The sequence below is a fragment of the Euprymna scolopes genome, chromosome 33 (genome assembly GCF_053919585.1).
Source record: "Euprymna scolopes isolate OS-2025 chromosome 33, ASM5391958v1, whole genome shotgun sequence".
Classification (NCBI taxonomy): domain Eukaryota; kingdom Metazoa; phylum Mollusca; class Cephalopoda; order Sepiida; family Sepiolidae; genus Euprymna; species Euprymna scolopes.
The window spans coordinates 62,578,650-62,650,387 of NC_136514.1; the positions used below are offsets into that span (position 1 = coordinate 62,578,650).

General features: G+C 32.6%; 2 protein-coding genes across 3 annotated transcripts; one reads left to right on the forward strand and one right to left on the reverse strand.

Annotated features, from left to right (window-relative positions):
- Positions 1–29,484: 29,484 nt before the first annotated feature.
- LOC145258258 (pro-neuropeptide Y-like) lies at positions 29,485–52,447 on the forward strand. 2 transcript variants are annotated; one of them, XM_080116241.1, is made up of 5 exons: positions 29,583–29,641; positions 32,287–32,342; positions 33,871–34,072; positions 48,522–48,590; positions 52,285–52,447. In XM_080116241.1, the coding sequence occupies exons 3-4, from the start codon at positions 33,897–33,899 to the stop codon at positions 48,586–48,588; spliced, it is 243 nt and encodes an 80-aa protein (XP_079972367.1). In that variant the 5' UTR covers positions 29,583–29,641; positions 32,287–32,342; positions 33,871–33,896; the 3' UTR covers positions 48,589–48,590; positions 52,285–52,447. The 2 variants fall into 2 exon arrangements, with proteins under 2 accessions (XP_079972366.1, XP_079972367.1); XM_080116240.1 differs by lacking the exon at positions 32,287–32,342 and having other exon boundaries at positions 29,485–29,641.
- Positions 52,448–62,033: 9,586 nt separating this feature from the next.
- On the reverse strand, positions 62,034–71,287 carry LOC145258259 (pro-neuropeptide Y-like). The gene is made up of 4 exons (XM_080116242.1): positions 71,149–71,287; positions 64,602–64,800; positions 62,811–62,881; positions 62,034–62,190 (listed from the first exon to the last, which is right to left on the reverse strand). The coding sequence occupies exons 2-3, from the start codon at positions 64,757–64,759 to the stop codon at positions 62,821–62,823; spliced, it is 219 nt and encodes a 72-aa protein (XP_079972368.1). The 5' UTR covers positions 64,760–64,800; positions 71,149–71,287; the 3' UTR covers positions 62,034–62,190; positions 62,811–62,820.
- Positions 71,288–71,738: the final 451 nt, after the last annotated feature.

The window sequence follows — 71,738 nt, forward strand, 5'->3', positions numbered from 1 at the left end:
AACAAGTGTCGCTAATAATGTCCACATTCTGTTTCTTACTTCTACCTGTTCGACCCTTATAAACAACTTACACATACATGGATGTTAAATGCGAAAATATAATTCTTGTGAATCACAGCAACGTGAATTTCTGGTGTTGATCCTCTGAACAGTAATTTATATCATCGACTATTAAGCAGATATAGAGGACGACAAATTTAACAAATATAGATAGCTGCACACATAACCACGAATATATATATATATATATATATATATATATATATATATATATATATATATATATATATATATATATGCAGAAATTTGTTCCATTCATAAAAAATATCTAATACCAAATTATTTCAATCTATAATATTTATATGTTTTTCAGGGAGCATCAAGTCTGATTGTGATTAGAACATGATGCCAAGAATGAAAAATCAAAAACTGTAAAGTCAATAATTTGACACTTCTTTTTCCCCAAGTAATTTCAATCTAAATAATCTAAATTCAGTTCAAGTTATCTTCCTGTAGCCATTTTTGGTAATAGATTCATGGTGTAAATAATTTTTTTAAACAATATAAATAATTTTTTTCTTGATTTTTTTTCTGAACATGTTGATGCATATAATCATATATATATATATATATATATATATATATATATATATATATATATATATATATATATATATAGATATATATATATATATATATATAACTATTTCATTTATTCACATAAATTTACTATACGAAAGTATAGATTTATGCGTAAACTTTACTTCAAAAGTGCTCAATACGTAGGTAGAGCTAGTTAGTAATTTATAAAATATATATGGCGATTAAGCGACACTGAATATTCTGCGTTTCATCCAACTATAGGATTCGTCAGGCTTAGGCGCATAAGCCTGACGAATCTTATAGTTGGATGAAACGCAGAATATTCAGTGTAGCTTAATCGCCATATATATTTTATAAATTACTATATATATATATATATATATATATATATATATATATATATATATATATATATATATACTAGTATTATCCGGCCTTGCTCAGATGTTGCTTTGGTGCTTTTTATGCTTATTTTGATCTATATCTTTGGTAATCCCAATATTTAATAAAAAAATTTTGCAATCCTGAAATAATTTCAGTAAATTTCGGTTATATTGACACCTTACTGGTCAACGTATCCCCTCACACAGCTGATACAACGTGTCAGCAACAATCCAATTTCCCTGATTTGTTCCCTTAGCAGCTATTTTTTCCGCGCGCGTAAATTTTCAAGTCTTATAGACTTCTTTCCAGTAAATAAAACAAAATTTAAAAACTTATTTTTAATATAAAAACTATGTTAAGTTGTGTTTATACTGTAATTGCTGAAGGTATTACTGTCTGTGATTTTTTGATTAAAGAAAATAATCATTTTATACCAAACACTTCGTTTAAAGAAAACTTAGCTAAAAAAAAAGTTTTATTTCAAGTGACTTGAGTGAAATACAAATGTATTTCTTTTTGTTTCGACGAAGCAATCATCTTTGCTTAGCTTCTAATTTTGCCTTTTCTATAGTCAATTATAAAGTTCAATTAAAGTATCGTAATATTCTAGTTTTACTTATAAATGATAGATATTTCAAAAATATACACTCTCGTAAATATTCCATACACATAAATAAACTTTTTTTAGTTAATGAAAATAAATTAATTAAGAAATTTACGTGCGGGGTTTGTAACCAACAAGCACGTAAATTTTAAATTTTTATAAAATTCTTTGCAATTCATGAAAAAATAAGCAATTTACGTGCGGAGTTTAAACCTACAGACCACGTCATGCAAAAAAAATACTTTTCACGGCCTGTTCTTCTATCATTGTTACTAAGCGACGACATGGAAAAAATGGCTTTACCGATGATAGATGAATTAAAATAACGGTTTCGATTATCGATTATTGATAATTATCGAGGTATTCCGGGACAAAACTTAACTAAGATCACTCCCAGACTTATACACTAAAGTTCTGTAAATTCGTAAGAAAATCTGTTCAGCCGTTTCGGAGTTTATAAGGAACGAACTCACGCACGCGCACACAGACACAGTTGCATTTATATAACTGTAGAAATTAATATACCCATGAAAATTATATGCATATATATTTTCAGACTAAGCATTCAAAATAGCTAATTTTTTGCTTTTATTTTTTCTAGATTTTATTTATTTTGATTATATTACTAGGTTCAGAATATAATATATACAAACGTAATAACTTTTAAGGTTCGAATAATTGTATATTTTGACGTGAATTGAAACATCCGGGAACTACTCGAATACCGATCAAATTTCACCTTTGTATAGAACGTAATTGAAGCAATCTGAAGTCCGAAATAATTTAATCATACTTTGTAAAGTATGCTTTTATCTTATATATAAAGAAAAGTCAGATGTCCCATATATTATCTACATAACCAAAATTTGCATATCGATATTTAGTTTATTCGAATTCACATCATTTCAAATGTTATCCGATCAGCAGTTTTCCCTCTGATTAGTAATTTCAGCCAGGAAGAAAGATTGACTATTTTCCCACTCCATATAGTAATAAATATCCATTCCTCAACTTAGTACATCCCTAAATAAACCCGGTAAAAAATAAAATTACATTTTTGTATTAAACAGCCTGTCAGTGAAGTTGGTTGTAATCATTATGCCTACAGCAATCACGCAGCCAATACAAAATACTTTCCAGGGCAACTTTTTTCAAATATCCAAAATCTTCTTTTCTATTACATTCTTAGAATATACTTAACAAAACGTCCTTTAAAATTCTTAATTCTAAATTCAACTTTAATAAATGTTTGTGCACAAAGTTTCAGTACTTTGATTTGTTTTTTTTTGTATGTAATTGTGTGTCTAACAATTTGCATAGTAAAATATAGATCTCACTGGTCAGTGAATGTAGAATAGGGTACCGTATTCTTAAAACATTATTACTGATCAATGCTACTTAAAAATTATTTTACTTACAAAATATATTTGATCAATATATATATACTTTCTATACATTATTCACTCTAATATAACTTCAATTTAATCATAAATTAATATTCAAATCAGGTAGTATTTTTGCATGAAACACTGACATCATGTGATCGTGTAAAATAACCCAGTCTCTTCGGTGTTTATTGATTTGGTAAATTGTTATTGTTTACTTATTTTTCAGATTAATGGAAATGTAATTTAGAGATCAATTATTATTCAAGTAAATTATTCCAGTTTTTGTACAGAATATTTGCTTACCCTTTAAATTAAACAACCATATCCTTCAAATAATTAGAAAAATTAATTGTTGCACAAATATTTTAATTCCAATCAATTATTACTTTCCTTCCAGTGTTTGAAATGGATACATTTTTGGAATTCTTTCATTTTTTCTTAGTTTGAGTTGAATAAATATATCAGATATTAATTGTTGTTTATTTTTATTAAAATATAATTGATCGCATGCATATGTATAAACACTTCAAGAATACATACTTATATCATGGTCTCCGATGTTTGGATTACTACGCTCACTTGAACAGCGGAGGATGCGTGAATGTGTTCTGACGTAAAGCATCAACCAGAATTTTAAATATATTTTGGTGCTTCATCTCATCGCCTAGTTATGGTGTACACAGAAGCCAACAAAAGAGTCGCGTATGTCCGCCCGTGTTTCTGCTTCATCAGAGGAAGTGAGGATAGTTATTATATACAGAATTAAATTCGCCTTGGTCAAAACAGTCATGAAATGTAAAAGGTGGAACGATAAAAGTGTCGCTCTAAAGAAAAAAAACACTACAGCTTTATTGAAAAACTTTTATTGAAAAATCAACTTAGTTACCTTGATTATGTAGTAGAGCTGACACCCATTCAATATAGCTGCCTTCAGCCTCAATCATCGCCTCTATACGGGTCTGGAACTGGGAGCATGCTTTTTCAATATGCGCCGGCGAGAGCTCGGCGAACACTCAGCAGATGGCGGCTCTCAGGCTGGCTTTTATGTTGTGGAAGGTCAAGTTGGTGATGTTCTCGACGAAAGATCAAACAAAGTCGTCCAGCGGGTTCTAGTCGGGGGGAGGGGTTGAAAGAAGAGTAAACACTCGTAGTACTCCTTCTGAAGCCTAGCCTTGATCACGTTGCTCTTGTGGGCGGCGCCGAGTTCAGCTGCCACATCTAGGATCTGCCAGCGGCAATCTGATTGCAACAGGGGATCACCACACTCCTCAGCAATCCAGGTAGACTTTGGTGTTGACTTTCAAGCCGACTTAGAAGATGTGAGGTGACATGATGTTGCCCTCACTTGAAACAACAACAAAAACCATAAACTTGGCCGGAAACGTTGTTTCATCATCCTTGGCATATCGCTGTTATTCGTGATAAATTTTGAGGGTACTTGCAATGATCTTGTTGTCATAAGTTGGATCGGTAGTGAGCATGAGTTGTACAGCGGCGCATATCCGATCTAGCTCGTTAAACATTGTATCATTTTCAGTCATGTGCCATTTACGGCTGGCTAGCTTGACTATGTAATATTAGTTAGAGGTTAAGCATTGTTTGGTCTATGCAATAATGTTATTTCCCACTATACTGATGTTTTTTTTCAAAATGTCATTCATCCGCTCATCACGATACTAATACTATGATTGATACAACTGCAGTTTAAAATGAGTTGACATACTTCGACCATTGTTCCAAAATTAATTTCTGTCCAGATTAAGGCATATCCGTGTTCATGAGGATGGTTGATTAAATTGATTTTTCTGTTTTATATATTCCCAAACATACACATATATACATATTTTTTATTCATAAACAAAAAGTTATGCAAATCTTTCAAAATATATTCATAAAAAACATTTCTTTCGCACGTGTTATATATATTTTCTTTATGATAAATTTTTAAAGTGTTTTATTTTAAATAAAATTTTCCTCTCTAAAAAAAGTGTACAATTCAATTTTTAATCCAAAATCTAATAAATAAAACTATTTTGTAATGATTAACTATAATCATGGGAAAACAATATTTTGATCAAGGAATTAAAAAGGTTAGGAACTCTATTGGCTACTGTTCAAAAAATTATAAGAAAATATGATAAATATGACATCACCAACTCTGGCAAATGTAAAATTTCTAAATAAAGAAATATCTTCTGATGATTATATCATCATTTAGAAAATTAGCCAAAAAAAGTAGAATTCGATAATGATTTTCCATTAAACTATTAGAATTATATCGGTTTATACTTAGCGTCCCTTCTAAAAACTGTTATTTAAACTGCAACATATCAATAATCAGTTTGAGGCAAGTAAGAGAGAGATAGAGAAAAATAGTGCATAGGATAAAATTAAAATCATGATATTCAGCGTTCAATCTAAATTTCTTTTCTATAATGCTGATGGAAAAATACTGCTAAAGATAGCTGACGGGCTAAATCAAAAATGTCAACGGAAATGTTAAACTAAGAAACTATTTTTGATATTAGGGCATCTAAGAGTCATTTTTATACATGTTAAAATAGATATAGCATACTACTTTAACACGCTAAGTTCTTCTTTTTTAATTTCGTAAAAAAATTGAGTACAGTATATTTTAGTCCAGGACAACAACCCAAAACCCATTAGTAATCTTAAAAATCACTTTTAGAGGAACTTCTGTGACCATCGAAAGCTGCCCGGCCCAATCACCGGATTGCAATCTCAAAGAGAACGTGTGGGCTATAATAAAATTGAAAAATGGCAATTAAATGTTACAAAAATAAAGTCGAACTCAAATTAGCTTTAAAAATGAATTCTTACATAATGAAAATTTATCAATAGAGATTTCCTTATTTAAAAATTTTCATTATTATTTCTCAGCATTTTTTTTTTTTGCCTTCTGTTTTCACTTTAGTGACAGGTTATGCCATATTTTCATCTTTTCTTATATATTTTTCAATAATAGAGAATTTAATTGAAAAACTTTTTAATGATTTTTCAGTATGTTTATGCCTATAATTTATCCTTCAACGTGAGCAAAATAATGTTTCCCCATGATATACAGTTAATCATTTAAAATACCTTCTATTCATTGGATTTTGAGTTCCAAAATTGAATTGATTACATTTTTTCAGATGGAAATTTTATTTTTAATAGAATTCTCAATTTTTTATGATAAAAGAAAATATACATAACAGATGGGAAATAGAAGTTTCCATTAATACAATATATTGTTATTATAAAAGAAATTGCATAAATTTATGTTTATTAATAAAAATATTGGTGACTTCTTTTTACACACTGTGTGTATATGATTATATATCGATGTTTGTTCAATGACCGTAGTTAACCACATTGGGATTTATTAGTACTAAGACGTGAACAGTTTTATAGTAGCAGGTGCTCTAAGTGGAAGTTGTTACAAAAAGTATAGATCGATATTTTTAGTGAAATGTTAAATAGTAGAGCATAACACAAACACCAACTAGTAGAAAGAAACGTTACAATAAAAACATTTTTTCTTTTTCATAGTTTTCTCATCAACGCTCTCAGATTTAAAAAGCAATACTACGTCACGTGATGTGCGCTAACCAATTGCGAGATGATTGCCTCACTATAAACTCGTCTTGGCGCCTATACCTTTACAATGTTATCCATTGTCTTTCGAGAAAAATGAAAGGCAACAATATATAAACTATATGCAAATTATATAGAAACATGTATGTATGCGTGCGAGCGTTTATGAGTGATTGTGCAAAAAAAAGCAAGGAAGAGATGGGAGCGATTGAGAAAGGGAGAGAAAGTGAGAAGCAATCAAATAAGAGAAGAGTGGAGTACGATGCATCTGTGAATTTGTCCATTGTTAAATATGTATGTTTCTTTACGCATGTTCGAATGTCAGCGTGAATCAATGATTGGGCGATCGATTAGAATATGTCCTCTCTCTCTCTCTTTCTTTTTCTCTCTCTCTCTCTCTTTTTCTATCTCTCTCTCTCTTCTCCCCTCTTACTCTCCTGTATCTCTTTCTCTTCCGCTCTTTCTCTGTTTCTAGCATAAAGTACTAACTCTCACTTAATATTTATCTATCATGAAAATGAAAATAAATGTTAAGGTTGTGTTTTGAAAATGTCACATTCCGGATGGCATAACTCAACACACATACACACAAACATATAACTGTACGTGTATGTGCATATGCATGTGTGCGTGTGTGTATATGTGTGTGTGTTTAGAGAAAGCTAAAAAGCGAAATCGACACACAGGAATAGAAGAAAAACAAAACATTGTAAAGATTGTGGATGATGTACTAGTACAAATGTATTGTTACAAATGTATTGTTACAAATGTATTGTTACGAATGTATTGTTACAAATGTATTGTTACGAATGTATTGTTACAAATGTATTGTTACAAATGTATTGTTACGAATGTATTGTTACAAATGTATTGTTACATATGTGTTAGTACATATGTATTGTTACAAATGTATTGGTACAAATGGACTTCGCCAGAATCTCTACTTATGCATCAATTATGTGTGTAATGGCAACAATTGAATGATGTTCTTCAAGAATTATTGAGACATTATAACGGATTCCCCAAAGTATCTAAAGCAACACTCACCCTTGGGGGTTGGGATTGAACCTTCGAACGCGGAAGGTTCATGGGAATATCAAATTCCCAAGTCGCTTATATACTCCAAGATCCCAAGTCGCTTATATACTCCAAGATCCCAAGTCGCTTATATACTCCTGCCAAAAGAAGTGACGACGTAAGGCTTTTATAATTTTTTCAGTGAGATGTTGATGTCCTCCTACATAAAGCATCTAGTATTCCAAAATGGTCACCCTCTCAGTATTGATCAAACTAAACGTTGCTTAACAGCAATAATCCAAGGAGAACTGGTGAATCAACGTGATTATACCGGATTTTATAATTGTTACTAATGGCACAAGACCCTTCAGTGCAACAATGAAAAGATACAAACAAATAAAAAAAAAAACAGCCGACTTTTTCCCTATGCCATGATTGGATATTACATCTTTTTGTTTAAATATTTCAAAGTTATGAAATGATAATTTTACTATATATAATAAAGTGACATAATTTGTTTCAAGGATTTTGTGTAATATTTGTATGTATATATGTATATATGAATATATATATATATATGTGTGTGTGTGTGTGTGTGTGTGTGTGTGTGTGTGTGTGTGTGTGTGTGTGTGTGTGTGTTATTTGAGAAGGAAAACCGAGAGTTATTAAAACATTAATCAACATTTCGTCCCTATTTCAGAGGACTTCATCAGGATTTCGTAGGAAAAATTTTGAAGAAAACGATTACAGATCACATGCGAGTGTAAAAGGAAAAAAAAATCCTAAAATCCTTCCCATTCTGGGCAGAATCTATTAATGTGCGTGTGGAAAGGTTGGATTATTCTATGAATATATATATATATATATATATATATATATATATATATATATATATATACATTAAAACGTTATTTATATACATGTACATGCACATTTACCGAATCGAGTCTTTTTTTTTATCTTATTTATTTTGTTGAAATGATATGAGGTGAGGCGGTTAAGGATATATAGACTGATTACCCAGGATCTGTATTCATATTTTGCTCTTTGATTATTATATTTCCTATAATATGGAGCTAAATTGTAGAAACCCTTTCTTTGAGTGATAGTGCTAGTATTTGAAATAAGGGCTGATTCTAGAAGTCTTTGTTTAGTTCTATTTACAACGAATTTGATCATTTTTGCATGATCAAAGTCAAACGAGTTATCATGTTCAGCACAATGGCAGAAAAGTGCATTTAAGGAGTTCCCATTTTTGATGTCTCTTCTATGTTCATTAAGTCTTATTTCTAATTTACGTTGTGTTTCACCTATATATGTTTGGTGGCAATCATTACAAGGGATAGAGTATATGCCGGCGTTGAACGTGAGGGTTTGGTGGGGGTGCTTAGTTTTTAATGTTTTTTATTGTTGAAGAAGTTGTTTGTATCGTATAAATACCAAGTCTATTGAGAGTATCGCAATTTTTTGTATTATTAGTATTGGTAAGAACGAGGAGACATCTATTTAGTAAGAAGAATCTGTTGTTTTATATTTCTGTTTGTTTGTATTAGAATATACTTTCGTGGCTTTTTTTCTTCGCGTTAGAAATGAAATGAGTCGAATATTGTAATGTCTTTAAAGTGTTCGTGCTATGTTGAATTTCATCATCTAGATATTGGGGACTACATATTCTAAGGGCAAGTAAGAACAAAACCAATGATCATGCCAGTCTTTATTTTATCATTGTGGTGTGAGTAATTGTGAATGTCATAGTTTTTATGTGTAGTTTTTCTATGTACTTTGAAACTCAGATCGTTTTCTGATCTTATGATAAGTATATCTAGAAAATCTAGGGAGTTGTCTTGTTTGGATTCGTGTGTAAATTTTATGTATATATATATATATATATATATATATATATATATATATATATATGTGTGTGTGTGTGTGTGTGTGTGTTCCAAGACAACTATAACCTATAGGCTTCTATAGTTTTAAGACATACAACGAAAAGCGTAATTCCTCTAAAGTAAGATGTTCTTCTTAATTTTAATGAAATTTAAATTTTTACGTATAATCATGGTTTACATGCATACAATAAATTGTATTTATACGTTCGGTCGTTATAAATGTATATTTATACGTTCGGTCGTTATAAATGTATATTTATACGTTCGGTCGTTATAAATGTATATTTATACGTTCGGTCGTTATAAATGTATATTTATACGTTCGGTCGTTATAAATGTATATTTATACGTTCGGTCGTTATAAATGTATATTTATACATTCGGTCGTTATAAATGTATATTTATACGTTCGGTCGTTATAAATGTGTATTTGGACTTATTTATTTTTGAGAATGTCTATTCCTCATAAAGAAAACATAGTCATGTTTAGAAGAAAATGGCTACTGTAATTTAGAGTCAAATTCATTAAGGGAATCATAAGTGGCGAGTTCAGCAGCAAAATATTTACATTATATTTAAATTTTTGCATCTTATTACAGTCGGAAAAACACGGATGAATGAAGAGGATTTTAAAGGCAAGCGACCCGAGAAAAGAATCTATTAGAGTATAAAGTTTCCTGGTATCTGGTATATTTTACTGTAAAGGAATTGACTTTTACTTTTATTCCAAGCTGTTGTGGATTATTTACACAAAGGCTTTACAAGTGCAGTGTCCGAACTGTGTTCATTATGTCTGAATGACGATTTTGAAATTTTAAACTTTAAAGAGCTATCAAAACGATTAAACTATAGCAGTGAAATAACAAACCAATTAACAATACATAAGAAAATGTATTATTAAATAAAATCTAAACTAATCCAACACCTAAAATAAAATAAGAATTACTTGAAGCCCATGCGCCTTAAAACAAAGTCATTTATTTATTCGACACACACACAACAAGTTGAGCCTTTTTTTTTAAAACAGAACAAAGAAGTTTAAAGTAAATGTCAGCCGAACTTTGTCTGAGAGAAGTCCTGCTGATGGCTGATGAAAGCATTGACCCGTGGGATGGAATAACAATGAATTTGATTGGTAATGTAGCTTAATTAAACACCACGTATACGTACATAAAATACTAATAAGAATGTACTTTAGCCTGACGAGTCCTTAAAGTGGAGGAAACAAAATAATTTTTTTAGCTTAATTGCCATATATATATATATATATATATATATATATATATATATATATATATATATATATATATATATATGGCAATTAAGCTAAAATATATATATATATATATATATTCATAACTTGTGTAACAATATGTATACATATATATGCATACATATATGTGTATAGTAAAAAATATACGGTATAACTCAACGGTGGCATACACGTTAGATCACCGAGGTTTGGGAAATTTAGGCGATGTGGTAAGAGGATGTCGACATCTCATTGCAAGAATTGCGAAAACATAATATCGTCATATCCCGCAATCTAAATATTCATGCCACCGGAAACTGCTTGTGAATTTAAGTTTTCCTTGTCACTTCCTCCTTTGAAAGAAGCCAGTTCAACCCACCTAGGGTGAATGAATGCCACTGACAGATATAGTGAAATAGAAAACCTTATTTGTTTATCAAAGTTTCGTCTTCATTATTAAAGCGGATTATTAAGATATTTGATTTGAATAAATTCATACAAGTACAAATGTTAAATACGCAGAGCGTCAATGATCGTAAGAATAACGGTTTTAATAAGAAATGATCGTAAGAATAACGGTTTTAATAAGAAATGATCGTAAGAATAACGGTTATAATAGGAAATGATCGTAAGATTTTTAATAGGAAAATTATATACTTTAAATTCAATATATTTATAAAATATTTTTAATGGGAAAATTATACACTTTAAATTCAATATATTTGTCAAAATTCAACATATGCGTTAAGATTCAAAGTTGGTTTAAATTCAAAATCTGTTTTTAAACAAGAAATATGTTCAAATCCAGAATATGTCTTAAAATTCAGAATGTGTGTCAAAATTCAGACTGTGTGTTAAAATTCCAAATGTGTTAAAATTTCAAATTTGTTAAAATTCCAAATGTGTTAAAATTCAAAATGTGTTAAAATTCAAAATGTGTTAAAATTCAAAATGTGCTAAAATTCCAAATGTCAGATTTAAATGTGTGTTAACATTTTGTTTTTTTTTTATTCAAACTGTGTGCTATTTTTTTTAATTCAAACTGTGTGCTAATTTTTTTTTAATTCAAACTGTGTGCTAATTTTTTTAATTCAAACTGTGTGCTAATTTTTTTTAATTCAAACTGTGTGCTAATTTTTTTTTTAATTCAAACTGTGTGCTAATTTTTTTTTAATTCAAACTGTGTGCTAATTTTTTTTTAATTCAAACTGTGTGCTAATTTTTTTTTAATTCAAACTGTGTGCTAATTTTTTTTAATTCAAACTGTGTGCTAATATTTTTTAATTCAAACTGTGTGCTAATTTTTTTTTAATTCAAATTGTGTGCTAATTTTTTTTAATTGTTTAAAATCAAAATGTGCTAAAATTCACAAAATGTGTTTAAATTCAGATTAAGTAAAAATTGAAAATACGTGTTCAAATTTAAAATGTGTGTTAATGTAGTAGAAAATCGATAGACATGTAAAAATATCTGGGGGCGCAATTTTGTAATCAGCTGCATTATTAATTGAAAATTTAAATTCGCTTGTGCTTAGCTTTTTATTGAGAGAAATGGTTAGTGTCAGAAATGACTGAAAATTAGGGTACTATTAAAGTTGTAAGGATTATCTGAAGACAATTATAAAAGAATTTCTAGTTTATTTTTTGTCTAGAATTAATGGAGAAGGCGAATGAGAGAATTTTGAGGATGATTTTTTTAAATTTATTTATTAATAATTGAATGACCATTTTTAACAAGTTTATTCAGTATAATAAATAAAATCATATACAACACTTAACGTTTGTTTATTTATAAAAGTAACGCTTCTACACATGATAATTGCGGGTAACTGATTACTTGCAATAGATAATTTATAATCACAGCTGTTTCGTCGTTTCAGACTTCATCAGTATCGCCAGAGTAGCAATCCTATCACTTCCAACCGTTTCAAATTGTGTCGAATATTCATGCAACTTATTCATGAAAATTATATCTCTTAAAGTTTCATTTGTTTAATGTTGTAAATAATTTCATTTGCCGAATTGCCAGTGGCGCAAAAGAAAATTCGTATTTTTAGCTAAATTGAATGTAAATGTTTAAACAACCTATACCTCATTTAATTCGTCTTTTATTACTCCATAATTTTACCTGTTTATATTTGAATTTTAATTGAATTATCTTAGTGTTATGTCAATTTAAAAATAAAAACTAACTTCAAATCTAGACGGCAAAAAGAACCTCTGCACAATAGAAAATTGTTATTTAAATGTAACTTTAGAACATTAATGCAACACAAATACAACAGAAACACAATGAACTAGTTGATATTTAGTAGCATTGCCCTTCTGCAATTTGACAGTCTGCAATCTTTTGAGTATTCCTTGGATTAGTCTGCGGCAATACTCCGGTGAAAGGTCATTCCACTTCTCTTTAATTTTTGTCCAAAGTGCTTCCAGATTTGAAATGTTATCATTGCATAGCTGTTGCTTGATGTAAGGCCGTATGCTTTCGATAACATTGAAGTGTGGAGATTGTGCAGACCAATCCAAACACGTAATATCATGCTGCCCAATAACCTCTTGACATTGCCAGCTGTGTAAATAGGAGCATTATCCTGCATGAAGATGGGATTATGATTCAAATCCCGACCTAAGTAGGGTAAAAAATGCTCATGTACTTGTTCGAATTAATTCGACCTTGCAGTCGAACTATAGGCCTTGTACCATTGGCATTAATAATGCCCCCAAACAACAACTGAACCCCACCACCTTGCAGCATTGAAACTGGGCACCTACTATTAAATTTTTCGTACCGCCTAGCATATTAAACTTGCTTTCGTTACTAAAAATCACTTTCGATCAATATGAAGTCACGATCTTAATTGCATCTGACGAATCCAGGCGGCGCTTTCTGTTCTTTACAGAAATCATTGACTTGCCTCTTGCAACACAGCCTCGCAAATTAAACTCCTTCAATCTGTTCTTAACCGTAGAAAGAGAGCACTTTTTAACAAAATTACACTGTTGTTCGATTTGGGGAGCCGTTTCAAATTTGTTTCTGAGACTGCGGATCTTGATAGCATTGTCTTCTCTATAAAAAGTAACTCTAGGACGACAATATTTAAGGCTACCATGTTTGGGTGTTTTGGTGCTTTTGTACAGTCATTCGTGCTGTTTTCTCATCGCATCATATCCGCGGCCGATATCTCGATTGTATAAACCAGAAAGGTGAACATTAGTGAGCTCCTAATGATCACGAAGAGAAATTCCAGGCATATGGACTAAATGTTATGTTTTATAACCTGACGCAACAACAATTACGATTAGCGATGCTTTGTTGCCTTAAAAGTTTTTTTTACATAGGCATCACCACATTATCAAGGCCAAGAGGCCACTCAAGGATAAGGGTTAAAGAGTGTACAGTAGAAATTGGACAATATAGTAATCGTTAGTAAAGGAAATTCGGTAAATTTGATAACTTATATGGAACGGCTCATCAAGAACTTATTTACGTTAGACTTGAAAACAACCATATTGTAGTCAGCTGGAAAGCAGGAAAACGGAAGACAATTCCACAGGCGTGCAGTTCTAAGAAAGAAGCTTTTTTCATAGAATCTACGTTTAGGTTTAGGCACAGATACAGAGTGGGGGGAATTATTGATAGTGTTTTCAACTAGACGAGTGTTTCTTGGAAAGTTTGACGAGGGGGGACCATAGATTGAAGCTCAGTCGAACACTTTCCATGAAAATAACGATAAAGCAGAGACAAACTCGCAACATCTCTTCTGTGAGATAGAGGTTGCAAGGAAGAGAAAAGGACATATCCTACGAGGCTACGAAGTCTATTTTGAACTCTATCAAGGCAGGACAAGTCCTTTCTAGCAGCTCCTGCCCAGATGTGGCAACAGTATTCCATCCTTGGACGTACCTGGCTCTTATATAGATAGAGAATAGCATCAGCAGTGAGATATCTACCGGATCGATAGAAAGATCCCACCATTTTTCCAGCGGCCTTGGCAACAGATTTGATGTACGTGTTCCATTTAAGATCAGGAGTAATGGTCAAGCCCAGAAGCTTGTAAAAACTTGAGGCCTTCTCAAGACGAGGGCCATTCATTTCAATTGAATACTAGAATACTTCAATTAAAAGTCAAATATGAACACATTAAATTATAGATGGATTAAGGGGCAAATCAAATGAGGTATAGGGTTTTAAACAGTTATGTCCAATTTAGCTTAAATTTGCGGTTTTGAAAAAATGACAAGTGCGGACTTTCTTTTGGGCGGTACTATATATATATATATATATATATATATATATATATATATATATATATATATAAAGTTATGTAAATATATGGTAATTAATACAGAATTTTCCCAACCGTTATTCATTAATTATTATTTTTGCATTAATTTAATTTATTAGCCCGACGAGTGCTTGCGATCATTAAATGCTACCTAGCTTTACTCACTTATTTCGAAGTGTAAAAAAGAAATACTGAAAATCGATGAATAATATAAATATCTTTATGAAATTCATGTGAATACATAAGACTATATATATATATATATATACACACTGCTGATCAAAGATTTAAGACCACTTAAACATTTTTAAAAAGAAACCTTTTTTAAGGATAGATTTTAAACTCTTCCGACGTAAGTGTACTAATACTACAATCCAAAATGTTATGGAAACAAAAAGGTATATTCCAAAAATGTTTATTAAAAATTTGCATTTTTATTAAATTAGGCTTTTTACACATGATCAAAATTATAAGTCCAAGGGTATAAATTGTTAGATTTATGGAAATTCTAATGTTTTAGGTCAGTTAGAGATTAGCAATCATTGTGTAAAGGTGTTATCATGCCTAAAGCAAGAAAACTAACCGAAGTTAAGCGCTCTCGGATTTTAGGATTCCATAAGTAAGGTTTGTCACAGCGAATGATAGCAGCTAAGGTAAATTGAAGTAAAACTGTTATTTGCAACTTTCTAAAGAACACTGAAAATTATAGAAAAGCAAAATCCTTTGGTAGCCCCCCCCCCAATTTTTCCTGCATTGAGTAGGAGAATCAGACGGGTTGTTATGAATGACAGAGGATTTTCTTCTAGTCAAATTAAGGCGGTTACACATGCTGACTGCAGTCCAATAACCATCAGACGACACTTACAACAAAAAGGCATGTTAAATAAAAAGCGTAAACGAATTCTTTGATTGTTTCCACGTCACAAAGTGGACCGCTTAAGATTTGGTCGTGAATACCAAACCTGGGATGTTGAGGAGTGAAAGAAAGTACTGTTTCTGATGAGAAAAACTTCAATTTAGATGGTCCTGAATGCTTCCAGCGATATTGGCATGACAAAAACATGCCTCTTTAAAAAAATTTCCACTCGTCATAATGGTGGAGGGTCCGTAATGGTATGGGGTGCCTTTTCTTACAGAGGGACGATGGAGCTCCAGGTGGTGCAGGGTCATCAGACAGCAGCTGGTTATGTTAGCATGCTATAAAAAGCATGAAGGGTCATCGTTTGTGTGAGGATGGATGGTTATTCAAACAGGATAATCTTGTAATCCACACTGCAAGACGGATCTTGAGCTTTCTACAAGAAAATGGAGTCCATCTCTTGGGATATTCTGCATGTTCACTGGACTTGAACCCAATTGAAAATGGTTGGGGATGGATGACAAGAGAGGTTTATCGAAATAGCAAACAATATTCAACAAAAAATGAACTTCGTGAAGCCATCTTTAGAAACTGGAACAGGATCCCCCGCACCTTAACGGAAACACTTAGTTCTAGCATGTCCCAAAGAATTTTTGAAGTCATCAAAAGCAGTGCAGGTAGAACACATTATTAAGTTTGATTGTTGAATGTTTTCATACACATTTTGTACAATTTAATAGAATTTTTGTCTCTGGTCATATAATCTTGATCATGTGTAAAAAGACTAATGTAATAAAAATGTAAATTATAAAAAATAAATCTTTGGAATGTGGCTTTTTGTTTCCATAACCTTTTAAATTGAACTATTAGTAACTTTAAGTTTAGTGAGTGTTTAATGAGATCCCAAGCATAATCACATCATTCTTTTTGAGTAGGAGGGATGATAGTCTGGCGTGTTTACTTCCGGATGAATTTCTGTACCAAAAATATTTAAGAACACTGCCAGGCATATAAATTTCCTTTGTGTGAAATTTGCAAAAGATAGGCTCAGCCGTTTCGGGACCTATGAAGAATGAATCTATACACATACAATGTGATTTTTATATAATAGTTTATATATATATATATATATATATATATATATATATATATATATATATATATATATATATATATATGTATATAATATTAGTAGAAGTAATTGTCGCGTCAATCATATTGTATTGTTCGTACTAAGTGGAATAGCAACGTATAGCAACCGAATAAGAACGTATTCTTATTCGGTTATTGTCTGTTCGAAAGAAGCCGATCTCTATTCCCGCCGCTTTGCCTTATTCTACATTAATGCCGGGATTCCATACAAGACGTCAACTAAAATCTCGACTCATTATTAAAACAACGCTAATTATTTTTCTCAACAAGGGATTTGTTGCTGAAAACTGACAATAAATGAAGCCAAGTGATTTTCCTTGCGTGACGCCTTTGTGTTTGAAAATGTCTTCATTTTTTATGATATTAATAAGACAAATTTTGTTCTTCGTGTTTTGCCTTTGTTGATTATTGCAAGTATTATGTATAAGCATACACAACACTATATACATATGTATGGGCGTATGTGCGTATATTTGTATACTTTCATGCATGAATACTCAATGTATAGAAAGTATATACAAACGTATACATGTATGTGTGAATAAAAAAAAGTCAACAGTTTAGAATTCTAGTTACATACTTCTGAGTATTTTATATTATTTTTGTAAGCTTAAAATAATCAACCTACGCACAAAATCACAGGTCAATTTTTAACTCAATATACAGAAATAAACTGAGTACAAACTTATACTAAACGTACTAAATAATAACATTCACTTTGGTTGCATCGATGTCTGCAATTATTATAAAGTGTAAAAGAGAATAAAAAAAGAAGGGCATGAGAAAGGTTATTGTCACTTAAATTCCAGAGAAAGGCATCGGTATTTATCAGCGAGTCCACAAATCGTAAATAGGTGTTGCGAGAACGCAATTTATTTGCAAGAGTTATCAGAAAAAAAAGCGGAATGTACTTAAAATCTAGCGAGACGTTATCAGCTCGGTTTACCAGTGATCGCCACAGGAAATGAATTATGTTAGAACTTTTAGTAAGAAATATTTCTTGCAATTATTTGGTCAAAATAGTTGGCAAATGCACATGGCCAATTTTTAGTATTTTTCTTTCTTTTTTTTTTGTCATTAAGGTCAAGTGCAAAGTGTTCATATGTGCCCTGTATTCTTGATCAAAGTGCTATCCCTCGCATTAAATTGACTTATATATCTATCTTTCTATCTATCTATCTATCTATCTCTCTCTCTCTCTCTCTATATATATATATATATATATATATATATATATATATATATGGGGGGGGCTAAGACTAAGGAATGAGGGACGAGAGTTGTATCCTTTAGTTTCGATTCTAGCTAATGGCACACAAGTTATATATATATATATATATATATATATATATATATATATATATATATATATATATATATATATAGTTTTGATCTCACTATTATATATTAGGTTTAACATAATAATCGATAGGAAATTGTCTTTATAATAATAAATACGTAATCTGCATGAATTAAAATATCATATTTAAGCGTATTTTCCGACCGGACACCGCCGGGCGGTCTGCTAATAAATTTATATATGTCTCTGGTACTGACGAACATAGTTTATGTATGTGTTCGATTTGGCTAACGGCATTTATCTTTATTCTACAGCGGACAATGAGAAAAGTAGGGTTAATGAGCCAGCGCCCCAGAGAATAAGCACTCTGTCTGGCAACAAATGCTTGGACAGCCGGGTCGACATTCACCGGAGATTAGTTATAAACTAACTCCTTCTCAAAAAGAGAAGACAAAGCCTGGGAGATTGAACCGTTTAGAACAGCACAGAGCTATCAACATATCGAAGTCAACAGAGAGAAGGTCATTTCAGAAATGGCCTAGATAAAAATAGTAATAGTGTTTCTAAACCTATTTGAGTTGCATTTAGAATCTAATTTCATTAAGATATGGAAATGACTATACTTATTACATTTAGTATAATTTATATTTATGATTATTATTAATATATGATTAATAGAAAATATTATCGAAATGAGAAAAGCAAAAAATCAATTTAGGATTATCTTTTAGTTCATTGATAGTGTTGTTACGTTTTTATAAACAGGCGATAAAGAAACCAGATTAATCAAATAAAAAATTCTTATATATATCCGCGCGGGCTGATTATACTAGTTCTCGTTTATACTCGCTTCTTCTCTTTGTCGTTTCATAATCATCATTTTCTGTGTGGCAGTTTTCTCTACTGGTTGTTGATCATTTCATTTATTTTACTAGACAAATAAACATGAAAATGAATGAGAAACACAGGGAGACGACTTTGCTGAGTTCTTTAATGTTTTGTTGGAGAAACATTGTTTAGAGAGAGAGATACTAATGGCTAATGCTTAACTGCATAATCTTACTTTCTACCTAATAAAATGGCTGACACTTAGATTAAGTTTCTACATAATATTGTCATCTCTCGTGCGTATGGCTTTTTGAGAGAGACTAATTAAAACTTACTTTTCTCTTGTTTGAAAAAGCGGCTCAGCTCATTTCTTCCTATTATTCGACACCTGCTTTTCTAGCACGTTTGACCTCTGCTCCTGACTTGACCTTCAACCCTGGGAAAAGGTTGGTTTATTGACTTAATATATATTTGATACAGTAATTGAATGCAAAACACACTTTTGTTACCTTGCACATCCCCTACTTTTTTGATAAGAACCATTAGTTTTCGAAATGGCTGCCATACAGCGCTCTCATAACCCCTACACACTGTATTGTCTTCCCTTGTTTCAAATTAATTATTAAATCTATACGCATCAGTTTATATTTTTCCATTATGAATATCTTTTCTTCTTGCATTTAATCTCCACCGGATGTCGAGCTTTTTAGAATATCGAAAAGTCTACACGTAAAGAATCTTATATACTTCCTTGATCCCCTTATATATGCAGTATATAAATATATTTATGTAATTAGTTAGTACAGTTTAATGAATTATTCTTAAAACATAATGTTCTTTTTTATTTCGGATTTACGAAAATAGTAAAATGTTATTGAATTTCTTTAAAATAATACTCAAAAATATAAAAGGTTAATCTTGGTAAAGAGTTTGTCATAAACATAATAAAATAGAAGAAAAGAAAACGTTATATTTGTTGCTATGTGGGGTTATAAATAAACGTAAGCAATATTGCTTATCACCTTAATGTACCTTTTAAAAGAACACTTTATATACCTACGAATCTTAAATTAAAGTTCCTTATTCCTTTTGCCCGAGATCAAGGGTGTCCTTTGCTATGTTCTTCTCGGAGTTGTCTGGAAATAATAAATATATTACAGCATTGTATTTAACAGGGATATCTAAAGTATATGAATTATATTAATATTTTTCAGCGCACTAAAACAGCAGAGATAAATGTGTTGTTACATACGTTATTTAACTTCTGCTTCGTTTTACATGGTCCCGGGCAACGCCGTGTAACCCTGCTATATTGATGGTATTATCTTGAATAATAAAAGGTAAATTAAAAAATGCAATATTTTTATCAGCCATATTTGGGATAAATTTGTTCATTTATAAAATTCTGTTTAATAAAAACAAGATTTTATTTTTTTTTAATTTCAATAAACTATTTTTATTTATAGTTTTGAACAATATACATTTTATATAAACAAAGGCGTGAGCTTTACTACCATAGTTACGTGTACTTTCGCGCTCTCTTAGCCATCAGAAAAAAAATATAATAAAATACAGATTTTTTTTATATTTTCCGATATGTTAAGCATTTAATCAAATGCAAAAGGCTGTTAAACGGAAAAACGCCTTTCTTCCTAAAAACCATGCTTTTTCTTCCTTCGTTGTGGCAGCTAATAGATTTTATTGTTCTTACCTTTTTATATGTTTTAAGTAATTTATGTGAATGAGAAACAATAAATGAATGCTATCATATTTATTAGTCTAACGATACTTAAAAATATTTATATTGGTTCAACGATCAGTCAATAGTCAGAAATTTTTAAGAACGTTGTTCACCCGTCTACTCAGCATATTTTTTTATATCAGATATCCCTGTTAAATACAATAAAGACGGAATTTGATGAACGACATATTATTATTTTTATTTTATTTTTTTACGAATTAAATTAGTCCACCGAGCAAGTTATTCCTCGTAATATATAATAATCAAAAGAGGATTTATTCCATAATAATATGTACATATCTATCTATTGTATATATATATATATATATATATATATATATATATATATATATATATATGTAGTATAAACTCTGAAGCCTTAAAAATAAGTGAAAAAATGAACATACAGGATAAGATAGAGGGGTATACACCACTGTACCCACGTTTTACCCCAAAAGATCATAAACCAGAATTCAATAATAATCCTAGCATAAGACTGATTTCACCATATATTTCAGATTTGGGAAGCATTAGCAAAAAATATTAGATGAAATCCTACCTAAATTAAAAACCAAAATTTACCATGACCTATGAAAATTATCGGAAGAGGAATTGTTTGGTTCAGCACACTACCCCAAGACAGAAAACAGAAAATTCCTTATGTTTGATATAGATTCTTGTTACTCTTCTATTTCACCCAATCTCTTCGACAAAGCACTAGAACTAGCTAGTATAATTTTTGAGTATCAAAACCTATCTCTTTACAACCCCCTCCTTTTCGTAACCTATCATACTTTCATCAAACACAGTCCATTTTCTCTCGGCTGTTTTGAACCCAGTCAATGACTTCTGATGGCATATATATATATATATATATATATATATATATATATATATATATATATATATGTATATATATATAAATTCCTTATGTTCGATATAAGTTAATATTGCCCCTCTATTTCTAGAACTTTGAACAAAATTTACAATTCTTCAGTAAGCTGAACCTAGATATAACAATAGACCCAAACCATAAATGTGTCAACTTCTTAGACATAATCTTGAATCTAGACAACAACTCTTATGAACTCTACCATAAACCTAACCAAACATTATTCTACATAGACCACAAATCCAACCATCCGATTAGTATGAAAAAAGCACTTATACCTAGCATCTCAAAAAGAATATCCAAAATATCACAAAATGAAGAATTATTCAATAAAAATAAAGAATGTTATAACAAAACCTTAGCTAGATCAGGATAAAAAGAACAAATCAAATTTGTTAAGGAAACAGGAAACAATAACACAAGTACAGAACGAACAATAAACAATGCAAATGTAATATCTTGCATGTCTATGAGGATATATAAAAAAGGGAAAATAAAAAGCAAAAAACAATGAAAAAATAGAACATACAATAAACACGAAAAAGAAAAATGAAAAGATAGACCATAAGAAAACCGAAACAGAAGAAAAAAAGAAAAAGAAAATGCAGAGCCAAGCGTGGTTTAATCCACCGTTCAGCCACCACATAAAAAATAGCATCCCGATGAAATTTTGCCAAATTATAGACAAAAATTTCTCGCAAGGTAGTAAACTACGTAAGATAATTAATAAAAACACTGTTAAGCTATCCTTCTTAACATCTGCTAACTTAACAAATGACATAATTGGCTCCAACAACACAAAATTAAATAAATTTAAAAAAATAGAGATAGGACTTCTGTCTGAATGAATCTTACAACGTAAAAGAATGCAACTGCCGGAACCCTACTGAATGTTCAAGATGAGGGACTGTTTAACTTCAAACGTAGTATACAAATGTGAAGTTGTAACAAATAATGAAACTAAAGTATATCTTGGGAGCAACGGAACTTGCTTTAAGGACAGATATCGTAATCACCTAGCATCGTTTAAAAATGAAACTGAAAAAATACTAACACCACAAATAACGAAAACAGCAACAATGTAGATAGAAATGAAAACAACAGTAGAGAGGATCATAGCAATAGTGACAATTACAATTACAATAACGAAAATAGAAACAGAAACAATAGTAAAAACGAAAATAACAAGAAAAAACTTAGAAAAACTCAACTACTTTAGCAGTATGGTTTAAGAAATTAAAGAAAAATAAAATTGAATATAAATTAAGATGGTCAATAATTGATAAAGCGGAAAAATATAAACCAAGCAAATCAAAAAAATGCAACCTATGTATACTAGAAGCATACCATATACTAATATCAAAAGAAAAATTATTAATTAAACATACGACAAGACGTAATCCACGGATGGATGCACAGAAATCGATACTTAATTCCACACATTAGACCAGATTAACAAAAAAGTATTAACAAAAAAAATTGAATGAATATAACTAAATGTTAAATAAAAGGAAAAGAAAGAAATACTTAAATAAAGTAAGGAAAAAACTAAACGTATAATATAAGGAAAGAAAAAGGTGCAAGGGAAGTAACCCTAGAAATAAAAAATATATACCATGAAAGTAACCTCCTCTTGAAGCAAAGAAATTAAATAATCAATAGTGTTCGAAAACCAAACAAAAAGAATATTAGAATAAACACGCATAAATTTAGAAATAAAATTATAAGAAATTGGAAAAAATAAATAAGGAAAAAACGGGAAATTAAAACAAAAATAAAAATAAAAAATACGAAATTATGGTTTAAAACAGAAAATTATCTTAGCATAATACTCAAGATGGCTGACATGTGACAGAGTGACGTTGGAATTTCTTTTCCCAAATACCATGTTTATCATGTAAAAACCCAACTTTTTGTTGTTAACATCAAATGGAAAAATCACCCGAAGAAGATGGTGACGACAGGGTATTTTTATAAATACATGAATCGTAAAACTACCTTTCCACTAACGAAACAGCTGTAATGAAAAAATCCAGGAGAAAATAAACAAATGTTATAAAAAAGAAAAAATAAGTCTTTGAATTTATACAAAGTTTTACACTATATATATATATATATATGTATGTGTGTGTGTGTGTGTGTGTGTGTGTGTGTGTGTGTGTGTGTGTGTGTGTGTGTGTGTGTGTATCATAATTTTATGCGGAATAACAAATTCCATTATTGAAATCATGACAGGAAGACCAGTTTTGATGTTCATGATTAAAAGTGGGAAATGAAAAGAAAAATTAATGGGTGAGGCCAGCTGACCAGTTTCGCCCACACTTTTCGTAAGATGGATTGAGGGATTTCCTTTTTAATTAAGAAAATCGAGTGAAATGGGAGACGATACGTTTAAAATGAAATGGGAGATTAAGGGGGGGGGAAGCGATATAGTGTATTAGAAAAAACCGGGATACACTATCCGATGCCTCCGTTCAGTCTCGAAAAACAAATGATACCCCTGTAGGGGCAGCTGCGCGTGTAATTATATGGCAAGGTTGCGCAATCCCCAATCACACTTCTCCTGAATCGGCACGGCTTGAGCCCAGTGGCAGGAGAAGTCCAGGATGACTGGAAACAATGCCAAGATAAGCAGAGAGCACATGAAGCACCTGAAAGTCACAAATGGTCACCAATCTGGTACTGGCCAGGCTCATCATTGCTTAACTTCTGGTGATCTGAATGGAACCCGTGCGTCAAACGTGATTATTCCGGATACACTATATGCTTAAAATAACGATACATATGATATCACCTAGAGACTGATCATGTTTTTTAAATGTACCGTCTCCCATTGTATTTCATTTTCCACTTTTAATCAAAACGGGATGTATATATATGTATGTATATATGTATATATATATATATATATATATATATATATATATATATATATATATATATATATATAAATTCGCTTTCTTTCCCACGTGGCTTTTACACCAGACCTAATCAATTGTTTTATTTTTATTTTAATAAAACGACAACAGTATTATTACGCCCTCGAAATCTGCTGGGAACGGCATGAGACGATAACATAACCAAATATATATAGTTCTCGAGGTTCATAACGAAGCGCTTAAGTTGGGAAAATAGGGATATCCGTTTCTCGAGACACCAGTAAAATATATACACAACAGTGGAATAGAGAAAAAAACAAGGCGAAGCCAGATGGAAAAGTATTAAAATTTTATTTATAAAAAATAAAATTTAATATAAAAAAACAGGGAAAAAGATATCTGTAAGTAAAATAATTTAATATCGTTTGTGTTTACCGAATGAAAATACCCTACTTCCAACAAAGTCAATATACATAAAAAAAAAATATATCAGTCTGCCGATGTGACGGAGATGCTTAAGAGAGATATGTAAGAGAGAGAGAAAGGGATAAATATATTTTTTTCTAAATTATCGTCTGCCCCGACATCAAAATACAAAATTCCTTCTTCGGCTCTTATACTTTAGTTTTATGTCATTTACTGAGAAACATTTGTGAAGTTTCTTTTCTTGATCCATTTTCATTTCTCCTCCATCACAGACAGATTTGTTCTTTGGCTGTTTTTTTTTTTTTTGTTTTTTTTTTTGTCTTTTAGTTTTGCTTAATAACTTGACTGTTTCATATTTACATCCACATTTTTCCTACCAGTTTTGTCATCTGTCTTACACCTCCTCCTTTCTCACACCTGTCATCTCGGCTTCTCGCCCATTCTGACTGGCGCTATGCGTGCTGGCTTTGCCAATCAATTCACACTCTCTCTATAAACTCTATCTCTCCTCCCCTCTCTTCTTTCCTCCAGTTCGTAGGTTATCTCTCTATTTCTACCTTTTCTCTCCGTTCATAGGATCTCTCTTTTCTTTCCTCTTCTGTTTATATTTTTGTTAGGCAGACGATCTTTGTTTAGATCTCTGTTTTTTTTCTGCGCAAAATGAATAAATAAAAAAAACAAGAAATAGAATATATTTTCTTTTTGGTTCAAAAATTAAATAAAAGAAGTCATTAATATTATTTTTAAAATATACAACACTATATATATATATATATATATATATATATATATATATATATATATATATATATATCAATGGAAATTAAAAACTTAATGATTTAAAAGACAAAAAACAAGTGCATTTTTTAAATGAATAAATATAATTTTTTATTAAAAACAATTTTTAATTCGTAACCAGATGTGTGGAGGACTCGCAGGAATGTGGTTTTCGCCATGTCGTCACTTCAGCTCCATATTCGCAAACGCTAGGACTGATTCGATGGCAACAATGCAGAGGTAAAAAAAAATTCACCAGTCAAATTCACGATTTACGTAAAATATAAATCAATGACATAAAACTTTCTGGCAAACAACAAACCAATAAAAAGTATAAAATATGGTTCAAACTGCTCCATAGCATGAAATATATTTGGTTGTTTGGTCGAGCGGCTAGGTTCTATCATGCGGCGGACAAAGAAAAAATGAAATCTTTCTACCAACGTCTGAAGAAAGTATATGAGTCGATGGAAAGTAATCAGCTTCCAGTGTTCTCAGTTGTGGGAAAAGCATTCCACTTTGACAATAAATAAATCTTGTTACGCTAAGGAGAACGTTTTGAATCTGTAATCAACTTTAATGCTGAGATAAATGAGAAGGTTATCGTCGTAATTTCTGCAGTGATCAGAAATACATTAGTTACCTTATATCTCATCATTCATAGAAATAAAAAAACACATGTTATCAAGCAATATTTGTTTGAAAAGACCCCAGATTAATTGGAAATTCCACCCGAAATTACGTGTGATGGTACAAAACTAATTAGTAAGCTTTTGTGTATGTTTGGAATCATTTCAAGACATGGAAACGTACCAGAAGATTTCAAAAATCTTTTCATAAAAAAATATTTGCAATAATAACAGAATTACCTTTCTTCTTTCCATTTCTGAAAAAAAATTAGCACTGTTTATTTTTAATAGAATTATTTAGAATCTGGTTAATAAAATTTTCTCAAAGTTCCAATGTTGGTTTCAGGTAGAATGGGAAATGACCGACGTAATCTTTTCCTTTCGCAATGTCGCAGGAAAAGGGTCAGGAAAAACAAGGAACTGCACATGGTATTTGTTGATTTGATAATAACCTTTGATGTTGTCAATAGAGTAGCACTTTAAAAAGTGTTTAAAAAAACTAGGTATTAAGGACGATATGCTTCATGTTATTGTATCGTCCACGTGAACGTATGATGGGATGTGCTGTAGTGTTTGATGGTGAAATTTATGAACTATTTGATCTTACTAATTGCACAAAAGACAGCTGCGTCAATCGGTTCTTTTTGCACGATTTTTCTGTTATGATGCTATGGCTTTTTAGTAATTCATAGAGTAGAGTTGAGTTCTAATTACGAACAATTAGTGGTTTCTTCAACCTTCAACAGTTCAAAGTTAAAACCAAGGTTCGCTCGAGGATCATTCGTGATTTCTTATTCGCAGATGATGCTGTCCCTGTTGCAATATCTTTAGAAGAAACTCAGGAACTGATCAATAAAAAGCAGTGAACGAAGAACTCGTAGACCCTAGTTTCGATACAAGAACAAACATCTTTCAGCCATTTATATTCCAAGTAAATGTCTTGGCAATAGATAGAAACAAATAAAGATGTGCGTGCGAGGAGGAAATCCAGACTTTTGAAGCAAATTGTATAAACAAACATGAAGAAGAATGATTAAGGACAAACATAGGTGTCAACCATCTTCGACAGTCATGATTCACACCCAATTTGAGGCCATATTTGCAAATTCCGATCTGGCATTAAATACCATCTCTGATAAAAAAAAACAAAAAACATCCGAACAAATCATTAAACTGGTGGACAGTCATATGTCAGATTTTACGGGATAGTATGTATATATATATATATATATATATATATATATATATATATATATATATATTAGCAAGGATATCCGACGTTGTCCGTGATTGAATAATAATCAACGAATGTTTCATATTACCATATTTTTGTTGTAATCGAAATTGGCGAAATCACTCATTTTTCAATCAAATCGATTTATCCCCTGCTTATTTGGAGATCCATTGCGGTGTACACGAAGGAAGCTTCACAAATACATTGTAGTCTCAATTGCACTGTAGAGAACCTGCTGTTGATTTTATAAAATTATATTTATATATAAGGGCTTGGATTAAAGTTTAAAATGAAAGCATCAAGTACCATGCTTCAATTGTACTCTAAACAGACACTTTTATTCTGAATAAACCACTGTCATATCAAAAAATCGACTGTTAATTTTATATGCCTGCCCTTTCTATTTGTGGGGTTAAAATGGCTTGAATTTAAGTTTAAAATGAAAAAGTCAAATATCATGGTGCAATTGTGCTTTAAACATAAATGCTTATTTCGAACGTTTCCCTGTCATATCAAAGAACTCACTGTTCATTTTATATGTCAGGCCATTTGGCTTGTATTGTAATAAAACTTTTTAAATGCACTTGTGATGTTCGGCTTTGTAAGATGTTAATTTAGGTCAAAATCAACTGTTTCTTCTTTCATTGGATTTTTTTGTTATTGTTTTTTGGATTACCGATACTTGTCGAAAACATTTTGATACAAAACCTATATAACAACTGCCAGTTTAAAATGCAAAAGTCAAATATTATGCTTCAATTGTGCTCTAAAATATACATTCATTTCGAACGAATTACTCTTATATCAAAGAACCTACTGTTGATTTAATGTGTCTGACCTTGCTGCTTGTGCAGTGATAGTGGCTTGAATTTAAGCTTAAATATATATCATAGTGCAATTGTGCTATAAACATTTTTGTCATATCCAAAAACTTACCATTTATTTTCGGCTTGTGTGGTAAAAAAAAATTCTCAAATACACTCGCTAAGTTGTTTAAGGTGTAAATTTCGGTCAAATTACCTGCTCTTTTTTCATCGGATTTTTTCGATTATCGATTTATCGATACTTATCGAAGACATTCAAAAACTTATCTAAGAACAATGCCAAGTAGATAAAGTACCTTCGTGTAAAATTTCATAAATATTGGTTCAGCCGTGTTCGAGTAAATAGGGAACGAACTTACAGAGGGAGACAGACACAGAAAAAGTTCCTTTTATACAATAGTGAGATAGGGATAGAAATAGAAAAAGATATATATATATATATATATATATATATATATATATATATATATGTGTGTGTGTGTGTGTATAATATATATATGTGTGTGTGCGTGTGTGTGTATAATATATATATGTGTGTGTGTGTCTATAATATATATATATATATATATATATATATATATATATGCATACTTACCCATGCCTACACATGCTATTAATATGGATATGTATTGTTTGTGATTGTGTGTACGTAAAGATAAGTGATTCTTGTAATCGCTAATGAGACTTTCGTTATCCCGCAGCGCCAGATTAGATAAATGGTACATATTTCGAAAAGAACAAACATGGACACTACAGCAGACACCCCCCGCGAAGTAAGCGATTCGCCAAATACCTACTAATGTATCTATATATGACTATTCTTTGTATTCTTTTTCTTCGTCTACTAAAAAAAAAAGCTAAACAAGACGTCAACCTTAACATGGACAAAGGGTTAATTTGTACAAAACTGAATATAGTGTAGATTAATTCCGTCAACTTCACATCTGGACGTGACAGCAAACGCCCAACACTTCACTGTATAAATATGAAAGCATCCGCGTCTTTTCTTATATGAGCATTTCTTCTGAAACTTCTTTTGAGACATACCAAGAGTATAAGGACCAAGTCTGACCAGGTAAGCAATATTGTAATAATTTTGTAAAAAGGCTTTTATTTTCGTGCAATTTTCAATTCATTTTTTATAAAAACAAATTTAATGTACTTTTATCAAACCATCGTCAAATTCTCAAAGGCCTTTTTAAAATCTGAAACTAAGATTTATTGTTTTATTCGAATCTAAAGTTAAAGTATATGTTTTATGTTGTTATTAAATGATTCGCTCTTTAATTAATTGATCAATAATCGTGCATTTCAGAACATAATGATGGCTATATTCAGTTTAATAAACACAAACCGGGAAAGAAAGGGAGCGAAATAATTTCGTAAAACTGAATTTTATCCATAGTTGTTAAATATTAATGAAGCCTGATTTTCTTAATAAAAATGTTATCTTAAGGCCCCTTAAGCTTTAAATTGTAAACATTTCATCGAATCAAAATCATATAAGTAATTTTAATCAAAATTCGAATAGATATTTTAGACATAGGTTTTAGTATCATTTTATCTTGATTTTAATCGTTATAAGAGACGTGCAAATTGGTCTGTTCGAGAAATTAATTTCATCTATTCGAGGACAAGGGTTCTTCTAGTTTTAATTCAATAGTAGTTATCACCTATTATACACTTAATGTACATAAAACAGACATAATGCCGATTTTTTTATTTTCAGATAGATAGCGTCTTGTGAAATTTTTATATACAGGGTGTCCCAAAATGATCTGACACATTCATAGATAAAAAGGTAAATAACAATTAAATAAAGAAAACATTTTTTTTTTCATTTTTAAATGTACATAGAACGCAATATTATTTTAATTAGGTCAAAATTCATTTATATCTGTATTTATGAATTTATTTAACAAAATGTTCCCGAATCATTGGATTTCTTTGTGTGTGAATATTGGTTGGCTCGCAAGATTGCTTGATCTAAACGCCTGCAACCTTTCTCTTGTGGGGATATTTGAAGTAAAATGCATTCAACCAATGCCCTCGATCTCTGGAAGCATACCAACGAGATATTCGTTCTGAAATTGCTGCTGTTTCACTGGAAATGATCCATTGAGTTATTGAAAACTTTCGTGAACGTGTACAATCGTGTCTTAGCAATGATGGGAAATGTTTACTTAATTTTATATTTAAAACTGTGTGAAATAAAATAACATTCTATGTACATTTAAAAATTAAAAAAATGCCTTTATTTAATTATTATTTAATTTTTTGGCCAACAAATGTATCAGATCTTTATAAGACACCCTAAAATTGTTATTTTCTCCCGATTACCTTAGAACACATGGTTAATGTGCAGTTATTTTATTAAACTAAAATTTATACTTGTGGTGGATATCTATAGATTTTATTTTACCTGCATTTTAAAATAAATAATTATTATTGTATCATTACTAAGAACAGTAAAATATTTTGTTTTCAACAAAATCAAATAAAAAACAATTAAAAAATCGTTTTTGACATCGGAAAATTAACACATATTTTTCAGATTCCGATACCTATTTCGATAGTCTAAAAGTTCCGACGTTACCGATTTCCAATTCTGATTCCGATTAATCGTCTACACATATATGGTCCTAAAACTCATTAAGATTTAGCATAACATTATATAATGGATATTTATCAAAACTGAAAAAGTTTAATAGCAATAGATTATCATATGAATGTTTATGAATGGTGCAAAACTGTTCTATTCATGAAGTTGGTTTTACTCGTCATAAGGCAAAGATAAATATAGTTCGAATTTAAATACTGAAACTTTATTAAAACAGAAAGTATATATGTAAAATATGATATATATAACTGATATATATTTATATATATTCTTTAACACTATTATACATTATATTATTTTTTTATCTATTTTTTTTATATTTTAATCTTTTTACATTTATATATTTTTAACAGTTTTAAATGATTTTAATAGGTGGGAACTGTCTTGGACTCTTTCTACTAATGCTATCGACATTTCTATTCTTCCTGTCTCCATCTCCTTCTCTATCTATGTATGTACCCTTTACTCTCTCCCTCTCTCTTTCTCTCTTTATAATTATATATATATATATATATATATATATATATTATCCTCCTGTAAAAATTACAACAAATTACACTAATTTTAACAAATGATCTTTATTAAATAAATGTGTTTTTTTTTTAATTAAAATTAGAATACTGACAAAATAAAAACAGATATAATTAGATTCGATATGTCTTTGTTGTACATAAATTCCAATGTGAACATTTTTCTATCTCAAACTCCATCGATTAAAAGAAGCCATATTAAAACCAGTCACTGTTCGCTTGCCTGTCCACGGAATCACCCGATTGTGTTATGAATTGTTTAAATTAACGGATACGATAATCACTGATTTGCTCTATGAATTCGGATAATTAACTTATCCCAAAGATTTCATTAACTTGACGTATTTTGACAATCATGTTATTTTTGATAGTCTGCAGCTATGATTGAACATTCGCATTCAAAGCGGAAACGGATGTACTCCAGAAACAGATATTTATCCATTATAGAAAACATAAACAACGGCATTTTCTCTAATTCTATGGCAATTATTAGATAATTGTCAATCAACAAAAAATCATGGTATCACTAGTTCGCTTCTAAACCCGTACTCTTTCCATCTGATCTTTCAGTTCAACACACGCTCTTCACAACGAATACACTGACCTTGTTGGGGACATTGCACCAGGTGTGGATGTATTTTTTCTGTTCTTCATTCCCTATCTTATGACTACATAATCTCTTTTTTGTCTTAGGTTACTCATTCAAAAAGATCTCAAATGCTGCATACTTTGTCTTTCACTTGTATCCTATACAACAACATTATTATTCGCGTGCTGTTAATAGTTGTCTCGACGATTGCTTTTTCTACCCTTCACTGGTTTTTAGTTCCTACTTCATGTGGATCATCTTTAATCTTTTGGTCATTAGAGAAATGAACATCATCACCGTCTTTACTTTCAATACTTTGTATTTATCAACAATTATACTTTTACGAGGGATGTTCTAGAAAGTGCTCAGTATCCTGGGTAGAGTAAGTGCCACATATCCTAGATAGTGCAGGGATGTTTAAGATGGTAAATTACTTAAATAGGTACATTCATCTGCCCCTCTCTTCAAAATAATGCTGAGTAGTTCAATATTCTTTGTGCTCCAAAACACCTCATTACATGCGCCTCACACCATTGCTCAATATGCTTTAATCACGTCAATGATACTCCATACATTTGCAGATTATTCGAAGATAAAGAGTAAACTTGAGACATTTGCATTTTCAAGGTAATACGGTCTTATCGATTACCTTTAATCTTATATATCTCATATAGTGTAAGTAGGTTTTAACTAAGTGTTGACCGGGAAAAATAACTTCTCTGTCTTTTGTTATGCTGTTGTATACTAGGCAAATAACATGGTGTTTTTAGGGACTCATAACAGAGTATCTTACCTGGTCAATGTTATTATTTTCGACCAGACATATGGCAAGTTAGATTGTTTTACTCTTTTTCACTCTGTTTGGAATCGTTTTAACAGGGGATTGTGGGGAGTTGAGCGGCAAAATATATATTCACATGACATTTAAACTTATGCAGGTTAGTACAGTAAGAGAAGAAGGGGATAGGAAGGAAATTCCAAATTCTAGCAGAAGAAAGAACAAACTATAAAGCGTTCTAACATCTAGGAATCTGAACAGTAAAGGCGTGGGATATTTCTGTTTGTCGAATTAGTCGGGAATATTTACGTCGAGGGGGGGGACAAGTTATATGAGTTTAAACAGCGGCAGGGATGCAATACTACGACGATGGGACAAAAGTAAGATCTTGACCGATAATGCGGGACCTATTAGATTTAAAACTGCTTTCTGTGCCCTGTCTAACGGTTAGAAACAAGTAGTAGATTCACCAGATGTAACAACATGATGGCTTTCGTGCAGATATAGAATACTCTCTAGTTTAGGTAATTTTCTATCACGGTAAAGAGAAATCAGAGTCTCTGCAGCAGTATTGGCAATGTCTTCAATGTATTTGTTGCTTGTATTCGTATTTCCGGTGAGTATTAGGCTGAGGAGTTTAAAGGATGAGTCCAAAGGTAAGGTGTTAGTAGTCATGGCAACTGAGTTTACATTCATCATTAAAATATTGAAAAACCAAACAAATTCTGTGAGTTTTTTTTTAATTGCTAATTTGAAATTTAAGGAAACTTTTACATTTTTGTTGCAGTATCATTTCAAGAATCCTTTCCCAGAATGCAGAAATCTTTTGTGGTCGTTGTTCTCGTTGCGATGCTTTGTACTCTACAGGTGACATGCCAAGGAGGTATGTTCACTCCCCCCAACAGACCCGCAGAATTTAAGAGCCCTGAAGAACTCCGACAGTACATGAAAGCTCTTAATGAATATTATGCCATCGTAGGACGGCCAAGGTGAAGTATTAAATAACAATAACAATATTTTGATTTCGATTAAAAAAAGTAATTCTGAATAATTTTCTTTTATTAAATGAAAAATAATTTCGTGGAATCTGTCTGAATCATACAATACTTTATAATATTTTTTTCTCATTTTGATGGTGATTTCCCCTAAGAAGAGAAAATTGAACGGCATCTAGTTGACATTTACATCAGTCAAACTTGCTTGATGCATGTCGCGTGTTTAGCACGTAAATTTGAATAGGAATTAGTCACATCCCTTGAAAGCATTATTTTTAAGGTTAAAAATAGGAACTTTAGAAAACCAGGTTATGCCGTAAAATATTTTTTTATTAAATGGTAAATGAAAATTATACTTTTCTGAAACTTTCGGTGGAATCCATCTTAATCATAGACTATTTTTCTTAATTTGATGGTGATGCTACGGCCACGGGTGATTGTCATTAAAGAGAAAAATATTTTTCAGTATTCCTGGTTTCAAAAAGTTTTCATTTTAAGTTTACAAAATAATAATTTGAAATGATGTGGGTAACTTATTCATCTTGATTTCATTTTATGTCTAAAGACCGCAAGCCTCAAATAAATAGAGCGTTTTTTGTTTGTTTTTTCTTTTGTTTCTTTTTTATGTTGTTGTTGTTTGTTTTATTTTTTTGTTTTGTTTTTTGTTTGGTTTTTGTTTTTTGCTGATTCCTATGTTGAGTTCTAATCTCATCTCTTGTAATTAACGTATTGGAAAACGTATAGACTTACAATTTCTCCACAGCTATATGAGTAAAAGTTTCATCGGTTTAACGTCTTTTTTACATACGGGAATGTGTTGGACCTGTCTTTGCTAACATTAATATTAATATCACTATTAGTTAATATGTCACTAAGCAATCTACCACGAATATCTAATAACACCACTCATGAACAACATTTTAAGATGGAATTAAATGAATTCAGAAATAATGACAGAAACAATTTATTTAGAAGATTATCTTATTAACTAGTTCACAGAATATGATTTCTATTTCGGATATTTTTAGGGGAGAATTAATAATCAGTACGGTTTGGATAATTCAAATTACTATTCACATCTTGAATGTTATTCTTACAATTTTTTGGTGGATGAAACTTCGATCTTCTCCATGTGTGTCCAATCTAAATGGGGAATCTTCATGTCGAACTCGGCAATCTGAAAAGAATTTCGAATGAACACTTTATAAAGTTCCGTTCCGTCAGCTTTGGCCGAGTAGAACTTTGAATGAGGATGACTACTATGTATTTTTCATGATATTCATATCAACCCCCCTTTTTCTATTTATATAAAAAGAAAATATAACTTTCTTATATATATGGATCGTGGAATGGCATTCATATGCAAAAGATCTAGCTAATTTGCATATTCTTTTAAACATTCATTTTAATTAATTCTCTATTTGTTTTTTTCGGTTTTCTTATGGGATGATCATCTTTAGTAAACAATTCCGTGTAATTATATTCATACAGATATTCTACATGATTTATACTTGCGTAACATTTGCGTAAACACAAAGCTTTTTCTATATATATTTATGTATGCGTATATATCTTTGTTAAAAAAAACTCCTGTATTAGTTTTTGATCTACAGGCATGAAACTTAATATTCGAACCCATGCGAAACTTTATATTTGGGTTTTAGCCGGGGAAAATCGGTGCAAAACTTTTACAATCTATGAAATGGAATTTGCCATGGAATGGTCGAACGACGGTATTACGAATATGCATACGTAAAATAATATCGATTGGTTCATGTTTTAATTTTTAGCCTTGCTGAAAACATGTCTCCGGCGTTAACAAAAAATAAATCGAAAGCTAAACAATTTGGTTTCGATTATTGGTTGTAGCGCACGAGTCATTTTTTAACTTTTAAAATCATTACTATATATTCAGTCCAATATGATATAATAATATATATGAAATTTGCATTAATAAGAATATCATATGTAAGCGTATTTTACGACCGGGCAATGCCGAGCGGCCTGCTAGTATATATATATATATATATATATATATATATATATATATATATATATATATATAGTAATTTATAAAAATATATGGCGATTAAATGAAGTAGTTGTATATATATATATGTATATATATATATATTCATCTTAATATATATATATACTCATATAAAATATATATATATATACTCATCTTAAATATATATATATACTCATATAAAAAAAAAAAATATATATATATACTCATCTTAAAAATAATTATCGTGGGTAAATAGATTATCATGATACATAGTCACATTAATTACTAGGGAAATGACTAATTATGACATAAACAATAAAGTAAATAAAGTAAAGGCAAGTATATATAATCTCCATATATATATAAACAATAAAGTCAATAAAGTAAAGGCCAGTATATATAATCTCCATATATAATATTGCGATTTCAGAAATTCCCCTCTGGACTAAAGCACTGTAGGTTTTCAACAAGAGGTACCAACTGATAGCCACCATCTTATGTAGCTACGACCACTATTTCTGCCACATTCACTCATGATAATAAAATACTACATTACATCCGATGAACAACACCATCACAATCGCCATATCTACAGAGGAAGGAGTTTCTATTTTTCTCTCTCGATATTCAGTGCACTCACCGCTATCAGTTTACGCCAGGAAAAATCATATTTCCACGATACGTTGCTTGTACTGCCATTAACTGGTTATCATATACAAACACATCACATACTCTTTCTATTTTTTGATTCACAAATGATAAATCTTCGTAGCCTTATTTCATCCATCGTGATTGGCTAAACTCTGACCATTCTTATATTCGGGATTAACGGTATACCCATCATAAACGAACGCTAAACTACCATTCAAATATAGCGTCGCAATGATACCTATTTTCTCATATAAGTACATTTCTTTTTTTAATTCATTGTGACTCATTTTCTTAGAAAAAAATTAGTAGCAGTTTTGAATTGATTAGGGTAAGTTATTTTCATGGTTGTTTTGGCCAATGACTTCCACATGCTCGGTATAATCCGACGGCTTTCATTGGTCGCCAAGCGAGACTTATGGAGAAACGGGATATAAATTGCAGAAGATATATATATACTCTTCCCAACTATCTCTCTCCCTCTCAGTCACACACACACTCTCTCACTCTCTCTTTCTCTTTTAATGATATTTTTATAATAAAAACACTAGTTTGCTGCACTAATTCCTTCATAAAAAAATTATTTTGTCTTTTATTGTTTCAAAATAATATTGAAATAAGATATATGAACCATGCCAAATTAGTTATTAAGCAGTAAATATGAGTCAATTGAATTTAAGAGATTTCAAAGTTATTATATATATATATATATATATATATATATATATACTACCATATATATCTATATATATATATATACATATATATATATATATACTACCAAAAGTACCCGTCGTTGACTGGGTTCATAAACAGCCTACATAAAATGGATGACATGTGTAAGCTTATATTTCACACATAACACTTTTAAATTTAACAATTAAAATTATCTTCAAATAAAGGGAACCGCCATGGGCACTAAAATGGCACCTAGCTATGCCAACATTTTTATGCATATGCTAGAAATAAAACTCCTTGAAAACTTCCCCCTCAAACCGTCCCATTATTGCCGATACATTGATGATATTTTTTGGACTAACCAACCTAAAGAATTTCCACGAATACATCAATAATTCACATAACAATATAAAATTTACCATGGAAGCCTCATACAACTCCATCCCATTCTTGGACGTCACTATCATATCCCATAACAATAGACTATCTACGTCCCTCTATATTAAACCCACTGACAATCAGGCATTCCTCAATTTCTATAGCAAGCATCCATTAAACCTAAAAAGAGCTATCATTTACACTTCATGCATACGAATAAAACGCATCTGCTCCGACCCCCTAGACTACATACATCATATCACAAAGCTTACGCAAAAATTCATCAATAAGCAATATCCCATTAAGTATATTAAACAAGCCACAAAAAAAAACTAATAAAATTGACAGATCCCGTCTTCTCCAGTACAAACAAAAAACATTAACAAAAACATTAATATCCCAATGGTTTTCAACCACGGCCAACACATGCATAAAATTACAACGCACATAAAAAAACTTACAATAACCTAAAAAATAACTCCACTATTAAGTCTATATTTCACTTTCCACCAATTAATGCGATCAAACAACCACCCAATCTCTCAGCCATACTCACCTGCAAACGCAGACAGGACACACAACAAAATGGCAATTATAGATGAAATAAACCGCGATGCCTTATATGCATACACCTAAATACCACACCACTATTCAATATACCTGAATGTAACACATAAAACCGCCGCGTCTAACATGTGACAGTTGTAATGTGATATATTATATATACTGTTCCATTTGCAACAATGGAGGATATATTGGCGAAACTCTCACACGTTTTCGAATCCGCCTAAACAATCATAAGACGACAATCAGACAAAATCCCCCACCCCACTAGCAAACCACTTCAATTTACCTGGACACACGATAAACAATATTAGATGCCTCCTAATAGACTCAAATTTTTCGATCAACGAAAATACGAAAACAAAAAGAAATACAATGGATCATCCGACTAAACACTCATAAGACTGGTCTTAACACAGACCTTGGCCAACTTAAATTCTACAAATACTTCAAAAAATAATTAATTAACACAATCACCTACTCATACGTATATACTTATATGCATGTATTAACCTGTTCTTGTTCTATATTGATTTCAATATGTATATTACATCTTTTCGTTTTATAGCTAACACATGCATTATTCTCTTGTTATTCTTCTTATTACTTTATTTATCTCATTATTATTTTTATAATTATTACTGTTATTATTATTATCATCATCATCACTATTACTACTATTATTTTCGTTATACCTAACCTTCTATCTGCACCATTTTCTTATATATACACCATTTTACTATATATTTATATATATATATATGTTTACATCTATGTTTACATCGTTAACTTCATACCCCTACTTATTAACTCACTTTGTTTTATACATGTCTTTAAATAGTAATTCATAGTTGTGTTTGACTATATAAGTATGTGCATATGCGCCTACATATGTATGTATGTGTTCATATGGGGATGTGTATACATATATCTGCACATATATGGTTTTATATTGTTTATATATATATGTGTGTGTGTGTGTGTGTGTGTGTGTGTGTGTGCGTTCCTGTAATGCATAATTATGTTGAGGTGCACATCTTTGTGCTGCTTTACATGCTCTTGTATTTTGTTTTATGCTTATATATTTGTATATGTATGTATATGTATATATGTGTATTTATGTGTATGTTTATTTGTATATTCTATATGTATGTATATGTATATATATATATATATATATTCATGTGTATATGATTATGTGTATATATGGTATGTGTGTACAAGTGCGCATATGGGTATGTGTGCATGCATGTATGTATACATATGGTGCACGTATGCATGCCTGGACCTGTACATGTCATTGTATGCATGTACATGTGTATGGATATATATGCGTGTATGTGTGTGCATGCGTGCATATCTGTTTATGCATATTATTATTTATATATGAATTATATGTATGGGGGTGCATATATTATATACATATGGTCGTTGAATATGACTGTGTATTGGTATGTATGCGTATATATGGGGTGTTAATTGTGCATGCATATATATACCTGTACCCGTATGCATATGTTTTTTATGCAAAAGCTACTATTGGTCTATGGCTTAAATATAATTATTATTATTATTATTACTATTATTATTATTATTATTATTATTATTATTATTATTTTATAAATATTATCATTATTATCAATACCCACAGAGTGACTTTCGAGCCAAAAGCACATACATTTAAGTACCTGCTCTGATATTATCCTCGGTCTGTGTATGAGAATTCCTTCGGGACTGAGACAATTTTCCTTCAGGACCGAACTACTTGTATTCTTATTAATTATTAACTAATATTAATTTTATTGATTTTATTATTATTATTATTATTTATCTATGTTCGTCCCAACTTTTGTTGACGGAATTTACTCACCATTAAAAAAGCCGACATTGTCTCTAACTCTGCCCTCTTCCGTAGTTTTATTATTATTATTATTATTATTATTATTATTATTATTATTATTATTATTATTATTATTACTATTATTATTCATAACAAATAATTACATTATTTTTACCGTTTAACAATTTCATTTCTATTCCATTATACATATTGAAATCAATTGCGTCTCATTTTTGCCGTTTGAATTAAACGCTTTTACGTTGCAACATTAAAAAAAAATATTAAAAAACACAATCTTCTTTCACAAACGGCTACAATGATTCACGTGGACTTTTTCGAACATGGTTGCTAGGAATGAACGCTGTCCACGCTACAAATCTCCAGTTCTTTCAACGATTTTCTTTTTCTTATTCATTTCGATACTTTTTTGTGACCAAGTGCGGAGGTCCGCTTGAAATATAAAAAATAACAATAAAAATATTAAATACAAAAAGTAACATCGTTTTTCATGCTTCAAAAAACCCTCATAACCTTTAATATATATATATATATATATATATATATATATATATATATATATATATATATATATCGTATTTATTATTACTAAAGAGCTATTTTTCTATTGATTATTATATTGTAGAGAATATATAGAGGATGGAACGATAAAAGTGTCAGCCTATAGAAAACAGCACTACAGCTTTATTTTTAAACTTTTATTGAAAAATCAATTCTGGTAACTTGGTTATGTAATAGAGCTGACATCTATTCAATGTAGCCGCCTTCAGCCTCAATCACTGCGTCGATACATGTATGAAACTAGGAGCATGCCTTTTCCACAAGCGCCGGTGGGGACTCGACGAATACTCGGCGGGTGACGACAATCAGGCTGGCTTTGATATTGTAGGAGGTCATGTTGGTGATGTTATCGACATATGACCAAACGAACTTGTCAAGGGACTTAAGTGGGAGAAGGGATGGCGCAGTGAGAGAAAGGTACAAAGTCGTAACACTTTTTTGGGCTTGTGAGCTGGCGCCGAGTCCTGCTGCCAGGGTTTGCCGGCGGCCACCTGATTGCACCAGGAGATTACCACACTTTTCAGCACATCCATGTACACGTCGGTGTTTACTTTCAAACCGATAGATGTGAGGTGGCATGATGTGGCGCTCACTTGAAACCACGCGAAAGACCATAACCGTAACCGGAAACTTTGTTTTCATCACCTTGGGCACGTCCCTGTTATTCGTGGCAATCCAGTGATACATTTTGGGGGTGCTGGCAATGATACCTTTGTCATAAATTGGATCGGTAGAGAGCATGAGTTGTATAGCGGCGCATCTTCGAACCCGCTCGTTTATTACCGTTTCACATCAGACATGATAGAAGGCTTCTATCGCACTTGAGATTTGTACACCATTGACTAACTAAGTTGTCTAAAATAACAAAAAACAAAACCGGTTTTTATCAAACGGTAATGAAATCATGTTGTATTTTCTAATTTTATCGTTTCACCCTGTAGTAGTGGCCCCTAGCATCATATTTTCAATCGTGCAGATTTTGTATTAATTATTACAGAGCTGTAAATTCTGTATTGATTGTTATATTGCACTTAATATGTAAAAATGATTTAAAAGGCATTTTTTATATCACGCTGGTGGAAACAGCTGAAATCAAATCATCTCTCTAGCCTTATTCGTTTCCATCTAGACTCTTTATTTACGCATAAAAAGATTTTACAATGACGTTTTGAAAGGTATTACTGTATTCTCGCGCATGCGTAGAAGAGCATTTTAAGTCGACTGACGCTGGCCAAGTTCCATTTTTTTAATGTTAACTCATGAGCAGCTACTTTTACCAACTCGAATATGTTCCACACGATAACTCCTCTATATATCAAGTTTCAAGTCTGTAGACCAAAATATACAGAGTTTAGTAGACACTGTTCCTTAGACAGGCAGGCAGACAATGTCACGTCATGTATATATATATATATATATATATATATATATATATATATATATATATATATATATATATATATATATAATAGACCTATATGTACACCTTTCTCCGGTTTCATAGTAGATGCTATTGTAAGAATTATCTTCTAGCGCTCAAGTCTTAATGTATTTGACTACGCAGAATAGCAACATTAATTTTCAAAACGTCAGTGTTAACAATTAATGTTACAATTCGATTCCGCTCAGTTTGAATTTCAAATGTATTTTACATAAGAATACACTTAGATTTTATATAATTTCTCTAACCTTTTATTCTCATAAAGAAACACATACATCACACAAATGCACACACATACTCCCAGACATTGAGTTTTATATAAAGAAAACATCTTGAGTGCTATTCGCACAATGTTCCTGTCTTCGAAACTTCTTCAGCTGGATTCGGTATCGGGTATCTCTGTCAAACTCGGGAATCTTTTTGTCGAACACAGGAATCTGTACAGAATTTTGAAAAGAATCCTTTATTAAATGCACAATGCTATTATTTGCGGGTTGCGTTAGCTACGACTGGGTAGATGCTTATGCAATTCCACTTGTAATTTTAGTTTCGTCATAACTGAGAATTGAGTCTTCAACCCACAGAAGAGTGTAAGTTACAACTAAATAACCAAGTACTTTATCCATTACGCTACGGGTACTTGTGCAATTAAATATATGTTATGCAATCGATGATAACATTGAATTTGTCTATTTTTTCTCTACGTATATACACACACACACACACATATATATATGTGTGTGTGTGTGAGTGTATATATATATATATATATATATATATATATATATATATACCAGGTGAAAAGTATCCAAGTGTGATAACTAATGAATTTATCGAGGTTATTAAGCGTGCTGAATAAAATAAAAGCAGAATATATATATATATATATATATATATATATAATGCATTAATAAGCAAATGAAAACTTCAGTCCAATATAAGTATTAATGCTTATATTTGACCCAATCAAATGAAAAACCTCCATACGACGACAGTAGGAAGTAAAGTTTAATACAAGAAGCATAAATTAAAACTGTAAACCCAATTTTACATGTAAATTTTTTTCCTACAGTAAATAAAGACGGTTAATATCTCCTTATTCTGCGGAGTTTTAAAAATGCAATATTCTTCTCTTTAGAGGAAAGAAACGAGAACTACTAGTTTGCTGGTTTTAGCATTATATGAAACTGCATTATATGAAACTGCATTATATGAAACTGCATTATATGAAACTGCATTATATGAAACTGCATTATATGAAACTGCATTATATGAAACTGCATTATATGAAACTGCATTATATGAAACTGCATTATATGAAACTGCATTATATCATAGTGGTCATAGAATGTAGAATAATGTTTGTTGAATGTTGGTTAAGATGAATAAAGAAAGAGGAAATAAAATAGAAAAAACAATCCGGAATGGTTAATTCCAAAGTGTAATATAGTCTTTTGTAGATACCAAGAAGCGAAGGAAGTATTTACTTGTTTTTGGAATTTCACATAGTCTCAATAGACAATGATGAAATTTGGTGATAATTCTATCCTATGTAGTCGAGGTGAATATTCTAAAAACGGTAAAAAAAATCCGTCGTCGAGTGATTGCGAATAAATATGGGGTATCAAATATAAGTCAAAAGCAAGGTTGCCAGCCTTACTGCTTTCGTGGGCTGCTTTGAGTGAAATTTTACATGTACAATTTGGTTTACAGTTTTTATTTATGCTTCTTTATATATATATATATATATATATATATATATATATATATATATATAAGTGACCTTGTCTATGAGTGTCTGCGGAACGGATTCAACCAAACTGCTCTGTCATTTTTCGGTCTTGAAACTTTTTTATGAGGGTTTGTCCTATGAACAAATTTAGTTTGGTTTTTCGTCGGTAAGCATAGCTGCTCTCTAGATTTTCAGTATCTCTTGCTATTTTAATATAGCAAATGTTTATCCGTTGTCAAAGCAGTCCTGTACCATTGACAATAAGTCTTCTCAAGAATCTAATATTCTTGGCAGCCTTTACAGTGCAGTTTGTACTATCTATTGTGACTATTCTCAGGCTAGTCCATCAAAAGATATGATTGTATTTTTTTGGTGGGTCATTTCGTGCATATCTGATTATTCACTAGCAATAACAATCGGTGTTCTAATCGAGACTTAGAGGCAACAGAACACTAACATTATCAGGGAGGGCTCATTGGTAACAACAGACGGTGTTCCCTAGAGTCTGAATGACAGAACACTTTTCCAGGTTTCGAGTAATCTTCGATTTTTTTCGAAACCCGTTGCAAATTACCTTGCGTTCTTCTGTTTGTCATGGATTTTTCAATAACAATTTTGTCTCGAATTTGGGTGGCAATAAATTCTCCTAGGATTCCAATACCATATGTGCCTTTCTAGTGAGTGTCTTTATATCCGTCTCGACTTTTCACCACTAATTTAACGGCACCAACGTACGTTTTTTTATTCGTATCTACTTTAAACTTTTAATTCATTTTCTTTCGTGTAATGTGCCTTCGACCTTTTTCATTTGCGTTTGCGCAGAATTTATCTATTTTACCTTACTTGTGATTGTTATTATTATTATTATTATTATTATTATTATTATTATTATTATTATTATTATTATTATTATTATTGTTATTGTTATTATTATTATCATTATTATTATTATTATTGTTATTATTGTTATTGTTATTATTATTATTGTGATTATTATTATTGTGATTATTATTACTATTATTATTGTTATTATTATCATTATCATTATTATTATTGCTCACTAGAAGTTCTCAAACAAGCCATCGCCAAAGATCACTCTTTACAAACAATCTGATTTCCAATACTTTCCACTTCTTTCGATAACTTTTGCAAATGAATTTGCTCTATCGCAACAGCTGTTTAACATTGACTTGTCGCTGGCAACGGCCATTGGCCTTCACTGGAATTTGTGTGGCAACAAGTCTCCCAAAGGTCCCAATCCTCTTTGCACTCATCTTATAGATGGCTGATTAGTATTTTCTATCCTCAGTTTTTCCATTCCCTTGGCCCTTCGCGGCTATTTGGTGTGGCGTCCGTTTAAAATGACACTAATTTACAATTTTGCGGTTTCGTTTTTCTTGATTCAATATGGGAGTTCGCTATTTTTCGTTTTACCTCTTTTAAAGTTTTTACCTGTTTGATTTACATTTGAAATTTATGTGAGGCCATTTCCATGTTTTCAGCATTATCGTCTATTGTATAGTCTCAGTCTTCCCTTGATTTCAATTTCTCCAATCTTTGGTACGTGTTCTTTGGGATTATTCCATGGTTCTCTTACATTACTGGTATTTATTCATTTTCTTCCTTTTCCATATCCTCTTCAATTCTCTGGCAAGTTCTGCATATTTGTTTCGTTTTCCCCTCTCTGCGATTTTTACCCTAACGTCGTTCGTAAAACAGTGCATGTGTTATGATAATTTTCTTTCAACCAATTTATTTTTAGATAACAACTGAATGTTCACTGCAGTTTGTTTGTAATTTTACATTACTTAAAACAAATTAGAAAAAAAACGGTACTCATGCAGAGAGTGATCCGTGCTGAAATAATAACGTTATTATTTAAAAAGCCATTCTTAATATTGGGAGGGGAGAGTGTTTTGTACCTATTCTGTACTTTAACCTTACAATTGAATAAAAAACATATATATCATAAAACTTTAATTAAACGTGGAAATACGATTTAAAAAAAAATAGCGCGGACCATTCTCTGCATGAACACCAAAAAACTAGTTGTTTTATTTAATTGATTTTTTATATAAAAAAAACATAAAATAAAATAGTTCCGATGCTCTGTAAGGACACAGAACTTTGATTCTTAATCTTTGGAGTTTAATTAAGAAAATATGTGGGGGGGGGTTATTCAGAATAGCGAACAAAGCAAAAATAAAAATGTGAAAACAAATGCGCAACAAATAAATGTTACCAAAGGGAAGATAAGTTACTACTTTTTTACCTACTTGAATAAACTTTTTGTGTGTTCAGTTATTTTAAAGTGGTGTTTTTACTTAAAATTATAGGTGGTGTAAAACCTATAGAGTTAAAATAAAAAGAATATCGTAGCCGAGCCTCGATAATTGCTTGAAATCGAAAATATAAACACAAGTAATAATTGTCACCAATCGTGCGAAAACGTAGTGTGCTACTAGTATTTTGTTTAATTTTCGACTTTTGAGTGATTATGGAGGTTCAACTATGGCTTGAATAAAACCATGATTTTTTTCCTTCTATCTCGATAGGATTTACATTACTTTTACTTTTAAGTTAAAAAAAAACACATTTTTTCACATGATAAATTATTTTTTAAGGAGGGTTGAAAATTTTTTTTTTTGTTGATTTAATTAACCGTCAGTTGCAATTAACTAACCTAGTGATCTATCTCTTAACAAGTTTCTATTGCTTTCACTTTGTCGTACTGCATATTGTTTGGCACATTTTATACGGTGTCTATAACTCTCGCTTCCCTCAGGTCGGTTTTAAAGACAGTGAACTAAGTGAAGTTCACTTAAGCCTACGAAAAGGCCTGAACATTCTCATAAGCACTTCGTATTATGAGCGCCTCAGGTGATTATCAATAAATTAAAACATTCCTAGATACTGACGGCTAATATGCAAGTCTCTTAGACCTTTTTTTCACAACTTGTCCTGAACTGTGTTCAGCTTTCTTTCTGTCTCCACTTGGATCTTCCGACCACTCTGTTGTATCAGTTACGATAAAAATGAAATGTAATAAACCCTCAGATGTACCTCTCCATCGTACAGTATATCGATACTCTATGGCTGACTTGGATAGCTTCCGTACATTTATATCAGATCTACCTCTGCCTTCTGTGTTTAAAAAGGACGTGTCCTCTATAATATTAGACCTGACGGAATGGTTAATTGTAGATATAGACCATTTCATACCCTCGAAAAAATTCCAGCAAAAACCTCACAGCCAGCTGTGGTTTTCTCCAGAATGTGCTGCTACCATTGCGCACAGAAATCACCTTTTCCATCGCCTCCAACGTAATAGATGTACTGAGACTAAAGCTGCTTTCAGGACTGCCAGCAACCACTATAAAAAAAAGTTATAAAGAAGGCAAGAGAGTCATATGCTCAGTCTGTTAAATCCAAATAGCTGAGCAGCAGCTTGGTTCCCACCAGTTTTGACAAATAGCAAACAGAATCCTGAACAGAAACGTGTGCTCTATCCCAACTATCATCAATGGACCTGAGGTCATCTCGTCAGCATCAGACAAAGCTAAACTCTTTGCCAAGAACTTTGCAGCTAATTCTACCCTTTGCGACCAAGGCCGCCAACCTCCAATATTTCCTCCTGTATCAGAAAACACGCTATGTGATATACGAATATCTTCACGTGATGTTGCCAAGCTAATTAAAAACCTTGATTCCCGTAAAACAACCGGGCCTGATGGTATTCCAATTATAGTACTCAAAAAACTTCAATTCAACTTCAGGTCAATAAGTTTCATGTGCGTCATGAGTAAGTTGCTGGAATCTGTATTAAATAGAGAAGTATTCAACCATCTCAGCAAAAATAACCCCCTATGTGACATGCAATATGGTTTCCGTTATGCTAGATCTACAGCAGATGTGCTTATAGTTATATCTCATAGGATTAGCGAATCTCTCGACGGAGGCTTCCTTTCTAGGGCAATTGCTCTTGACATAGCAAAGGGGAGACTTGATTCCAAATATTTCTCGCATGTTATATCTCCTCTCTTTTGGAAATAGGCTACGATTATGAATACCTCCGGTTTCAAATAATCTTTATAAACTGTGAAATTTACTTCATGCATGAAAACAAAAAAGAAATGTTTCTGTTATGAGCACTTGATTTTTGCATGCAAAACTTTAATTCAAGTGGAAACGTCCTTTCCGATTTTATAATCCACAGTAAGCTCTTTGATATGACAAGAGCACGTTCGAAATGAATGTTTCTGTTTAGAGCACAACTTAATGCATGACTTTTGCATTTTAAATTTTAATTTAAGCCATTTTATATAATCATCACTATGTTTTTACAGTGCAGTGTGGATGCATATAAAATTTCCTTTTAGTGCACCGCGGTGTGTCCCCAACTAAAGCACGCAATTAATCCATTTGATTGAAACATGGGCGAGTTCGCCGATTCTGATGACGAAAAGTATGAGAGGATACATTTGCATTTAGCCTAATTCAATCCCGAGTAACGTCCGGTCTTCCTGCTAGTATTTAGTAATTGATGATTAATTTTTCCTTTCACTTTTTCAGGTTTGGACGAAGCATTAATAAACGATCAGATTATAGCAACTTTTCTGATGAAAGTAAAAACAACTAGTGGTAAGAAATTACATTTTTTTATATATCTTCTATTCTGCGCAGAAAACACTGATATATTAGAACACACGTATAGATTTTTGTTGGCGGTGATTAAAAGATAAAGCCGGGGCACGAGTTTTGACAAAGTAATTTTCTCGATGTCTTGATTACAATTTCTTTTTATGAAAATCGCACCAGAGATATCATCATCACGAAGACAGAACCTGCCTATTGACCTTAGTCTTGAAAAGATTCAAGTAATAGGTAGGAGGAAAACATAAACTACGAACACTAACCGGTAACTAGAAGGCTGCAATAGAAACAAAATAAAAACCAGAAACAAGAAAATCGGAACCGCAAAATGATAAATATTTATTGTCGGTAATGTTGTACATCAGATGATGCCTACTTTTAAAAGTCGTGAAGGGTCCACCACTCAAACTCCAAGACATAACAATGGCTGTTGCAGCCAGCAAGAGATCAAAGGTAAGCAGCTGTTACGATAAACTGAAGTCATCTGCACAGACTATCGAGAGAGCTGGAGAACACGAAAAATTTGGATGACTTGTTACACAGACGGATTATTGCTGGTGAGTGATCGCTGGTGAAAACCTGTGTGAATACATAATATATATATATATATATATATATATATATATATATATATATATATATATATATATATATATATATATATATATATATATGAAACAAAAAAAGCGCTACAACTGCATGAAATTTAACAAACTAACTCTCTCCCAAACAGCAAATGCACACACACACACACACACAAATATATATATATATATATATATATTAATATATATATATACATCTATATATATATATAAATCACACGCGCACACGCATGCACACGCACGCACACGCACACACACACACGCACACAAACACACACACAAATACAAACACACACACACACTGAGATGGCACCAGCCTCGGTTTATACTAGGCAAATCATTGTGAAGGGGCAAGGTGGGTTGAAGGATCGAAGAGGGGAAGCACTCACCAGACATCTTTTGAAAGAATGCAGAGAGTGTTTAAAGGCGTATTGCCACCAAAATCTCGAATCACAAATGGCCGTTGTCATTTAATTGTAAGCGGCTGCTGCAATAATGCAAAATTATAATATTATGCTAATAATAATAATAATACTAGAAGGGGTAGAAGAATTGAATTCGCACTTTAATACAAAACAAGAAAGTAAATGCAATGGAATATTTTAATATATTTATAATATATAGTATTAATATATTTATAATATATAGTGTTAATATATTTATAATATATAGTGTTAATATATTTATAATATATAGTATTAATATATTTATAATATATAGTGTTAATATATTTATAATATATAGTGTTAATATATTTATAATATATAGTGTTAATATATTTATAATATATAGTGTTAATATATTTATAATATATAGTGTTAATATATTTATAATATATAGTGTTAATATATTTATAATATATAGTGTTAATATATTTATAATATATAGTGTTAATATATTTGTAATATATAGTGTTAATATATTTATAATATATAGTGTTAATATATTTATAATATATAGTGTTAATATATTTATAATATATAGTGTTAATATATTTATAATATATAGTGTTAATATATTTATAATATATAGTGTTAATATATTTATAATATATAGTGTTAATATATTTATAATATATAGTGTTAATATATTTATAATATATAGTGTTAATATATTTATAATATATAGTGTTAATATATTTATAATATATAGTGTTAATATATTTATAATATATAGTGTTAATATATTTATAATATATAGTGTTAATATATTTATAATATATAGTGTTAATATATTTATAATATATAGTGTTAATATATTTATAATATATAGTGTTAATATATTTATAATATATAGTGTTAATATATTTATAATATATAGTGTTAATATATTTATAATATATAGTATTAATATATTTATAATATATAGTGTTAATATATTACAGCGATATTAATTCCGAGCAACGGCCCTCGTCAATTATCACAGTTAAGAAACGTTGAATCATGTCAGCGTTTCAGATGAGTGACCGCGTGAGTATAAAAAGTGCCGTAAGTTTCCAAATGGGATTGATTCTGTCTTTTCCCTAACCTGACGGCTGAAATCATACGGTGAACTACGTTTTCAAAACTGCGCATCAACTAATATAAGAGAAGAAAAGTCAATGTTTTTTTTTTCGTTTGTTTGAGTTTCTTGCTCTCTGTAGACTTACACGATGACGAGGAAGTGGTGAATTATGCAACTCTTGCTTCGTTATAAAGTCTTTAACTCAACGCGTATCTCTTCAGAATCTATCCACTCCCAAGAGCGATAAAATGAATATCTTACATGATTGCTATAGTGGATAGCGGCCCATGAAATTGTAGTTATCCCCAATTCAAACCCTATCGAACCTATTGAAGCGTGTGATCTCATCATTCTCTCTCTCTCTCTACCATATGTAACTTATGTTCAATGAATCGCATACAATTAATTGTTTACAATAGACATACTCAAGTGTTGAATATTTACAGTTAGACTGACAATAAGAATGTGAAGAAAAGTAAGGACTACAAAATCCATATATTTAGACGCAAGTCATAATTGAAAACAAAATAAGCCAATAAGCTTATATACGCAAGAAGTTAAAAGTGGTTTCACTTGAATTGATGTGATTTTTTTCTTTACCCAAATGTCTGCTGTTAGCAAAACAGAAAAACGAAATATAAAATGATATTCATAACAAAAATTATAAAACAGCAAAGAAAAGTACAACAGGAAAATTGATGATCCAAAGATCTATCAATATAAACAATTATATAGGAAAGGATCATTTGTCTAGATAAAAATAATGAATCAAAACACATGGATGCACAACAAAATAGCAACTGCGAATAAATAACAAAAGAGTTTGATTCAATCAAGTAAGTTAGAAACAATTGACAAATATGTTCAAAGGTACAGGGCAAATATCGAAAGCTTTATGGTCAGTAAAAAATTATAATTGATTAATGCGTGTTTTTCTAATTGAAACAATATTGATTAACAAATAAGCATAACAAATTAATTGAAATAATTGTCGTTGATCTGAAATGCCGTTCTCAACTTATAATTGCAAAATTTGACCGAATTTAAGTTTTGCTTCTAATAGAAATACTTTGGAAAAGTATTTTATTTTTAATCTAACGTCGAATTCTTATCTCTCATTTTCTTATACACACAACACGCACACATACATATATTTAATATATATATATATATATATATATATATATATTCTCACATGGATGCAATGCTGAAAATTATATACAGCTTAATTACCACATATATTTTCAAAACCTAAGACCTTACTCTACTTACGTCTCGAGTACTGTCGACGTAAATACTGAAAATGAATACATCATTTGATGTAGACGCACAAGCACACACACACACACATATATATATATATATATATATATATATATATATATATATATATATATATATATATATATATATATATACTTGCTTTCTATACTTTTATTTGGATTGGAAGACGTGAATTTTATATTTATATATATCCATCCACCTACATCCACGCATACATATATGCATGTCTTGAATTAATCATATAATTTTCATTTATTTGTATTTATTATATTCTATTTTTTCTATTTCAGTGTACGTGCTCAACATACTGAGAAATGGCAGGTAGAAAAACATTGGATAACCGCCTCTTCTATGTGAAATCATTTTATTTTTATTGTTTCAACTTGACGAAACGAATGTTATAAATATATGCAACACGATTAGAAAGAAAATAAAAATGTAAATACGAACTAATCTGTCTTGATGAGTGTGTTTTTTTCTTTTTTTTTTGTATGTTTTTTCTTATTTTTTTTTCTTATTTTTTTTCTTATTTTTTTTGTATGTTATTGTTTTATTTTCGAACGATATGAATAGGTTTATTTGAAAGTGAAATGCAAACATTAAATAAATTGCATCTCATTTTAGTGAGGACGGTTTCTTATATAAATAAAGGCAACTTCTTCAAATCGATAAAATTATGAAAATGACGCAAAATTCGAATGTTATTTGGTTTTATAATCATTACACGTCTGCATAAATGGGTAAAAACTGATTTATATTTATATTCTTTTTGTAAGCGGTCTTGTACATGAAAGAGAGGAAAGAGATGTGAGTCTATTATTTATGAGTGCATTTTGTTTAAAGTTAGCAGAAGGAAAATAGAAAAAAGAAAGGGAAAACAGATTAAACGAACAGAGGTGTTACCGCGTGTGTGTCGGTGAAGTTGGGCGAAAGAGAGAGAGACATCAAGATAGCGACCATAGTTTTAAAAAGTGTGCTCTGGTGGAAGTCATGCGAAATCACGCGAAATCACGCGGGAGACATGTATAAAAGGAGGTGAGAGGTTAGGTCGGAGCGAGGCAGACTGAGAAAGGGTGGTGACAGTGGTAATCTCAAATCCGGGGGATGTTGCAAAAACGATTTCTTTTTTATTTCTTTAATTTTTTGTCCTAAACAAGGAACACTTCAAGCTATTTCGGCGATGGCTACCGGCCTGAACATGATAAAGCCGTTCAGTGGCGAAGGCGATGTGGTGGCTTAGTTAAAGAAAGTTGACCTAGTGGAAAAGTTCCAAAAGATAGGCGACGTTGCCACAGTGATACCGTTGTTCCTGGAGGGTGACGCGCTATCCCTATATTTGGATCTGAGCTCCCGTGAACAGGAGAACACAGAGACGATCATAGCCAGATTGATCCAGGCATTTGTGGAAGGTCCGTGTGAGGCGTACAACAAATTAAAAGAGAAGAGGTGGACGGGGTAATCCGTCGATGAAATGAAGTCAATCGATTGGTGGAACTGGCAAGGATTCGGAGACAGGTAGCGAATCATGTAGCAAAGATGGCATTCATTACCGGGTTCCCAGAGGAGATTTCCAAGAGACTGCAGCAGGTCCCAGGTATCAAGACTTTGGAGGTGAGTGATCTTGTCCCAACTGCAAGAATATTAGTTGGGCCGTCGGAGCGGTGGCAACAGCACGGAAGGATGAGAGCAAATGCCGCCCAAGACCGTGAGGAGCATGTTCTGAATGTTGGGGCCCGCACCTGCGGAGATACTGCAGGAAGTTCTTGGAAAAGACTGTGTGCTGCAGGTGTAATCAGGGTGGTCACATGGCAGTTTACTGCAAGAGTCCGGGAAACTGTCAAGGGGGAGCCGAAGCGCCAGCAGCTGCACCGACTTGAGAATAATGACGCGCTCGTAGCAGATTCTCAAGCGTAAAATCGTGGTTGAAAGACAAGAAGCTGTGGCCCTGATCGACACTGGCTGTACCACTACCATGGTGCACACTAGCCTTGTCAGGGGATGGAAAGGGAAGGGCGAAGTAGTGGCATTCGATGGGTCACGAGTAAAATGTCGAGGGAGGAGGACTGTCACAATTGAAATTGATGATCATCGGATGAGAGTCCATGCGGTTGTCACTGATCACCTGGTGCCTGGCGTCCAAGCGATTGTCGGAATGGACGTAATATGTCGACTTGGAGGTGTCACAGTCGGCAGCAATGGCGTGAGGTTTGAACCAGCTGGATGCGCAGTAACAGAGCAGGTCAACGAAGGAATCAAACAAATGGGACAAAAGAAATGGATATCAATCACTGATCCGGATTTTAGAGCGGAATTCGATGGGAATCAGTCGACAGTGGAGTGGGCATGGAAGAATGAACCACCTACGTTAACAAACAGGGTGGCATATTACAATAACTCGCTCAAAGGAGAGGCAAGAAAGGATTCTGAACGAGAAGTGGACAGACAGATCGAGTAGGGAATACTGTTGCCGTAGACAAATTACGTCGAATCGGGCATCTTACCATTAATGGCCGTTCTGCAACCAACAAAAGGAAACGTAAGATTCCGAGAATTGAACCGACACGTCGAGTGACATACTGGGGATGACGCTATAGATATATGCAGTGAGACCATCAGAGAATGAAGGCAAATGAACGGTGCCTCTAAGTTGGTCGATCTAAAATCTGTATATTTGCAACTCCGTGTTGCCAAGAAACTGGAAGTGCATTTTGTTTAAAGTTAGAAGAAGACGAGGAGAAATGAGAGTTACTGGAGCTGTCGATAACACATACACAAGCATTATGTACTCTTCATTTAAAAAAAAGGTAACAGGGACCTAAAGATAAATTCTGGACTAAGGAACTCATGACTAGGTTTCCTTTAACTTCGGATAAACTACATAGTTTAATTCAACATACTTAGACCAGAATTCGATATTGTCTGATCCGCTGTACATTTTAAACTACGTGTTCAATAAAAGATGTAAGAAATTCACGGTTCCATTTCATGCTTTTTGTACGAACAACATTATGTTAGTTTTATAACAACAACAGTAAATAGAATGTTAGTTTTGTTAATGTTAAGAATGTCATTATGACATTGTTACATTTTTGGGCATGATTTCAATGTTCAAAAGTAACTGACACCCTGCTGCTTTGCGGTCTAAGTACTTTTCTTGAGTCAAAGGCTTAAGTTAAGGTCCGTAACATAAACTTTAAAATTGTTACGAATTTCAGGTCTCCATGAAGGAATTTTCGACCAGGCTCTGGATAGATTTGGAAACCTCTAGCTTGTGTCCTGCATTTTTTCGCGACCCTAGCAAGATGATCGCTGAGATTTTCGGACCGGAACACATCTCTTTTCGGCCCTACCAGGGTGACTGAGCAGTCCTATTGAAAACCCGCACTGCTCACCTCGGAATGAAGGAGGGGCCTGGAAAAGATGGCCTAAATACTGTCAGTCCAACATTTCCTGGGTGGACAACCGCATCCACCAGAACATCCCACTTGCGGTCAAAACATAGAAAATAGCAAACAGCGGCCTCTGACTCGCTACCTGGAATGTCAGAACACTTCTAGCCTCTCTTACATAAAATCGCCCTCGGCGTTGCACCACTCTAGTTACCACGGAGCTCGTCCGTTAGAGCATTGACATCGCTGCCCTTAGTGAGACGAGGTTTGCTGGTGAGGGGTCAATTGAGAAAGTCAGCAAGGGTTACACCTTTTTCGGAAAATGTCTCTCGGAGCATGCCTGGTCATCTCTGCTCCGCCATCTACCTGAAACACCAACTGCCATCGATGAAGGTCTCATAACCCTACGGCTTCCACTGACCAGGAGTCGTTATGTCACCCTGATCAATGGATATACTCCCATGCTTTACTCGGAGGAGGACGTGAAGGACCATTTCTATGGCAACCTCACACTTACCATCAGAAACACCCAAGACATTGATAAGATCATTCTGTTGGTCGGTTTTAACGCCAGAGTTGGAAAAAACCATGAGGATATGGGGAAGGAGTCATTGGACGACATGGAGTCGGAAACATAATCAGAAATAGTTTCCGACTTATGTCCCTCTGTCCGGATCTAGGTCTAACCATTATCATCACCATCAGCTACGTGAGATAGATGTCCTGAATGCACCCAAGGTCCAAAAACTGGCCCTTTTTCGATTTCGTCATCGTCAGACACTGTGATCTGCGTGACGTGCTCTTCACCTGATCACCGACTGATTCGCTCAAGTTTCCGGCTAAACTGAAGCCGAAACGGTGACTCGACCTGTCTTCTCTATGCAATCCGGCAATCTGTCAAATTGTATGATGCCATCGCCACATCCCTCTCTGCCCCCGTTGCTGTCTCAGCAGTGACCACTCTCAAAGAAGAATGGCAAGAAATCGCAACAGTTCTTCATAGTGCCTCATAATCCATTCCTCAGCTCTAAAGAATTGATGGGCATTCCATTTCTTTAGAACATCCGCAACTGCTGCCGATCTAAAAGCAGTACCATTGTCGGTCAGAAGCTCTTCCACCAGACCACGCTCTAGAAACACCACGTCGAGGGCTACTGGTATTGCACTGACTGTTTCACCTCGCAGCCTTTTACATAGAGCAAAGTGCCCGGGGCCACAGTCGATCATCGTCATGGGTGACATCGACTGCGAGTTTTTCCAGGTCCCAGTCACACCTAGTTCTCCAGCTTCATGCGCCCTTGGAGCAGGGTCAATTGACTGACACTTGTCACATGCCCTGACCACATGCTTCACTTGTTCCTTTGGGACACTCGGATCGACTTTTCTCACAAAGTACAATGTCCTCTCTGCCCCCATATGGTGCAAATTGTGCAAGTCTTGCACCCCAAAGTTATCCAGATCAATCACTGCAGCAATATGCTCTTTTGTTGGCACAAGCCAACTTTTTCTCACTCAGAGGCAATTATGATTACGCGCAGCTTCAAAGAAAACTCCTTCATCAGCTCAGCCAGCATCCTGAGCCTGCGCTTCACTAGCATCTATGCTGCCCTTTCGTTCTTATCCTTTTGTCATGAGAAATTATCGATTTCAGCCAAGCAAACACAGTGGCAGAGTTTGTTTTCACACAGATGTTGTGTAGTCCTCATTTTAAGGCCAGATTAACTCCTTTGGTAACTGCATCCAATTCCCATACATTGATGTGACTAGCATCATCCTTCTTCCAGGCCGTATCCTCCGCAACCACTCCACCCACTTCCAAGACAACCCTTGTTGCAATACTGCTTGCATCATACCGCATGACTCCATCTAGTGTTCGCGGCACGTTCCACGTTCCCCGAACTGGGTTTTGCTTTTTCACTTCTTTCAAGACCTCTTCAATCAAGGCGGTCGTTCTCCCTCCTACTATATCATCCCATCCTCTATCTTCGGCATGCCTCTTGATGTAGCTGCACGTTGGTCTAAGCCAGTCAGCAATGGGGTAATGTCCAATCAGCCTGCCGCATATCGAAAAAAGATCCCACTTGTTGAGCTCTTCTTTTATTTGTGAGATCACGTTTCCCCTTCGAAATTCTAGGCCACCCGACGCATAGAAGAAAACCTAGTCATGAGTTCCTTAGTCCAGAATTTATCTTTAAGTCCCTGTTACCTTTTTTTTAAATGGAGAGTACATAATGCATGTGCATGTGTTATCGGCAGCTCCAGTAACTCTCATTTCTCCTTTTTTGCCCTTCAGTCCTCATTTCCAATGAGTGATTTTTCTAACAAAGGGTAAAGAAAAAGCTGTTTTCCAGGTCGGTAGTACTTTGTGAACAGTAGCTTAAGATGTCGGAAATTTTCTATTTCTATGTCTACCCTTGTGGTCATGTCACTAGTAAGGGTGATAGAGGTAAACGTTTCATCTGGGCTGACGTTATCCGCCTGATAGTCAGGGACCCGAACCTTGGATTAACCACTAAGGAGGCTGTCCTATCAACAGGTGCAAGGTACGGGCTGCTGTATTGCCATTTGGTGAATGGATTCTGGACCATCTGATAGGGCCACTCGATGTCATATTAGTGGGTAATTGTTACGGCTTTACCTTATCGTGTGCTACAAAAAAGAATTTCATCTCTTTTTCTCTTTTACTTTCCCTCTCTGTCCTGCTCCAACCAAGTCTATCGACCTGTTCCACAAATCCCAAAACCTCAAAATGACAAATCTCCAGAAAAAAACACGAATAAACCTAGAACCCCATCCTCAAACGTAGACCCCTACTACCATGTCTCCTTCTCCAACATCAGGGGTCTACGTTCCAACCTTCAAGAGGTTGAAACACAATTACAGGAGACGACACAGGACATATTCTTTCTAAGTGAAACTGGCATAGGGCCGACCACTTCCCTAGATGAGTTCATAATTAAAGGATACTTTACATCTAAATTTGACCCCCAAGATCGCCATGGGCATGGAGTATGTGCCTACATTAAAGATGGCATTCCATGTGGTAGGGATATCTCCAGAGAAGACCCTAATTTACCTTATATGTGCTTCCAGTTTGTACTAGCCTACACCACTGCATTTATATCGCCCCCACAACTTTAAGAGTATATCTGAGCAAATTGACCACATCCTGTCTGCTCATCCTTTATCTAACACTCACATTTGCCGTGAGTTCAATGTCCATAATGTGGAATGGCTGACCCACTCAAATAAGACAGATGAAAAGGATAGGTGCTTTCAGGATTTTGCCATTTCGTATGACCTCACTCAGATTGTTCACGAGCCCACCCGTGTGCCCGATACTACTGGTCAGTATGGAAGCTTTATAGGTCTTTTTCTCACAACTTCCCCTGGGCTATGTTCATGTTCGTTCTATCTCCTATGTTATCCTCCGACCACTCCGTTGTATCAGTTAAGATAAAAATGAAATGTAATAAGTCTTCAGGCGTACCTCTCTACTGGACTGTATATCGATACTCTATGGCTGACTGGGATAGTTTCCGTACATTCATATCTGATCTACCTCTGCATCCATGTTTAAAATGGATGTGTCCTCTATAGTATGAAACCTGACACAAATGGTTAATTGTAGGCATAGACTGATTCATACTATCCAAAATTTCCAACAAAACCCTAACAGCTAGCCATGGTTCTCCCCAGAATGTGCTGCTGCCATCGCGCACAGAAATCACCTTTTCCATAACTACCAACGTAATAGATTGCTGAGACTAAAGCTGCTTTCAGGACTGCCAGCAACCACTGTAAAAGAGTAATAAAACATGCAAGAGAGCTATATGCTCAGTCCGTTAAATCCAAACTAGCTGAGCAGCGGCTTGGTTCCCACCAGTTTTGGCAAATAGCAAAGAGGATCCTGAACAGAAGCGTGCGTTCTATCCCAACCTTCATCAATGGACCTGAGGTCATCTCGTCAGCATCAGACAAGGTCAAACTATTTGCCAAGAACTTTATAGCTAATTCTACCCTATGCGACGAACGCCATCAACTCCCCGTATTTCCTCCTATAACATACAACACGCTACGCAACATACAAATATCTGTGCGTGAGGTCGCCAAGCTAATCAAGAACCTTGATTCCAGTAAAGCAACTGGCCCTGACGGCAGTCCAGGTATAGTGCTGAAAAAGCTCCAACCAGAACTTGCCATCATGCTTACAAAACTGTTTAAGCGTTGTCTTAAGGAGAAGTGATTTCCAACACCCTGGAAAACCTCATCAGTATGCCCTGTATTTAAGAATTCAGGCGAAAACTCATCTCCCTCTCAGTACAGACAAATATGTCTCCTGTGTGTCATGGATAAGCTGTTGGAATCCATATTAAATAAAGAAGTAGTCAACCACCTCAGCAGAAACAACCTTCTTAGTGACATGCAATATGGTTTCCGCTCCGCAAGATCTACAGCAGATTGCTCTTAACATATCGAAGGCCTTTGATAAGGTATGGCATAAGGGCCTACTTCACAAGATATCTAGCTACAGTATCACTGGAAATGTTTTCTCAATTATTAAATCATTTCTCTCCGATAGGCTCATAAGAGTAGTGGTTGATGGATAGAAATCAAAGGCCCACAGTATTAATGCTGGAGTCTCTAAGGGGTCCGTCCTGGGCCCAACTCTCTTCCTGATCTACATAAATGATCTCCCAAAACACATACTTAAATCATTCGTTGACATCTATGCTGATGACACGACCATCTATGGCAACACATCAAAGGCCGTAAATGATATAGTTCTCTCTTATTCTCTCTCCTCTGATCTTGAGCGCGTGGTCCAGCGGGGACAGAGGTGGTTGGTTACTTTTAATGCATCCAAAAGCAAGCTTCTATCTTTACGTCATCAACGCTCTGATCCCCATCTGGCATCAATTGAAATGGGTAGCTCTCGTCTAAGGGAGGTTCCATGTTTTGACAAGCTTCTTGGTTTGACCTTTACTCCTGATCTGAAATGGAACACGTACATCAGGTCGCTGGAAAAATAGTGGGATCCTTCTACCGCTCCAGGATATCTCACTACTGATGCAATTCTCTATCTGTATAAAAGCCAAGTACGTCCAAGGATGGAGTACTGCTGTGACATCTGAACAGGAGCTTCTAAAGGCAGGATAGGCTGCTTTTAGAAGCCCCTGTCCAGATGTCGCAGCAGTACTCCATCCTTGAATAATCATTTGTAAGTTGTTTTTCAGTTCACAAAGAGAAATCATCATATATTTAGGGATGAGCGTCAAAAAGTTTTCGATCGCACAACTACGCGTGTTTCGGGTAGATGGCGAAACAGAAATGACCAGGCATGCTCAGAGAGACATATTCCGAAAAAGGTGTAACCCTCGCTGACCTCCTCCATTGATCCCTCACCAGCAAACCCCGTCTGGTCACGGCACCAAATTGTATATATGTTATATACTGGGTGGTATGAAGATGACGTATATTCTGTATTGTTGTTGTTGTTCGTCTGAGGAAGAGTCTTAGTATTTCATCTAGAGACCGGGTACATTCTACTACATGAGCACCACCTGTAATTTAATTATAAGAGATTTTTGAATATCTCAATAGATAGACTGAGAGATAGTGTGTTTGACATTTATACATATATGTTTGTTGTATATCGTCTAATGATTGGAATGACCGCTGTTCATTTATCAATGAATAACGAGACACTCTGTTATAAACAAACTTGATTTATTTAACAAACATTCATATATACACAATACGGGGGTGGAGGTGGTGGTGGGAGAGGTGTAGGCTGCAAACGTCACAGGTAGTTCCTCGTCGTCTGTTTCCCGTTTCCGCGTCTCTGCCTTGTTTTTGTTTTCCATCTCACTTTTATGGACTTTCGACCTGGTAACCCATAAACCGATTGACGTCAGTGACTCATATTTTGACCAGCCGGCGTTTACTTTTGGTCTTACCGGCAACCGAATTACGTCATTTCCAGGTCATCCCATTCCCGGTTTCATTTTTGTCGGCCAGGATTCATTCGAACCTTGCTCCATACAACGGCCTGACCCATAAAACGACTTACGTCATAGGACTAGGTCATCCAATTCCCGGGTTCCAGTTTTGTTGGTCCGGATTTTGAGTTCATTCGCACTTTGCCTCTCCATAACAGTCTCACTAAGGCAGCGATGTCAATACTGTAGCGAGCGAGCTCCATGGTAACTAGAGTGGTGCAATATATATATATATATATATATATATATATATATATATATATATATATATATATATATATATATATATATATATAAGGTTGATGAAATGTACAACCTTTGTTGATAAATTAAATATTTAATAAAGAATATAAATGTTAAAATGTATCATGGTAATGATTTAGGTGGAAGAGTGACAAAACTTGAATTCTGATCAAATTTATGAACATATATTTTACAATGTGTTGGTATTGTTAATAACAACTCTACGTAATGTTTTCATACAACATAAACTTTGATGGTGGTCAGGAAGAAGATAAGGTTGTTTTATTAACCTAACTTTTTCGTCGATCAGTGTTAGCAGACCCAGAACAAAATATTATGCAATGCAACTGTTTTTAAAATAATAAAAAATACCATCTTAAAGTGAAATGAAAATAGAAAAGTGAGTTATTTATCAAACATTTTATTTGTAAAACATATCTTTAACATTGAAGGCGAAACGAGCAACAAGACCAGAATATATAATGGAAATTGTTGGAACAGCTTTTCACTTTTATCCATGTCGGGGTCTCTTTTGCATTTGTTGTTGTTGATGTAAATTTATCTAAAAAAATACAATAAAACATAAAGTTATAAATATGTCTAAATGTTCTATCTACATTGTTTTAATAAAAAAATACTTTAAAAAAATATATTCTACAATAAATGCAAAAATGAAGCCTTATAACACAGTTTAGGTCATCTATGGACAGATTTCAACAACAAAAAATCACATTGTAGTTGTAAACCACACTCTTCTGGAGGTAAAAGGTTCAATCCTCAATGCGGACTACATTCAAAATACAAATGTGAAATATTTAGGAATTCTACACAATCGTAACTGACGAAATGAAAATATGCTATCCCTGTGGATTCAAAATAAAGGGTTCCGTTCGAAGTTCCGTACAGATTAATAGTTTGAAAGAAAAGTTCTCGAATTCGAAACGTTGTGAAATGAACGTTTAAGAAAAAAAAACAGTAATCCGAAGCATCCAAATAAAACGTATAATCAATCACACCAACAGCTCAGAAACATAAAATAGTCGGCAATATTCATGGAAAGGCTGGATGATTGTGGAATTTTTTTTTTGTATTTTTATCGCATATCTTGTCAGTTTTTCTTTTAATGAAGTCATTTACTTTTTTATCGGAGTTAACTGAAGTATGTCAATATCTTCTCCTTACCATGATCTGATTAGGCGCCATCAGCAAGAGCTCCGAGAAAAGATCGTTTCTGGATGGCACTGCGTCCAAATCTATATATAATACAATAACACAAAATGTTTTAGACACAAAAGTTATTATTTACATTCATTTATTCTTTTTTATACGTGTTTTATTGCATTGTGTGTGTTCGCAAAAATACTCGCAAAAAGTGTTTTACATTTTACATAATGGTAAAAATGACATTAGTTGGCACTATGGGCGAGACCATAATGTCAGTGATAAGCACTTCGATGAAAATATTCATCGCAGTTTTGTCCAGATATACATACAACGTTATAAAAGTGACATTCAGTGAAACGAAATGGATTATTTGTAAATTTTTCTAATTGGATGACAAAGAGTTTCAGAACCTGATTTATGTAAGATAGTCTCAGATCATGGAATTGTTGATTTTAAATCCTATCAGATATAAAAGTATGATTTGCTACAAGACTGTTGTAATACCGGCCTATTTAACGTCCTATTAATCATAATGATTAAAGTGAATCGTGAGAATTAAGTTCCTCGATCAAAGGCAAAAAAGAATTGTATTTGCTTTTCTAAACAGCATTACACAATAAGGACCAAGGGTAAGTGCAATAACACAAGGAAATGAATGGCACCTTCCTTACAGTTTTATACAATAAAAGAATTACTCCCGACTACGGTCGATCCGTTTATTTTATTGTGCGTAAAAAAACATGTTCAATAAGTTTAGGATAATTTATAGGTTGTTTGTATACGAATAGAACCAATAGATTTTGGGGTTCGGCACTAAAAATTCGGAAAAGGATCGATATGCCGTAAAGGAAGGAAATAAAACTAACATAATCATAATTAATAATGAGTCTTGTATTTTGTGATAAGAAACATTGTGGAAGTTGTTGATAAGAAAACGCTTATAACAATATTTTCATGATTACGATAATAAGTTCAGGTATGTTGAGAGTTGGTTATTCGTACGCGTATAGATGCAAGTGATTGTTTAATAAAGAGAGAATAAGCTGAGTATATATTGCTAATGTAGTTTGACGATTTCAATATCGCGTATATAAGGATTATTTGAACATAAATATATGTTTTATAAATTAGAAGAAATTAACATCCCTATTGTAAAATCAAGTAATCATTTTTTGATAATCATTAATACAAAGCGAATTATTTTTTCCTGAAAACATAATTTGGTACGGTGCAATCTCATTGACATACCGGTTCTCGACAAATCACCGAAGTTAAGCAACGTTGAGCCTGGCTACTACCAGATGTGGGAAGGCTAGGCGCTGTATGTATTTTCTGGGAAGGTTGGACGAGAGGCCAACACTCTCACCTCGAAAAAAGAACTCCTCGCTACAAAAGTATCTACAAAGTTGTAGATGGCCTATGCCTCTCCAGAGGCTAAAGGCTATGGAGGGATGAAAAACATAATTTCTCATAGATTGCCTAAAAACATAATTTCTAATTGTTTGCCTTAAAACATAATTTTTCATTATTTTACTAAAAACATAATTTCTCATTTTTTGTCAATAAATACAATATCTAAATTCAGTTATAAAAGTTATTTACTCGTCATGCAAGTACTATTAACTAAATTTGAACTTGAACTCTACCTTGGACACCACAAACGACTTCTAGTATTGCTGCGTTCATAAAAAAAGGGGGAGTACATTATTAGTATTGTTTATCAGAACTTGACATATATAAAATATTTTGAATGAATTGGATGAATGTGATCATAAAGATTGAATTAAATAAAAGGTTTTAAAAAATCACCTCGGTCGGGCAACGATGGCGTAATATTCGTTTAGTGCTTTCAAGTAATTGGTCAGCTCTTCTGGACTTTGTGGAGCAGCGCCTCCATGATTCTGGCAGTCAACGTCAAAAGAGAACATGACGACAAACAAGAGAACGAGGATAGCGGATTTCTGCATGGTTGAAGTTGAAAAGATGGCGTCTTAAGTAAACAGGATGTCTGAAATTAAAATACAAATATAAAAAACAAACGAGGTTTTGTACTCGTAAATTAACGAAAACATTTTTGTAGGAGTATTTTGGATGTATATCATGCCAAATCCTACAGAAAGTGATGACACGTTGCCAAAAAAAAATTATTATTGCATTCATTATAGAAATACTCGTGTGTTTTGTTTTGTTCAATATAAACAATAAAATACAGCCCCTTTTTCTTAGCCTGATCAGATGTTAGATTTGATATATAGCGATCAAAATATCTCTATGGAAGTTCTCTTTCGTATATGTTTTTATGAAAACGTATCAACACACACACAACACACACACACACCACACACATATATATATATTATATATATATATATATATATATATATTATATATGTATATATATTAGTGATGGGACGATTCAAATATTTTCCCGATTTCGATAAAATTACCTATTCCGTACTAAATTCCCGATTCCGATACAATTATCGATTCCAATTCCGATTCTTTATAAATCTCTAAATATTAAATAATAGAGTTGTTATTTATCACTGTAAAAATACATGACAAATGTGCAGATATTTTCTCAAACATAAAAGTACACTTGTGGGTTAGAAATCTATAACTAGTATAAATAGATCAATAAATATTTATTATTTAATCATTACTATGAGCAGTGAAAGATTTTACTTTAAACAAAATCAAATAAACAAAATAACAATAAAATAATCGTTTTGGGCACCAGTTAATAGGCAAAAACTTTTTCTGGTCCCGATTCTGATTAATCGTCCCAACACTTATATATATATACTAGAAAAATATCTGTTCCAAAAGTGGAAAACTTAATTCCCCTTACAGAACAGTTTTGCACAAATTTTATATCACATTAAATTCCAAATAGAATAACACTAAACTTTATGTACTCCAATTTTGATCTAGATCTATTACTTGATTTGAATTTAAGAAAATGGCCTTAAATTTAAGACGTAAGCTTAAAATTGTTTAAATCCAGGGATACTTGCGCCAAATCCTGGGGTAATTGCACCAACTAAAAAAAGTGCTTTTTATATGCGTGGTTTGCAAAAGAGCACTTTTATCTAGTTGGCGCAATTACCCCCGACTTAGTGCAATAACCCTTAAGTACGGTATGTATATCATGGCATAAAATTTTTCTAATAGGATAGCAATATACTATACTCAGTACAGTGAATAGATTATAGATGATGCTGATAAAGAAGAAATGTAAATGGTAATACAGACAATACAACATAGTCGATGTCGATGTCTCCGTTCAGTCTCCAAAGACAAAGGATACCCCCTGTAAGGGGCAGCTGCGCATGTGATTGTGTGGCAATGGTTGCGCAATCACCAACCACACCTCTCCTGAATCGGCACTGCTTAAATCAAGTGGCAAGGATAAGTCCAGGACGAATGGAAACAATGCCGATATAAGCGGAGAGCGCATACAGCACCTGAAAGTCACAAATAGTCACCCATCTAGTACTGGCCAAGATCATCGTTGCTTAGCTTCGGTGATCTGACGGGAACCAGTGTGTCAAACCTGATTATGCCGTATTCAACATAGTACAACAAATAATATTATAGAATACAGAAAAGTGTATTTTGTTCAAATAATCAATTCCTTTTTATCAGAAGGGAAAAACCAATTACCTAAAAAAATAGTTTTCATAATTTATTTGAAAAAATTACAAAAAGATTATTAATTGTTCATGAAATCTTAAAAGAATAAAAATGTATTTGAAATAATACATTATGAAGTTTAATAGTCTAGTGTAATGTACTATTACAAATTGTCTAGAAATCATTTATAAGAGTCCAGAAAATGAGTGAAATAATTAAGATTCAATAAATGTATTATGTCTCTACACGTCTTTCATGAGATGTTTGTAAGTATGATGCGAAAAAATCTATTCATGCGGTTTTTTTTTGTTAAGACTTTTTTCTTCTTCTCTTTTATATTACTGATCCAAGCAATTTATATGAATAATAATAATAATAATAATAATAATAATAATAATAATAATAATAGTGTAGAACACTGTAAAATAAGTTTTCCATCATTTTGCTCTTTCTCTCCCTCTCTCTCTCTCTCTCTCTCTCTCTCTCTATATATATATATATATATATATATATATATATATATATATATATATATATATCCCCCTCTCTCTCTCTCTTTATATATATTTATATATATATATATATATATATATATATATCCCCCTCTCTCTCTCTTTATATATATATATATATATATATATATATATTCCTATAAACTTGGGTTGTTTATGTATTGATATTGATATTAAAAATTATCTTTCTATTTATTAAAAAGAAAATACAACTTTTTTATATGAATCGGGTGTCTGCAAAAGATCTAGCTAATTTGTATATTCTTTTAAACATTCATTTTGATTAATTCCCTGTTAGTTTTTGCGGTTTTCTTATGGGATGACCATTTTTAGCTAGCTATTACGTGCAATTATATTCATGCAGATATTCTATATGATTTATACTTGCGTAATATTTGCGTAACAAGCTTATAGTAAACACACAATTCTTCCCATATATATATTTATGTATGTATATATATATTTGCTTTAAAAATTTTGCCTACCAAACACCTCTGGCCGTTTTTGGTCTATAGACATGAAAATTAATATATAGTGTATCCCATGCGACACTTTAAAATTGGCTTTTAGCCACGAAAAATCGGTGCAAAAGTGTGAAAATTATGAAAATGGAATTTGCAAGGTGACGGTCGAAAGATAGCATTACAAATGTGCATGCGTAACGTAAAAGGTATTGATTCATGTTTTAATTTGTTTAATGCTTTCATAGCTCGAGCATATACGTCAAAGGAAAAAAGTAAATCGTCAGCTAAACGTTTATGTTTCGATTGTCGATTAACATTTTTGATCATTGCTATATATTGAGTCCAATATAATATAATAATTAATGCGAAATCTGCATTAATCAAAATATCATATTTAAGCGATTTTACGACTGGGCAATGCCGGGTGGCCTGATAGTATATATATATATATATATATATATATATATATATATATATATATATATATAAAGAGAGAGAGAGAGATAGAGAGAGAGAGAGAAGAATGAGAATTTTTGACAAACCTGTGAATTCTTCTTTTAAACTCCTCGACTGTATATTCACGGGCAATATGAACCGGAACAAATACATTGAGGACCTTGTGAAGTCTGCTACAAAAAAGGTAGGTTTCCTCTATCTCACACCTGAGAGTATCCTTTACATCTAGAAAGCCACAATTCGCCCATGCGTGGAGTATTGTTGCTACATCTGGGCTGGTGCATCTACTGCTAGTCTCTTCCTCTTCGATAGGGTTCAAAGAACAACCTCCAATCGTATAGATCCCGCTTTGTCAACTAACTTCCAACTCCTGTCCCATCATCACAATGTTGCATCTCTGTGCCTGTTTTGCCGGAATATGCGATGTTGAACTCATTACACTTGTGCTTCGAGCGGCGTATATACCCTCGACAAACCCACTTAGCAACAAAATCATATTCCTTCACTGTTGCGGTCCCTACATGCTAGAAGGCTGTCTACTCTAATAGTTTCTTCCCTCAAATAGCTATACTTTGGAATTCCTTTACTGCTACCTGCTTCCCTGTCTGTACTTATATGCGGAAGTTACTTAAACATCTTGTTCATCTTCCCTAACCATGGTCCCAAATAGTAGCCCTATACATCCAAGTGGCAATATGCCTCGTTTGGGATGAACGTCAAAAAATGGTGGAAAATTTATGTTTGCATTTTTTTATGTTTTCTAGTTTTCGTAGGTCTTTTCTCTTTTCGAGTGAAAACTGGCTGATATACTTGCCTTATTCTCTTCCGTCTCGAGTATTGTCCTATCCATTTGGATTCATCTTCGAAATAATACGTTGCTTAGATATTTATAAACAGTTTCAGCGTAAATCACAATATAGTTATATTATTAATACAGTGTTAGTATTATAAGGAGTGTATCAAAGTCATTGCGCTGAATCAACCATAAGAGTAAGCGCAAATTCATCAGCGACATTGAAAAACTAAAATAATGCCTTGTTTCAGTTTGTCAATGTCACTGATGAATTTGCGCTGACTCTTTTCAACCTCTTATGGTTGATTCAGCGCAATGAAACCAATGGTACGACCTTGAAATATTTATATATAGTGTCGTAATAAATATTGTATCTTCAGCTTTCATATCGACGATCGAGCACTTTATTGGATTTTTTCATCGCCTCCTTACACACTATATATATATATATATATATATATATATGTGTGTGTGTGTGTGTGTGTGTGTGTGTGTGTGTGTGTGTGTGTGTGTGTGTGTGTGTGTGTGTGTGTGTGTGTGTGTGTTTTGTGTGCACTTCTGCTAATTTTATTTTAAATGCTTGAGTTAAATAAGATTTCATGCTCAATTTCAATAACAGATGAAATCTTTCAATCATTTGCAGTCTATAAAGATTTTTAATTTTTTTACTTCGTTTGCAAAATGATGTGAACTTTATCCAAAGTAAATTCCATATGTTACTTATAATTGATTTCATTTGTAAATGGTGTAAAAACCATTTCTCCCAACTCACTTATATTTACCTATCAACGAGGGCCGCATTAGATACACACTCTGAAGGGCATTTTTGATTTTGACGAAAATGAAAATTGCTTCAGCTGCCTTCATTAAGTTAAAAAAAAAATGGTTTGTAAATAAAACGAAATATCCAAGAGAAACCATGAAATGCATTAATATATTTTACATGTTTCTTTTCTTTATGTGTACGTATTTTTAATTTACACATTCACTTATCATACATATCTATAACTATATCTATCCAACTACACACAAACACACACACACACACATATATATATATATATATATATATATATATATATATATGTGTGTGCGTGTGTGTGTGTGTGTACACGCACACATACACACACATCTATAATATAAAGCTGAACGTCTGCGTGTGTGTGTCTGGTCACGAATAGGCTCCTATATGGTTGACCATTATAGAAAACTGATCCCATATAATGATAGAAGATGTATCGAGACACAGGAATGGGCATGTTGGACCTGGCATAATGATGATTCGTTAAAATTGTGGGTTATGCGTACGCGCCTGGTCCACAAAGTATGGAAATAAAAAAATTAAAAATTAAAAAAAAAACGTTTACAAGTGTTTTTGATATAGATGTACATAATAACACTTTGATATGTGTGTTTTAACGTTAATAGGGATGGTATAATAAAATTGTGAGATCTGCGTTCGCGCCTAGCCTCCATAGAATGGAAATAGGCACAAACTTTAATAAAGACTTTTCATATCTATCTGCGTAAATATACTTTGATAATTATGTTTCAGTTTGAAGAAATACGGTGTAATAAACTTATGGGGTGTTCGTTCGCGCCTGACCTCCATTGAATAGAAATATGTCACAAAATTTAACAACGTTTTTTAATATAGATCCACAGAATGTTGTGATAAGTGTTTCAGTGTGAACAGGTATGGTACAATAAATTATGGGGTTTATCTATTTTATTTTTACTTTCATCATATTTTGCTTTGGGTTCGATACCTCCAAATTCGAAGCTATCTCTTTATAAGCCTTCCTTTTCATAACCTTTCATACTTTCATAAATCAGAGTCTATTTTCTGTAGGCTGTTTTTGAACCCAGTCAACGACGGGTACTTTTGCTAGTATATATATATATATATATATATATATATATATATATATATATATATATATATATATATATATATATATAGTCAATCATTCTATTAAAAAAAAAACTAGAATAAATAACACATTGCGGAAAATACACTGTATTTTCTTATTAAATAAAAAATTGCACAACCGTACGTCGTTTGTCAAAATTTTTGATAATTTTAATATATGTTTGTCATTACATTATTAGTTTGTATTTAATATAATGTTTCGACACGCGATATATAAGAGAGTTGCGATTATCTAGAAATATCATGACAGAAATTCATGCTTGCAACTATCTGCAAAACTTTTGAAGCATTTGTTGAACAGAATTCGTCACGCTTGTTTGAAATGTAGTAGAATGGGTCATATATTTAATAAAATCATAACTTTAAAATAAGCTGTTTATGTAAATATTGCTAACATATATTTCGAAAGAAACTTCTGAAAATGTATTTTTCTCTAAATCTGTGATTAAATTCCTGGTAAAAGCACCAAAAATAATTTGAAAAGAATGGCTGTAAAACTCTCTCCGGAGCAAGAGAATATCCCTATCTTGTTTGACTGCAAGAATAAACATTGAAGACTTACCTTCGGATGTTACGCAAAGATGGTCAGATGCAGAAGAGATATGTGCCTTGCAGAAAACTCTCTAGTTTATATAGCATGATTCCGGCAATTACCTGTCAGATACAGAAAGGTGATCTAATTTCAAATCCGTAATTAGTACGCCGATCAGTTTCTCTCCAGCTGAGCCAAGGGTAATTAACCAATCTTTTATGATCATATTTGATTGTATAGCGTTTCAAAAGACACGCAGTAGGACACAAGTATGAATGTTAGTGTAGGCAGGGGGGGGGGAGAAGACGATAATAGGTAAAAAGAAGACGTAGTAGAATAGCAACCGGACAACGACGATGATGGGAGAAATTGAAATGCAAGAAGAAGACGACGGCAGCGGAAAAAAACAAAACGATAAGTACAATAAAAGACAAAAGGTTGAAATACAGAAAAATTTGAAAAATGAGGAAGAGAAAAAGAAACATTTTATCGTCTTTATTTTATGTATTTTAGATATAACTTGAATGATTTGTAAACTCTCTTTCATCACAATCATCATCAACAACAAGAAGAAAGCGCAAAAAAGGAAGAAAAGGGCAAGAATAAAAAGAAGATTACAA

Bases quoted from the DNA above. Each gene is read 5' to 3' on its own strand.
- LOC145258258 (XM_080116240.1), top strand. From the start codon at position 33,897: ATGCAGAAATCTTTTGTGGTCGTTGTTCTCGTTGCGATGCTTTGTACT. The intron at 34,073-48,521 runs GTGAAGTATTAA...TCACTTTTTCAG, and splicing joins GCCATCGTAGGACGGCCAAG to GTTTGGACGAAGCATTAATA.
- LOC145258259 (XM_080116242.1), bottom strand. From the start codon at position 64,759: ATGCAGAAATCCGCTATCCTCGTTCTCTTGTTTGTCGTCATGTTCTCT. The intron at 62,882-64,601 runs GTGATTTTTTAA...TATTATATATAG, and splicing joins GCCATCGTTGCCCGACCGAG to ATTTGGACGCAGTGCCATCC.